The 72,089-nt window shown below is 38.4% G+C and overlaps 2 protein-coding genes and 1 long non-coding RNA gene across 7 annotated transcripts; 2 read left to right on the top strand and 1 right to left on the bottom strand.

Moving 5' to 3' along the window:
- Positions 1 to 19,865: 19,865 nt before the first annotated feature.
- Positions 19,866 to 24,791, bottom strand: LOC136227300 (protein unc-13 homolog). Its single transcript, XM_066015944.1, has 5 exons — positions 23,998 to 24,791; positions 21,986 to 22,867; positions 21,455 to 21,910; positions 21,136 to 21,322; positions 19,866 to 21,050 (listed from the first exon to the last, which is right to left on the bottom strand). Exons 1-5 carry the CDS (start codon positions 24,628 to 24,630, stop codon positions 20,074 to 20,076), a joined length of 3,135 nt encoding a protein of 1,044 aa, XP_065872016.1. The 5' UTR covers positions 24,631 to 24,791; the 3' UTR covers positions 19,866 to 20,073.
- Positions 24,792 to 29,784: 4,993 nt separating this feature from the next.
- Positions 29,785 to 37,427, top strand: LOC136227002 (uncharacterized). 5 transcript variants are annotated; one of them, XR_010687945.1, is made up of 6 exons: positions 29,785 to 30,216; positions 30,421 to 30,580; positions 30,663 to 30,862; positions 36,073 to 36,257; positions 36,399 to 36,446; positions 37,112 to 37,427. It is a non-coding gene; the product is annotated as an uncharacterized lncRNA (long non-coding RNA). The 5 variants fall into 5 exon arrangements; XR_010687943.1 differs by having other exon boundaries at positions 30,421 to 30,862; XR_010687944.1 differs by having other exon boundaries at positions 30,421 to 30,862; positions 35,998 to 36,257.
- Positions 37,428 to 42,871: 5,444 nt separating this feature from the next.
- On the top strand, positions 42,872 to 48,248 carry LOC136226875 (uncharacterized). Its single transcript, XM_066015548.1, has 7 exons — positions 42,872 to 44,963; positions 45,050 to 45,244; positions 45,899 to 46,549; positions 46,626 to 46,790; positions 46,864 to 47,259; positions 47,330 to 47,680; positions 47,803 to 48,248. The coding sequence occupies exons 2-7, from the start codon at positions 45,128 to 45,130 to the stop codon at positions 48,139 to 48,141; spliced, it is 2,019 nt and encodes a 672-aa protein (XP_065871620.1). The 5' UTR covers positions 42,872 to 44,963; positions 45,050 to 45,127; the 3' UTR covers positions 48,142 to 48,248.
- The last annotated feature ends 23,841 nt before the right edge of the window (positions 48,249 to 72,089 follow it).

Raw genomic sequence — 72,089 nt, 5'->3', positions numbered from 1 at the left:
AAAATAATTTAAATCTAAAATACAGTTACCGAAATGTCATCGTCGGTCACCGAAATGTCGTCGGTGTGATCCGCTAACAGCTAATCCAAAAACGTCATCATCAGCTAACCCAAAACGTCGTCATCAATTACCGAAAATTAATCACAGACAATCGACAATGTTTTTCCCCAAAACCTCCCTCGTTTTCCATCTTTATGTATCCCATCCTTCTTTTCTTTTTCTTTTATCTCCTCTCACTTTTTATTCCAGGATCACTCTGTTGGTCCCGTGTAATGTAATAGGATTAGTTCCAAGGAGAGGGGGGGTTAGGAACTAATGTAACTTTTTCGCTTAATTATGCTGACTAAATTTAATCCTTTAAATAACTTCACTCAGTTACAGGTCAGCAAGGCTGAGTGTGATGTAAGACAGCTTTAGTCAGAAGCTGACTAGAACTGTTTCACTTGTGAGTTGGGAAATAACACTTAGGTCAGTTTCCAACTCAGCACTCTGATTACTCAGCGTCGGCTTTTACAAATTATATACTGAGTAATTTAAGCAAGCAACACATACATACATACATATATATATATATATCAAGAGAAAGGGTTAAAGATTACTCAGCAGACTTATCCTGGTTCGGCCTCACCGCCTACGTCCAGTCCCCAGAATCCTTCCAGGCTTTTTCAATCCACTAATGAGCTCTTTAAAGGTAGAGCAAAAACCGTTTACAAAGCAATTGAGTATGCAAGAGTACCGTCCTCTATTCATCTACTCAATCCTACTGAGCGCTATAACCGAACACTCAGATTTTCTCTACCACTGAGTACTAAAACCGAGTACTCAGCTCCACTCATCTAACCTTTACAGTTGGTACAAAATTGTTCTCTCTAAATGAAGAACACTTTAGATGAATACAAATTCACTCTAGACTTTTACACAATGATTGGAAATTGGGTGTAAGAACTTGCTTTTTGTAATCAGATAGCTTCTCTTTTGGATCTTTTAACTTAGTGAAGATATTGCTTGTCTTTTTTTCTTTTGTAATTTTGGAAAAGGATCCAAATGATGAACTTGTCCTTTTATAGCAAATTCTGAAGCTCCAATGATTTGAATTCGGACATATCCGTTGAATTCAAACGGTCATCTTTCGTCATGGATAGGTCAGTATTCAGAATCGCAGGCCAATCCTATCATCTGAATTTAGCAAGCGTCAAGCTTGCCAGTTTCGTCTTCTTACGTCAGGTTTTGTCTTCTAGCACCAGGTTTTTCTTCTTGCCAAATTCCAGGTGATCCATGCGTCTCGAAAAGGTCCCTTGGTGTAATTCAGAGGCTTCTGAATTGGTGCAGACCTTTGTCGGACTTTGTCTTCTAGTCAACGGATCATTGGTGCTGTCCTGATGAACACTCAGCTTGACTTGTTTGATGTTGCCTTTAAGATCTCCTTTGACGGGGCTGAGTTACATTCTACTCAGCTTCTTCGGTCGGCTTCGCCTTCAAGCATTTGTTCTGAAGAAGACTTTTCTTTTACGATGCTGAGTTGTGTTCTACTCAGCTTCTGTGGCTCATGCTGACTTCGTTCTGTCTTACTTTTTATTCCTGTTCTCATTTATTAATATACTCAACATTGAACAAACACATTAGTACAATTAAATCAAAGCACTTAAATTTAATTGTCTTAATCATGGGATTAACTTAAATAATTTTGTCAAATCAAAATCATATGGAAAGGTGTTTCAACAAACTCCCCCATTTTGATGTTGGCAAAAGTATTTAATTATGGAACTCAGCATTGAGGTTCCCCATTATCGTTAACCTTTCTTTTTCTTCTGAAATTACTCCCCCGTAAGGGTTGCATCTATTTGCTTAATCCAACTCTAAACCTTCTAAGATCTAATCGAGTGAAATTAAGACATGCCTTTACTGACTTAATTCAATTCTAGACATTCCAAGATCTAATTCAGATGAGCCTAAGGTCAGTTTTCAGAAGTAGGCCACTACTTGGAACATATAGTTATTACTCAGTGTTAAATATAGATATCAGAGTTTATGCTGAGTATGATTTACTTGTATATTCCTTATGTTCACAAGTTTTAATTTGTTGTTCAATGAATAGTTAAGTATGACAGATTAGCATATAAGCACAATTAAGCATCGCATAAAAATAGTCAGTTTTGGATAAAGGATGCATATATGTAGATAGTCAGCTCAACAAAATAGAACACGCCAGATATAAAGTTACAAGTCAAAAACTAAGACTATTGCTAATCTATTTCTTCATGTTGACTTGAACTTGGTTAGATTTGCCTTTCCCTTGGCAGTTCTTTGTTGCTGACTTGGATTGCTCGGGACAGCAGAAGTTGAACCAGGCTTCTGCTGAGTTCCGGCAGCTGACTGTTTAGATGTCTCCCCCATTTTCTGCTGAGTTCCAGCAGCTTGCTTCGTTTGATCTTTCTCCCTCGTTTTGCCAGCATCACGAGATGGAGGAGAAGGAGCATAGAAAGTCCCTTGAAGAACAACACGAGTCAGTTTCGAGGAATACAGTTGCATTTGACTCGTACTCTCTCTTAGACCTTGAAAGACCTGCATGCCATCGGCCATACTTGAAGCAGGGATTTTTATGTTGGCACTGAGCATACTGAGTAAATACTCTTGAGATTTCCCGATCCAAGTAATTGATTCTGTCATCCGGGCATAGGATTGATGGTACATCCTGAGCAGTGCAGTGTCATAGGACTGACGTTGAAGATTTGTGTGTCGGACATGCGCAAGTGTGGATTGAGTGCATTGCAGAATCTCATTGGTCTTGACCTGGTCAGTGTCCATCTCTTCTTTGCTTAAGTTGAGTAGGCGAATGGCTTCACCAATTTGTTCTATTAAGCATTGAGAGGAGGAGGAGATAAGGTCACGAGCTTCGGTCAGCTGGAAAAAGAGATGATTGACCTCAGCAGAGGTTGCAGATGTTGAGTTCGCAGCTGATAAGGCGTTAAGCTGACCCTGGATGGAGTTCATGTGATTTACCATCATCAGGTGAAGTTCAGCCAGCTTCACTATTGACTCTTGCTTGGGCTGTTGAGATACGAAAAATGTCATGACACTCATTAATTCTTTGAGACCCTTAAGTTCGGTCAAAAGTTGAGTGACAGGGGATATTTGTTTGGCTTAGCAGGAACAGACCCAGCAGCATCGGCGTGAGTTTGATGAATATCCTGAAGTAGAGCTTGAGCTGAGTCAATGATTTTCCTTCCAGACTCAGAAGCATTCAGATAAGCGTAGGAATCATCAATGTTATACTCAGGGGCTAGAATGTTGTTAGTATCGGATGGAGGAGGTGTTTGGTGCTATCTAGAAATGGAGGTGCCAGCTTGGTCAACAGCTGCACTTTTATTCAGGTCAGCAGTAGGGGCTGATAGATTTTCTTTTTGCTTGGTAGGAGTAGGAAGAGGTTGATCAGCAGAGTTATTAACCTGCTCAGTGTTAGTCTGAGGTTGAGTAGAAGTTTATGGTTGAGGTAACTCAGAACTGTCTTGAGCAGGAGTTTCCTTTGCTAACTCGTTGGGTTGAGCAGCATGAACTTCGAGCACTTGCTCAGTGGAAGGATGAGCAGAAGTGTCGGCAGAGATTAGACCCTTAGTGATTGTTGGGTCGGCTTGTTCCTCAGCTTGAGAAACAGAGGCTTGTTTTTCCTTCACTTGGTCAGGAGAGGGTTCAACGATGGTGGTGAAGAACTAGAATTGAAGCCCAGTGAGATCAGTGATAGGGTCCCTCAGCGGGGATTCATCCAATAGGTCTATGACTGGGGGTTTTAAAGCTTTGCATTTGAACCGCTTTCCTATGCTGTCCTTATGAGTGTGAGGTGAGGGATCAGCAGCAATAGAGTCAATGGATGCAGAAGAAGAGTTAAGTCCAAGGTCAGCATCAAGGCCTTCCACAACCTTGTCCTTCACTGGTGACTCAGCTTGGTTCTCAACAGGTTGCTCAGCAGCACCTGTGTTACTTGGCTCAGCAGAACCCATTTTGTCAGCTTGAGGCTGACCCTTAGTATCACCCAGTTCTTCCTCCTGATCACAGGGAGTTTTCTCTAGATCAATTTCTTGACTTTGGTGACTAAATGGTCAACATCATCATCGACAACCCTTAGATTTGCGTAAAATTCTCTTACCAACTGCGGGTAAGTGGTACCGGGGAGAGAGAAGAGGTTGGTCCAGCCATTTTTGGAGATCCACTCGTAAAAAGGTTTCTTAGCTTTTACGAATCCTTTGGAGAACCAACGGGAATGGAAGACTTTAAGATTTTTGACATTTTTGTAGACTGGGAGGAACGTCCTTTCCTTAGTTTTCTCCTTCTTCTTTTTCGATGGAGTTGTTTGGTCAGCTTTGGGGTTTTTTACGAGGCATGCTGACCTCGGGAACAGATTGGTCATGCTGACCGTGAGTTTGTTCTTGAGACTCTGTGGAAGTCTCTGGATATTCCTGCTTAGCAGGAGATGGAGGGTTCAGATCGGAGCGATTGTCGTCGTATTCTTGGCCGGAGTTGTTCTGGGAATCGCTAGATATGGTGTTCTTGAGATCTTGAGAAATGGAGAAGATTTGGGATTTTAGAGAGAGAGAGAAATCGAATGCAAAAGATTTCAAGTGTAAAGAGAAGTTAGTGGGAAATCGTCCACTATTTATAGTCGTTTTGAGTTGATCTGATATGTCGGAATGGCGGTTTCACCTCGAGTTGATCAATCAACCGTTATCTCTGGCATTAATAACACATTCGGCGCATGGTTTCCTAATTATTATGCTTACATCATCCTAGGTGGCTACTTAAATGCGTATGCTAGCATTAATTGTGCAAGTGGCTTCACTCAGTATCTAGAATACTAAACGTCTAAATTACTGAGTGCTCAGTTTTGCGTAGAAGGAATTTTAGCATGCTTAGTAACTCATCTCATAGTAATCACTCAATATGTATGTCTACTCAGCATAAGGTGATTTTATATCATTCATATTAGCTCAGCATACGATAGTTACTTATTAAGCAATAATCACTCGGCATATAATAATCAATCAACGTTCATTTAGCCTAGAAAACTTATTGAAGAGGATTAGACATACCGATAGCTTCCCTTAGTATGTTAAACTGCTCACAAGCCAAGGGCTTCATAAAGATATCCGCAAGCTGTTCATCTGTTGGAACATAGGTCAGCTTGATCTCACCCTTGAGTACATGGTCTCTGATGAAGTGATGCCTAATGCTGACATGCTTCATCCTGCTGTGTTGATTTGGATTTTTGGATAAGTCAATGGCACTCTTGTTGTCGTATTTGACTTCGATTGTTTTTGTTTGTACTCCATAATCCTCCAGCTGTTGCTTAATCCATAGCACTTGTGCCACACAGCTTCCAGCAGCAATGTACACAACTTTAGTTGTTGACATGGCCACTGACGATTGCTTCTTACTGAACCAAGACACTAGACAACTTCCAAAGAAGTGACATCCTCCTGAGGTGCTTTTACGCTCCAGCTTGTCTCGTCCATAGTCAGCGTCCGTGTATCTAATGAGTGTGAAGCCATTTGTGTTTGGATACCATAAACCTGCATTAACTGAGCTCTGCAAATATCTAAAAATTCTTTTCACAGCTATATAGTGAGATTCCCTGGGGTCAGCTTGATATCTCGCACAGTAACATACTGAGTACTGAATGTCTGGCCTACTAGCAGTTAGATAAAGTAGAGAGCCAATCATACCTCGATATAACTTACTGTCTACTGACTTACCTTTCTCATCAGCGCAAAGCACAATGTCAGTACCCATTGGGGTAGATATGGGCTTACATTCTTCCATATCAAATTTCTTCAATATTTCTTTGGCATACTTGGTCTGACTAATGAAGATGCCATTCTTTCCTTGTTTAATTTGAAGTCCAATGAAGAAGTTGAGTTCGCCCATCATTGACATCTCAAACTCAGTTTGCATCTGTTTGCTAAATTCCTTGCACATAGATTCATTAGTAGCACCAAAAATAATATCATCTACGTATATTTGTCCCAGTAGGGTATCTTTACCCTTTTTCTTAATGAATAAGGTTGTGTCAGCTTTACCTCTAACATAGTTCCTGGTCAGCAAGAAGCTAGTCAACCTTTCGTACCAAGCACACGGTGCTTGTTTCAAGCCGTACAGGGCCTTTTTGAGTTTATAAACATGGTTTTGAAATTTTGGATCTTCAAACCCCGGAGGCTGACTAACATAAACCTCTTCGTTTATAACTCCATTAAGAAATGCACTTTTAACATCCATTTGGAACAACTTAAAGTTCATAAAGCTAGCATATGCACATAGTATTCTTATTGCCTCTAATCTAGCTACGGGTGCAAAGGTCTCACCATAGTCAATGCCTTCCTGCTGACTGTAGCCTTGAGCTACAAGTCTGGCTTTGTTCCTGACTACATTACCCTGTTCATCTAGCTTACTGCGGAAAACCCACTTTGTTCCTATGGTCTTTTGATTCCTAGGTTTTGTCACTAAATCCCATACCTCATTTCTCTTGAATTGATCAAGCTCTTCCTGCATCGCATTGATCCAGAATTCGTCATGCCCAGCTTCGGTGAAGTTCTTTGGTTCATGGACTGAGACGAACGCAACATTACTGAGATATCTCTTGAGTTGATTTCTGGTCATCAGGGTGTTCTCAGTAGCATCAAGAATGGACTTTTCTGAGTGTCCTCTTGGAATCTTGATCTCTTTGGGCAGTGTTGAGTTTTCAGGAGCAGGTGTTTCAACAATCTCTGTAGTTTTAGATTGGTCAGCAAAGGTAATTTTAGGTTCATTTTTACCTTTGGTCAGCCCTTGTGGTAATGACTCAGCGGCTCCATTTTGGTCAACGGAAGCTGAGCATGGGTCATCTTCGGTAGGCTGGCTTATCTTCCCTGCAGGGTCAGTTTCATCGAACTCAATATGTACAGACTCTTCTAGAACTTGAGTTCGTTTATTGAACACCCTATATGCTTTACTGTTAGTTGAGTACCCTAGAAAGATCGCTTCGTCAGCTTTAGAGTCAAACTTAGCAAGGTTGTCTTTCGTATTGAGTATAAAACATTTACAACCAAAGGCACGAAAATATCCAATGTTGGGTTTTCGTCCTTTCCAAAGTTCATAGGGGGTTTTCTTAAGTATAGGTCTAACTAAAGCCGTATTGAGTATATAGCACGCTATGTTCTTCCTCTCAACTACCCCATTTTGTTGAGGAGTTCTAGGAGCAGAAAAATTATGGTCAATGCCCCTGACTTCACAGAATTCATCAAACTGTTGGTTTTTGAATTCTCCGCCATTATCACTACGGATGTGAGCTAATTTCAAGTCTTTGTCATTTTCAAGTTTTCTAATCAGTGTTGAAAACATCTCAAAGGCTTCATCCTTGCTACTCAGCAAGATGACCCAAGTATACCGAGAGAAATCGTCTACAATGACCAAGGAAAATCTCTTTCCACCCAAGCTCAGCGGTTGGACTGGTCCGAAAAGGTCCAAGTGTAGTAATTCCAATGGACGCTTGGTTGAGACTACATTTTTACTTTGAAAAGACTTTTTGGTTTGTTTACCTTGCTGACAAGCATTGCATAATTGATCTTTCTCAAACCTAAGTTTAGGCAAACCCTCAACTAATTGCTTTCTTGCTAATTTGGCAAGGAGGTCCATGCTTACATGACCAAGTCTCCTATGCCATAGCCATGAATTATCTTCCTTTGATACTAAGCATATATTTTTTGAAAATTTATTTTCTAAACTCAGCATGAATACATTGGCAACACGAGGGGCAGTTAAAATCAAATCATTTGTTTTTCCCTCGAGTATCCGACACTCAGTGGCATCAAATACAACCTTTCTACCGCTGTCACACAGCTGAGCCACGCTCAATAGGTTATATTTGAGACCCCTGACTAGGGAGACTGACTCAATAGTAGGATTTCCTCTAATAGTACCTGATCCTACTATCTTACCCTTTTTGTTGTCTCCGAAACTTACGTTTCCACCTCGTTTATGCACAAGTGTGATGAATTGAGTTTCATCACCAGTCATATGCCTCGAGCATGCGCTCTCAATGTACCATAGCTTTGACTTCTCCATGCACCTCAGGCTCACCTGCAATTTAAACTAGTCATCTTTAGGTACCCAATTCTTTTTGGGTCCTCGTTGGTTAGCATGAACAGGTGAAGCATCATATTTTATTTTGTGATGGCATACATTTATGGTGTGGCCATCTTTACCACAATAGTCACAAAAAATTACCCTTTGAGGGTATTTTCTCTTTTGGTCAGGACGATGGTGCTGAGCATACCAACACACATTTATGGTGTGTCCTCTTTTTCCACAACAGTCACATTGACTGTTCTACTGAGTGTAACATCTGTGCTGACCATTACCTTGATACTCAACATTTGGTAGAACCTTTTCTTAGCCGATGTACTCAGCTGGTTCTGTATTGAAGTGATGTCCTTTCTCAGTTCCTTAGAATCTGATTGGACTTTCGAGACAAACCAATGCATGATTTTTAGATTTTCATCTTGCCTAGTATTGTCTTGGAGCAGATGTCGGAGGTCACTGAGTTTGACCTCTTCAATCTCATCACATCGCCTGCTGAGTGCTCGCATTTTCTTATTACACCTTTTGGTCAGTGTATAGAGATCACTCAGGGCATTAACCATTTCATTTCTGAGCAAAAGAAGAGATGTTACCTCATTGGAGTGTTCCTTTTGGTCAGATCCATCTGAGAGGTCAGCTTGCTCAGATCGGTAGTGGTCAGCAGATTCGTTAGCCATGAAACATATGTTTGCTGACTCCATGGCATCAGCTTCTGATGAGGTTGACTCATCACTATCACTCCATGTTGCCACCATTGCTTTTCTGCTACCTTTCTTTTCTTTCTTCAGAGTGGGATAGCTTGATTTAATGTGCCCAATTTGATGGCATTCAAAGCAAGTGACAGGCTTCGAGCTGTCCTTCTTGTATCTACTGTCGCTGGACTCAGCTTTGTATTTATCGCTTCTTTTGAATGGCCTTTTTCTGTTCTTGTCACTCTTTCTAAAAAGCTTCTTCATCTTTCTAGTGAACATGGCCATCTCCTCATCATCTGATGAGTCAGCTTCCGTTGAGTCAGCTTTCATGACAAGAGATTTTTGCTTCTTGTCCTCAAACTTTTCTTTAGCCTCAAAATTATTCATGGAGATCTCGTGGGTCAGCAGAGATCCAATCAGCTCATCATATTTGTACGTGGTCAGGTCCTGAGCTTCTTCCACATCTGTCTTCTTAGCTTGCCAGCTCTTGAGGAGACTTCTTAAGATTTTCTTCACTTGTTCTTCTTCTGTGAAGTTCTTGCCGAGTCTCTTAAGTTCATTTATGATATTGGTGAACTTTGAGTTCATCTTAGAGATGTCTTCATTTTCGTTCATCTCAAACAGCTTGTATAGTCTCATATGTTGATTCACCTTGGACTCCTTGACCTTACTTGTTCCTTCATAGGTCACCTCCAGCTTCTTCCAGATTTCCTGTGTTGACTCACAACCTGAAATTTTATTGTACTCTGCAGCATCTAACGCACAGTGAAGCATATTGATAGCCGAAGCATTATTTTGCAACTTTTTAAGGTCATCCTCTGACCACTTAGACTCACTCTTGACAGATTTTACTCCGTCAACAATTTCATAGGGAACAAACGGGCCTTGGACTATTGCCAACCATGCACTCATGTTTGTTGCCTGAATGAAGTTTTTTATTCTGTTTTTCCAAAATGTATAGTTTGACCCGAAAAACAGAGGAGGCCGACTAATCGATAATCCCTCAGGGAGTATCTATGTTGTTTGATTTCTTGGAAGGAAACGAGTGCTATTCTCAGCTATTTACAGGGATCAGCTCAAGATAGTTTTATCTTGAATAGTGAGCTACTGAGCTCTGATACCACTTGTTGGTCCTGTGTAATGTAATAAGATTAGTTCCAAGGGGGGGGGGGGGAGGGTTAGGAACTAATGTAATTTTTTCGCTTAATTATGCTGACTAAATTTAATCTTTTAAATAACTTCACTCGGTTACAGGTCAGCAAGGCTGAGTGTGATGTAAGACAGCTTTAGTCAGAAGCTGACTAGAACTGTTTCACTTGTGAGTTGGGAAATAACACTTATGTCAGTTTCCAACTCATCACTCTGATTACTCAGCGTCGGCTTTTACAAATTATATACTAAGTAATTTAAGCAAGCAACACATACACACACACACACACACACACACACACATATATATATATATATATATATATATATATATATATATATATATATATATATATCAAGAGAAAGGGTAAGAGATTACTCAGCAGACTTATCCTGGTTCGGCCTCACCGCCTACGTCCAGTCCCCAGAATCCTTCCGGGCTTTTTCAATCCACTACTGAGCTCTTTAAAGGTAGAGCACAAACCGTTTACAAAGTAATTGAGTATGCAAGAGTACCGTCCTCTATTCGTCTACTCAATCCTACTGAGCGCTATAGCCGAACACTCAGATTTTCTCTACCACTGAGTACTAAAACCGAGTACTCAGCTCCACTCCTCTAACCTTTACACCTGATACAAAATTGTTCTCTCTAAATGAAGAACACTTTAGATGAATACAAATTCACTCTAGACTTTTACACAATGATTGGAAATTGGGTGTAAGAACTTGCTTTTTCTAATCAGACAACTTCTCTTTTGGATCTTTTAACTTAGTGAAGATCTTGCTTGTCTTTTTTTCTTTTGTAATTCGGCAAAGGATCCAAGTGATGAACTTGTCCTTTTATAGCAAATTCTGAAGCTCCAATGATTTGAATTCGGACATATCCGTTGAATTCAAACGATCTTCTTTCGTCATGGATAGGTCAGCATTCAGAATCGCAGGCCAATCCTGTCGTCTGAATTTAGCAGGCGTCAGGCTTGCCAATTTCGTCTTCTTGCGCCAGGTTTTGTCTTCTAGCACCAGGTTTGTCTTCTTGCCAAATGCCAGGTGATCCATGCGTCTCGAAAAGGTCTCTTGGTGTTATTTCGAGGCTTCTGAATTGGTGCAGACCTTTGTCGGACTTTGTCTTCTAGTCAACGGGATCATTGGTGCTGTCCTGATGAACATTCAACTTGACTTGTTTGACGTTGCCTTTAAGATCTCCTTTGACGGGGCTGAGTTACGTTCTACTCAGCTTCTTCGGTCGGCTTCGCCTTCAAGCGTTTGTTCTGAAGAAGACTTTTCTTTTATATGCTGAGTTGTGTTCTACTCAGCTTCTGTGGCTCATGCTGACTTCGTTCTGTCTTACTTTTTATTCTTGTTCTCATTTATTAATATACTCAACATTGAACAAACACATTAGTACAATTAAATCAAAGCACTTAAATTTAATTGTCTTAATCATGAGATTAACTTAAATAATTTTGTCAAATCAAAATCATGTGAAAAGGTGCTTCAACACACTCTCCCTTCTCTCCTTTTCTTTTTTTTTCTTTCCTAACCTTCTCCTTATTGTCCTTATGATAATTAAGGGTTCACATTATTTATAATAATTAAGGGTGTGATGTGTCATTTTTATACACAGTTAGAAATAAACTTTTGACAAGCGGTTTTTTTTACTCTTTTACAAGTTTCAACAAATGTTTACCCTTTTATTATTAGTTGCCACGTTTTTTTCTCTATTTTATTTTTAATTTTTTACATTGAAATCTTGCTAAAATTTAGTTTAATTTGTATCACATAAATATTACTCCATAATTTTATATATATATATATATATATATATATATATATATATATATATATATATATATATATATATATATATATATAGGTGAATTTGTAATAAAATATTAATTTTACTCCTTTAAATTAATAACTTTTTATAAAATTTACCCAGAACTTTTTATACACATCTAAAAGCATTAAATTAAACCTGATAATATATTTATAATACCCAATTAATTAATACTCTATATATTATAATCTATATGGGATATAAAGATTGACATTTTTGGACACGGTCGTGATAATGCATCTGCGCAATATTGATAATAAATTACAGTATAGATCGAAAGGATTACACTGGTTGTGATATGGAATCTAGGATACTGTATACAACTTTTTTATTTTATTTTTATAACTTTTCAATACATGTTCATCAAAAGGCTATATCTCTCCAACATGTGTATAGTTTCGACACATGTCCATTGAGAGACTATATGTTCCTAACATGTGTATAACACTATAGCTCATAAAGGCATGCTGGTAGCACGAAGTATTTATAAGTATGACCTAGTTGAGTTAAGGAATATGTTCTATTACGTGCGAGTGTGAGACGTAAGACATATATTTGGGTTGAATATATTGTTAGCTCGTAACTAAGGCCATGTTTGATAACAACTTTCAACACTTAAAATTAATACGTTAAATATTTATTGGAATTTTGCTTGTTTGATAACAACACTTAAAATTTTCGTTAAGTAAAAAAACTATATATTCTCGTAAACATACTTATTAATATTTATCAAACATTATCATTTAATACTTTTAATATTTATAATATTAAATAATATTTTTGCAGCACTTAATTTTAAGTTTTATCGAACACCACCTAAGATGGATCGGGTTAAGTTGTATGGTAATTAGGTTAAGACATAATTCATGGCTATAAAGAGTTAGTCGCACATAATCCTAATTTTAGAATTAGCCACACATATCTCAAGGTGTAAAACTCTAGCTGTTTCCTCTCCTCTCCCCGCTCTTAGTTCGTGGCTCCATCACATCGCCTTCTAAATCCATTTGGCATAGGGATTTGCGCAACAGGTAATATGAGATCGCAGATCTCCTGCATTCTAATGGCCCATTTGATCTTACATGAAGCCCAAACTTCACATCTTCTCCTGCATTCTAATATCCTCCTCCTACCAAGTTCACCTGTTCCACCCCCACAAAACTTACTTAATCTTATACTATAACAAAAATTAATATATATTAGTTACGAAATTAATTAATTAATTACCACTACACTTTCACTAATATTCACAATCACAAATCACAATCATGCAATTTAGTAGCTTATCTTTTTCTTTGGAATCAATAGGACAGAATAGAATTAGGGTTGAACAAACATGACACAGACAGAGACTAAGAGCTTGATTGGAGGGGGTTTAGAGGGGTTAATAAAGCAAGGGTTAGTAAGGGTTGATAGAAACCCATGTTTAGAACACACAAAAACAAATTAAAAGGTAAGAGCTTGGAGGGGTTTGGAAGAGTTTTTTTTTAAGAAATTTCATCCAATTTTCAACCCTCCAATTTGGTGGGTTTGAAAGGGTTAGAAATTACCCTTCATTCCCCTTGCTTACCTTTTCCTACCCTTCTCTACCATTCCTTTATTTACCCTTCCCTACCCTTTATCCAATCAAACCTTAAGGAGAGGAACAAAAGGAAACCTATCAGAAAACTTCGACCACGAACGGAGAACGGCGAAAGGTGTACAGAGAAAGGCGAACGAGGAACGGTGAACAGAAAATGGAAGCTTAACGAACGGTGAAAGGAAGTCGATTGACGAACGAAAGTTTGGCGAACGAACAATTTGGAGAATGCAAGATAGGAGGTACGAAGAATGTGTTATGGATTAGGGATTAGGGACTTCAAAAAATATGTAACCTCCGGATTTATATTAGTGTGGGCCAATTAATATTTTGGACTTTTTTTAGTTGAGCACATGAGACAGTTTATAAAACTGATGCTATATAAGTGTTGCTAAAAGCTTGGTTTTTTTGTAGTGTGCACTTATTAAATTAATCAGTTTAACGGGCCGGTTATTATTTTTTGAAATTTTTTGGTGTGGTTAATTACTGATACGGATTGAAAGCGAGAAATGAAGGTTTTAGTCGTAAACCAACAAAGATGTTCTTCTCAAGCTTAACTTGAAGGAGTGAATCCCGATAACAAGGTATAAACCTTAATTCTCAAAGAGAAATGATATTTGATTGATAAAAGTTGTCATATCCTTACAAAATGAGGGTTTAAATACAACCTCTAAAAGATAAGCAAAGGACAGGGACTACCCCTACTAGGGTTACAATACAGTTAATAATAAGAGGGTAAGATAAGTAATGCGCCCAGACAACAGGTACAGAGGTGCAGGTACGGAATGTCAGACTGTCTGTTGGTCGACTTCCTGAGGAAGGAATCTTGGCGATCCGCCCATGCTCATATGTGGATACGCCTTCTGGCGTACTCCTAGATCCGCCTTGCTCGCATGTCTTGGGGATCCGCCCTTCCAGGTGCATCCTCTGTGAGCTTGATTCTTGAAGACCCGCTAGAGTCCGCGCGATTAGTGTGGCCAGTTCGGATGTCCGCATCATTCTCTCTTTCTTTAAAAGAGTCCGGCACTGATTCGTTTTTGTTGAGCTCTAAAGGACCATCCGATTTCCATGGGCTAAGGTCACGGATGTTGAACGCTGGTGAGACTTTGCCAAGCCAGTTTGGCAATGCTATATGATAGGCATTGGCGTTGATCTTTTTGGTGATTTTATATGGCTCATACCTCCTAGGCCGAAGTTTGCTGCTTGCGGTGTTGGTGAGCCTCTCCTTGCCCAAATATACCATGACCTCATCTCCAACTTCAAACTGTAGGTCCCTGCGGTGCTCATCCGCCTTAGCCTTTAACTTCTGATTTCTATCCTCAAGAGTCTCCCTTACCTCTTGGTGCATCTGCATATAGTCCTGGGCCAGCTGGTTGGCAGCCACATTTCCCTTTGGAAGGTATGCTATATCAAGGGCATGGTTTGGGGTCTTTGTGTATACTACCTCAAATGGTGATCTCCCGGTTCCCGAATGTACAGAGCCGTTGTAGGCAAACTCAGCTTGGGCTAGAACCACATCCCACATCCGGGGCTTATCCTTGCACTTGCTACGCAGTAAGTTTCCCAGAGTTCTATTGACCGCTTCTGTCTGTCCGTCTGTCTGAGGGTGGGCAGTGGTACTAAACTTCAGAGAAGTATCAAAAAGAGCCCACAAGGTCCGCCAGAAGTGACTCAGAAACTTCGTGTCACGATCTGAGACAATACTCTTTGGTATGCCATGTAGTCTGACGACCTCCTTGAAGAACAGTTTAGCAGTTGCCGATGCATCATTGGTTTTTTGGCATGGTATGAAGTGTGCCATTTTTGAGAACCGGTCAACAACCACAAAGATGGAATCCATGCCCCTCTGAGTTCTGGGTAACCCTAGGACAAAATCCATGGACAGATCCTCCCATATAGTTTCTGGTACAGGTAGTGGTAGTTGCAAACCAGCATTAGTGGGGTGTCCCTTGGCGGTCTGGCAGATATAGCATCGTTCTACTAGGTACGCCACATCTCTCCTCATCTTGGGCCAGAAATAACGGGAACTTACTGCTTCATAGGTCTTGTTTCGCCCAAAATGTCCCCCCAGGGATCCGCCATGCAGATCGCGGATAACTTTTTCGCGGATGGAAGTGCAAGGTAAACAAAGTTGGTTACCCCTCATTAGATACTCATCCGTGATGTGATACGCTCCATCTCCATGCTGGGTTTTACATTTCTCCCAAATGCTACCGAAGTCGGGATCCGCCAGGTACTCTCCTCTGATATGTTCGAAGCAGTCGGTCTCCAGATTGACGGTTTTTATTAGTGCAACCCTCCGACTCAAGGCGTCCGCCACTACGTTTTGTTTTCCCGCCTTATGGATAAGCTTATAGGGGAACTTATCTATGAAGGCGGACCATCGGGCATGCATGGAGCTTCGAAGTTGCTTCTGAATTCCTAGATACTTGAGGGCCTGATGGTCAGTGTAGAGAATGAATTCTTTCCCCACTAAGTAATGCTCCCATACTTTCAATGCCCTCACTATGGCATAAAATTCTTGATCATATGTTGCCCACTTTTGCCGTGCGTCACATAGCTTCTCACTGAAGTACGCAATGGGCCTTTTCTCTTGCATCAAAACACCACCAATCCCAATTCCACTGGCATCACACTCAACTTCAAACAGTTTATCAAAATCAGGATACGCCAGCACTGGCGCTGTACTCAGTTTTTCCTTGATCAAGGCGAAGCTCTCTTCTTGGGCGTCCGCCCACTCAAACCCCTTTCCTTTCTTCAAACATTCTGTCAATGGGGCCACTATAGAACTGAAGTTCTTAATGAATCTTCGATAAAATGTTGCTAGCCCATGAAAACTCCTGATGTCCCCCACATTCCTCGGAGTCGGCCATTCTCGGATGGCTCTCACCTTCTCTCCATCCACTTGGACACCGTCGCCACTAACCACGGATCCAAGGAAAACCAAACTTTCCATGACAAAGTCACACTTCTTGGTGTTGGCGAATGGCTGGTGTTTCCTTAACAGATCAAATACTGTCTGCAAGTGCTTCTCATGATCTGCCAAGGTCTGGCTATGAATCAAAATATCATCAAAATACACAACTACGAACTTCCCAATCACCGGGCGAAGCACCTGATTCATTAGCCTCATAAAAGTACTAGGGGCATTGGTCATCCCAAATGGCATCACTAACCACTCATACAATCCATCCCTAGTCTTGAAAGCAGTCTTCCATTCATCCCCAGCTCGAATACGTATCTGGTGATAACCGCTCCTGAGATCAATCTTGGAGAAGACTTTAGATCCGCCAAGCTGGTCCAGCATATCATCCAACCTTGGAATGGGAAACTTGTACTTGATGGTGATCTTGTTGATGGCCCTACTATCAACACACATCCGCCAAGACCCATCCTTCTTCGGCGTAAGTAAAGCTGGAACGGCGCAAGGACTCATACTCTCCCTAACGTATCCCATCTCGATGAGTTCCTCCACTTTCTGTCTCATGATGTCGTTCTCCTTCGGACTCATTCGATAGTGTGGGAGGCTTGGTAAGCTAGCCCCAGGCACAAGATCGATATGATGTTGGATGTCCCTCAAAGGTGGTAACCCACTGGGTAGCTCTTCCGGGAACAGATCTTGATACTCACCAAGTAGGCGGGTCACTTTACTCGGCATTTCCCTTTCGTCCCTTTGGGCGGATTCGTGATTCGCCTTAACCATTACCGCGTATACCATTTGGCTTTCTTCACATTCGCTGACAAACGATTTGTGTGTAGGACAGACTACCAAGGTAGACTTCTCGTCGGCCTTTGGCTCTCTCACCATTGGTGTAAGGACAAACTTCACCCCATTCTTCACAAATCTGTAAGTGTTCTCTCTTCCGGCGTGGGTGGCGTTGTTATCAAACTACCAGGGTCGGCCCAACAATAGGTGGCATGCGTCCATATCGACCACATCACAACAGACTTCATCATGATAGTTACCAATATCAATCGGTACCTTGCATCTCTGGGTCACCCTCAACTCGCCAACGTTCTTGATCCATCCCACCCTGTAGGGATCAGGATGTGCCCCCGCCAGCAATCCAAACTTCCGAACGGCGCTGCTACTCACAATGTTCTCCTGACTACCACTATCAATGATTACGTTGCATCGCCCTTTGTTCACAAGGCAACGAGTCCGGAATAGTTGATGCCTCTGATCGCCCTCTAGTCGGCTGGAGACTAATAAGCGTCTAACCACATGAATGGCGTATCTCCCTTCATCCGCCTCATCATCATCCTCTCCCAAGGGTTCACAATATACTTCATCCCCTTCTTCATAGTCTTCTTCACATCTTTCCACCATGTTAGCACTCTTCCTCCTAGGACACTCGTTGGATCTATGGCCTGGTTCATTGCACCTGAAACATTTAAAAGGCGCGGGCCTCGCATATGGATTGTTGCTCTTAGGTGGTGTAGGTACCTCCTTGTATGGCCTAGTATCTCCAACAGATCCTCTTCCCACACTGTTAACCCTGACTCCACTGGCACTCGCCACTTGCTTGCCTTTGTCATAAGACTTCACGTTATCTCTTCCTCCAGGCGTATACTCAGTAGCGGCGGATCTCCGGGTTCGCCCGCTTAGTTGAGATTCAGCCTTCAGGGCCAAATTCCTGGCATCTGGCACTCGAACCACCATCTGTGTGCCAATACGATCCTGGATGTTGTATCTCAACCCTTCTAGGTACCTAGAGGTCTTTTGGCTTTCAGTTTCAGACAAGTTGGTCCTAGCCGATAGCCTTAAGAATTCTGAGGTATACTCATGGACACTTCGGGCACCTTGAGAGCATCCTCTGTAGGAGCTGTAGATATACTGCTCATAGTCCGGCGGTAAGAACCGCTCCCTCAACATCGCCTTCATTCGTAGCCAAGATCTAATCGGATCTCTGCCCCCTCTTCTTCTTTCTTCCTCATCTGATCCCACCAAACTGATGCGCCACCCTTCAGGCGATACGCCACCAGCCTTACTTTCCTCTCATCAGGAATCCCAGTATATTCAAAGAAGCGTTCAACTTCCGATAACCAATCTAAGAACCCCTCTATATCCAGTTCACCACCAAAAGACGGTAAGTCTATTTTTAACTTAAAGGCATCATCCCTGTCAAAGTTTCCTAGATCTGGTTCTGCCCTAACCATACCCACACGTCTGTTATCATTCGGGCCAACACCCCTCATATTTCTAAAGGCACCATTATCCCCAATATCCTCAAAATCATCACTATCGCTATCAGCGTTATGCATAAGGACAAAGTCAGGCCTTCTTACCTCAGGATCCCTAGGACCCATTTGTGGACGTGGTTGTTCAAGGGCTCCTTCCTTTCTCTGAGTTGATCCTCCTGCTGCGGATTGGATTAAGGACCGAACCTCCAGTTTGAAGTTTTCCAGGGAGGTGGTTAACTCCAGGAACTTTTGATCGGTCTGTCTCTGCCGCTCATGGCTGGCCTGAATCTGTTCCACGAGGTGCTCCCTTAGCTCCTCATACCTCCGGTCACTGGTGTCCATGGAATCTTGCGGTTGTCGGGGTTGAACCATTGCCAAAAGAAGTTTCGGGTCAGGAAACGATTGGCTCTGATACCAACTGATACGGATTGAAAGCGAGAAATGAAGGTTTTAGTCGTAAACCAACAAAGATGTTCTTCTCAAGCTTAACTTGAAGGAGTGAATCCCGATAACAAGGTATAAACCTTAATTCTCAAAGAGAAATGATATTTGATTGATAAAAGTTACCATATCCTTACAAAATGAGGGTTTAAATACAACCTCTAAAAGATAAGCAAAGGACAGGGACTACCCCTACTAGGGTTACAATACAGTTAATAATAAGAGGGTAAGATAGGTAATGCGCCCAGACAACAGGTACAGAGGTGCAGGTACGGAATGTCAGACTGTCTGTTGGTCGACTTCCTGAGGAAGGAATCTTGGCGATCCGCCCATGCTCATATGTGGATACGCCTTCTGGCGTACTCCTAGATCCGCCTTGCTCGCATGTCTTGGGGATCCGCCCTTCCAAGTGCATCCTCTGTGAGCTTGATTCTTGAAGACCCGCTAGAGTCCGCGCGATCAGTGTGGCCAGTTCGGATGTCCGCATCAATTACACATGCGATAGCTATTAGTTTACAACAAGGTTAGTTGCGGTTATTAAAATAATCGGTTTAAGGGTTTAGTTATTATTTTTTGAAGATATTTTATATGGTTAGTTACACTTGTGTTAGCTATTAGTTAACTGAACCTACGGTTGCACATCCCTATTTGAAAGGATGCCATACTTGAAAATGTAAACCGAAACAGAAACGAAATCAGACACGCTAATGAATAAGAGTTTCCCTGGAACATATCTGGACGATAGAACTGCAGAAAGAAACAGTAAAATGAACAAATAATGCAACTTCGTTATTTTCTAAAATACTTGAATTTTACTAGAAAGAAATGTATTACAGCAGAACAGAAGATGAACTTCTTTTCTCTCTATTTAATGGCCCAAGAATACAAATAAAGAAAATTGAAAGAAAAAAGAAATAAAAATTGAAAGAATTTCTGCATATGTTGATCCATTTTCAAATTTGTTGGATGAACATATATGCACCAAGACTTACTAGTTAGTTCTACAAAGAATCTAAGGCCAAAAAATACACACAACAATCTCTCATGATATGTGCAACTTTTTACATAAAATTGATAGGAAATCTAGTCTTTCATTTCCTTTTTGCCAATTGGAATGATTTTTTCAAGAACTGATCTGCTGTTTTATCATTTCTGTGACATAAAACTCGTAATATCGTGTTCGGATCTGCTCGGTTCCATCTTCCGGTAGTCGGCGGCATTGGTAGTTTCTGCCCCGAAGCAATAACACCAATGCCACTTGTTTCACAGCTCACTATGCTTAAATCTTCCATTAGCTGCTCTGTGCATTCTCCCATCAATGATATTACACCCTCAACTATTTCTGCTTCCTTCTCTACCATCTCCTCAGTCACTAGTCCTTCGCCACACGTACAAAATACACGCTTCAGTTGCTCGAAATCCTCGAGCATCATTGAATGATCGGCTCGATAAAACACCCTTGAGTTGCCTCCTGCAAGCAACACCATGAGGTAGGCCTCAAATGTTGCCTTTGTTACTGATTTCATAGCTAATGCTTGTGCTCGGTCTGTCACAATCGCCGTCAAAAGAGTAAGGTTTTGCTTGAGAATTCTCAATGCGGGCCTAATTCTAGCATTCGCTACGCAATCAACGTATAGAGATTCGTAAAATACAGAATTCGAATCGAGGAAGATCAATCGATATGCTGCAACTTCTGATACATTTTGGCAGGCAGTTTGGATCGTCGAATGGGATAGCTCAAAGAATGAAGATACTGTAGAACGTTGCCTCTGATGGTTAGCGTGGCGTGTGCGAGCTGAAGAGACAGATCTCGGAGCAAGAGCAAGTGTCTTGTCTAGAGAATGGAGGTGAGAAAGAAGATAATGTAGAGTGTTGAGACGAATGTATAGTCGTTGTGTTCCACGACTCGTTGATGGTCTAGGATGGTGTCCTTCTGGCATACCGTCTTGGTGTATCTCTTCCGGTGGAACGCTACATGGAGCAGCTCTTTTCCATAGCTTGAAGAACTTGGAATCGCGGTTGCAACGAGTTAAAGGAGGCAAAGAGGGGAGATAGCTCTGCTTTGATCCTGAAATAGAAAAGAGCTACATTATGCGAAAAAGCAACGAAAGAATCGGATTGTTACTACACGAGCAAGGGATGTATGATCATACCACAAGACTCTACAAAATTGATGTATTCTTGAAATAGATGTTCTAATCCTTCAGCAAGATCATACACAAGATCATCTGTTACTCCAACCGGAATTTGAAAGAATTCTTCCACGGTTTCCTTAGCCAATTTCATTAGCTCCACAACGGACGTTGCATAAGGCTCGTTTTTCGACTTGGGATTCCATGTCTGTAACATAGATTGCAGCATTCATTCGCTGGTACTTTTGACATACAATGAAACTATCTTATTGATATAAGCATTAAACTTATATCTATTTTGTGATACATTATTAACTTAGTAAAGCAAATAATAACTTACTTCGGAATCTTTCGCCCGTAGGAAACACTCCCTCAATCTTTTGATTCTTTCATCAATCCATTGTCTAATGACTCTCATTATGACTGAATCAACTTCATAAGGAATCATCTCTCGAACAATCGTCTTTCCTCCATCTTCGCCATCCGCGGAGTCTTCAACCACCATTTGGACCAAAAACTTCTCAAGCTTTCCAGCCCTTTGTAAGACCTCAACCGATTCGCTATTGAGCGTTAACATCCCTGCAAGATACTGCTTTAACACTGCCCCATAGCAGTGGTGTAGTGTTACAGCTGCAACACTTGCTGCTATTGGTTGCCATTTTTTGAGAATAGGACTAAAACTCTCCCTTTCTCTCATGGCTAAATCCTCTGTTTCTTTAGCTAATTGGAGAAGCGCCTCGCTCGCCTCGTCTTTCACTTCTACACTAGTACTCTTATAGCTTCCAGTTTCTATAACCTGTGATTCAAAATACTAAATTAGAAATAGAAATGACAAGTTAAAGAAAAACCTTAAATTGTTACAAGAAATAACCTTTGCGAAAGCACTCTTTATCGAAGCTCGAATGTAGTGATCGACACGATCCCCGGAAGAATCCATGATTTGTGTATCATCTTTCCCTGTGACTTCAATGATATTAACATCCTCCCCCAAAATCTTGGATGCTGATAAAGCCAAAGGCAACAGATTTTCAATGAGAAAAACGTTGCCTCTTTGGAAAAAGTCCTGATAGTGAAGCAATCTCCTTTCTGCCCATCCTTGCATTGAAGCTAACATAGAACACAAGAGCTTAGCATAGATAGCTTCTCGATCGGGTTTCTTCGCATCGTTAGCTACCTCTGTCGATAACATGGCGTGAGCCGCATAAAGAAGATCAGGCTCAGTTTGTGAAGTCACCACATATTGTTGGAAAAGCACCCAAGTAAAGCACAAATTGTGAATTGACCTATTGATTCCTAATGTAGACCATGTCTTCTTCATCAATTCTACGAGCTCATCGACCTCATCGAGGACTAATGTCTCGTCCCGAAAATCAAATATTGCTTGGAGAAGGCAAGTGTAGATGTGCAAGTTGAAGGGGAATCCGTCGGCCCAATGACAAACATCGGTAGGCACACCCGTGGAGCTACGCCAGGACAATGAAACAACGGATTCGCATAAGGCTTTCATGGTCTCGGAGTTTTTGCTCGTGTCAATGGCTTTAGTCTCGCTGGAACGGATGATTTCTCGGAGGCGCACTGCGAAGGAGTTAGATTTTTCTAGTGGCACTGATGGATGGAGGAGAAGGCCAGCTTCTAGGATTTTTAGTTGACGTCTCTGCCAGAAATGGTATTCATGTGTGTCATTGAATTCTGCTGGTTTTAGGTGCCGTAGTAGCTCTAATGGCAGGATTATTGTCTCTGCTCTCTTTCCCATCTGTCAAACATAAACAAATTTATGTGAAAACATTTTCTTAGCAATGTTACATTGTGCATAAAATAAAATTTAATCAACTAATTTAACAAAATTCAAGGAATATAATTTTAAATTAAAAAATTAAGAAAAAATGAATATGGAGAAGAATATATATAAAATATAAGGACATCAGACCATGTTTGGGATTATAAATCTCAGACTCAATCATGTGTTGAACCAAGCCAAATATTAAAGGAGCATTTAGTATCTATTGGGATAGGGATAAGGATAAATGGTTGAAATAAGGATAAAAATATGATAGTCGACAATTATTATTCAATGTTTGGTACGTGGGATAGAGATAGCGATAAAATAATACATTTTACTATTGTAACCTTATTTAAACTACATAACATTAATTTGAGGGATAATATTGACTTTTCCATCCTATTAAAATCGCAGGAGTTTATCCCACCTCCTTATACCACCCCTTTCGGGTATAGGCTTTGAGGGATAAGAGGTTTATCTCTCATAAGCCTCACTCTTCTATCTCCCAAACAAACACGGGATAACTTATCTCATGTTTTTTATCCCTATCCCACCTCCTATATCGCTTCTAACAAACACCCCATAAATATGTAAATCAAATCATAATAGGTGGGCTAGATGGATCATTGATCCATGAACATAATTACCTCAAACTCGGTCCGACCTAGGCCTGCTAAAACCGTCTATATTTAGGACGGGCATAAAAATAACATGAATCTGTCCAACCCGATATTTCTTATTAATACTAATTATTGAATTTAAATACTTATATACTAAATATTTATTTTCAAGAATAAATTTAAATTATTATTATTATTAAAAATATATTTTTAGGTGAATTTATAATTGAAATTTGATTTTTAAATTCGAATTCAATTGGTTTCAAGCACGTCTAAAATAACATTGAGTTATACTAGATCCGAACTAAATATTTTTAGGTAAAAGCCCATTAAACCAGGTCCTATATAATATTAAAACTTCTCAAATCAAGTTGTAGAAACGAATAATACAAACTGTTGATTTGAGTGGTTAAGGGTTTTAAGTCGCTTAAACTAGTGATCTCGGGTTCGAATAGAAGAAATAATAATAAAAAAAAGACATACTTGGCCAACAAGAGTCCTCATAAGCGTCTTTCGCAATCTATTATCACTTTGCTCAGTAACCTTCATCTGCAACCTCATTATCTCAGCCGAAGTCAAAGGTCTTCTCGGCCTTGATGCCGGAACAGTATGAAAAGATCCCAAACCAGGACTATAAGAACCTGCCGCCGCATTGGGTGACCCCGGAGCTGATGAGCCTCCATTCCCTCCTCCGCCACCGCTAGACATCCTTCTCGACGGCGATCTCTTTATCATCTTCAACCCCAAAGCTCTTTTTATTCTACTAGTCGGCGTCATCACAACAACAGCGCCACTACCCACCCTCCCGCCGGGAGACCCAGGCCCAGACCCAGACCCCGAATTAGGCGAAAGAGGTCCTGATCCACTATCCCCAGACTCATGATGATGATGCTGCGAGTAAAATGTAATTGCATTCCGACCACCGCCAAATCCAGGGGAAGATCGACAAGCTGTGAAGAATACCTCGTATGCTGTCTCCCGGATATCTTCCCGGTCGAGGGAATGAAGGTCTCCGTAAGGACAAGTTAGATCGGTTTCAGCCGGATTAATGGCAGCTGTGGCTGGACTGCAGGGAAGGGGACCGGAGAAGTACTCTCGTGGGGAGTGGTGGGCCATTTATGAAAAAGTTTCTATCTTTCTCTCTCTCTGAAGTTAAATGTCCGGCGGGTGAGGGTCGGCAGAGAAGGTGAGCATTCCGGGATTAAGAAACACACAGAGAGAGAGAGAGGAGGATAAGTGAGAGAAAGAAGAAATAAATATTTGGTTTTTGTTTTGTTAGTTAGTTAGTTAGAGACAACGTTGTTTGTTGCCGATAATACGAGGATATTGTCTCTGTTTTATGTGGAGATGTGAATATAAATATTTATTTTGGAATAGCATGCATAATGATGCTATTCCAAAATAATAATATTTGATTAGCTACAAAATGTGTTTTTGAATTTAAGGTTAAGGGTAGCCTATTTTCTCTTTAATCCGATAACTACTCAACTCCTCTTACTCTATTTTCCATTTGTCATCTTCTTCACCCCTCATCTATAACTACCAACTATAACCGGCTTTGCCAAATACACATTTTTTCAAAAAAAAACTTGATTTTCTATGTTTATGTTTTGATATAAGTATGATAAAAAAAAATGTTATATAGTAGGTGGGGAAAGGTCCCAAACCAAGAAAGATAATATATATATATATATATATATATATATATATATATATATATATATATATATATATATTCTAATCATACGAGGAATACTATAATCATATCTATTATTAAAATGTAGGAGGCATATCACACTCGTGATCTCCAAAATAAACTTTATGCATAGTTAGTCATTCAATCTATAGCGCAGTTTCCTTCGCGGTAGACATGAACAACATTCACCTCCCACTCACTATAGAGGAGCTCCTTACATTTGGACATAAGCGAGTAAAAACGATACCGGTTTAACGACTATTTACTCACCAAACGAACAACCACTTGATAATCAAACTCAAAAATCACTTTTTTATACCCTTTGCTCCATGCGACTTCCAAACCAAAAAAATAGCTCCCAAATCTTAGTGAGCGTAACAGTGTAATATTAACCGCAAAACCTCCTAGCCACATACCATGCATATCTCGAAGAAGATTCGTAATACAGGTGAGATCTAGATTGCCTTTACTAGAACCGTCGTGCTATTCACTTTAATCCATCCTGAATCAGGAGGTTGCCAACCAATATGCATCTCACGCCTCCTAACTGAGGCAATTAAAAAATTGGCAATAAAGGCATGCTCAAAATTAGTTACTTGCATTTGCGGTTTGAAAACACGCAAAAATATCCAAGCAACCACACCATGCCACAAACCACCCTTCTCAAAGTTGAACGAGACCCAATCCACCATCATCAACCCATAAAAAATTTGTTAGAGACGCATCCCAAATGCGAACAACCACACTATAATCTTAGACTATATATGGAAGTTTCAAAGATGCTTCATCCAATGCTAGATGCTTAGATTTTGTGCTTGATCTATACTAAAGAAAGCTATATTTGACTCCTTAACTTTCCTTGTAGAAACATTTGATGGAACAGTTGTATTTAACTAGGAAGTCTTCATTGTCATTTAGTTCCACAGTCTCTCTAAGTTTTGGATCAATCATAGATAAATGTTTAATGTCGATGAAATTTAACTTAACGGTAGTCATGTAGGAACCATACAAAAATCACATATATATATATGAGAATAGTTATTGAACTATATAATAATAATAAAAAAATAACAAGACTTGTTTATAACACAAGTTACTTTCATTGATTAAATAAAAAACTAAATACAAAGTTATTTAGTACTCTAAAAGCAAAATCTAGGAACCTAATTGTTTGACAACATGTTTGATTTTCTTTAAACTTAACAGCACTTATTTACTGCTGTTATTTACAAGCTTAGAAATTTTAGTTTTCATCATTTTTTCAACTTCAGACACTTATGAAATCTCTCGTACAATGGATCACTTTTTTCTTCAATGGCTACCATTTCATGGTAGTTAAAGTTAGCATATTCCAATTTGTGATTAAACTTCAAAAAAGCTAGTGCCTTTTTTGAATCATTACAGAAAGCATCTAGTTTAGAATTTGTCGCTATCAATAATACTAAGGTGTACTATGTATTTTGTCAATAGAACCGTATTTGCTTAAGCAAGCATAGTTTGGTAATCCTAATTGAGTGAGAGTTTTAGTCAAAAATTTATCCAACGATATCTTAATAATTGACATTATTCTATTCAAAACAGAAAAAATGAGGCTACAATTAACAAGTTCTTTAACAATATGTAATAAGAAGAAACATAAAAAAAAAATGAAGCATAGCATGTGCATGAAGAAGAATAAGAAAAAGAATCTCTGAATATGATGATGAAAGGTGAGCTTATGCTTTTTTTAGTGTCGATCTGGATGAAAGAAGTCTTAGTTTGAAGTAAGTTTACCAATAGTCTCGATGATATCCAAAAGAAATGAATGAAATTCTTATATATATATATATATATATATATATATATATATATATATATATATATATATATATATATATATGTGTGTGTGTGTGTGTGTGTGTGTGTGTATGTATGTATGTTGCAATCAATGTCTTGGGAATTTGCGTAAAGTGGAAAATGAAGGGTGTTTGACAAGTTAGTTACATAGGAATAACGACTAATGCATATGTGTGGATGTGTATTCAAAAGACACTTATTACTTTGAAAGATAACTGATGCACATGTGTGCATTGGATTATCTACAAGAAATTTATGTTCACTTTCATGCAATTTCATTCACTTTCACATGAGGTGAAATTTTCCGAAATCATTATATTGTGTTCCAAAATCTGCATTCAATCCTACAAAGCTCAATAATATTAATGGATAAATGTCCAAGTAAATGTGATATTTGATTGTCTACAAGGAATTTGTGCAATTTATTGAATTTGGGGTCATTAAGGCAACATGATATAAAAATGTTTCAATTTCGTGCTATCCTCCATGGCTATATTGTGCTTAAATTAATCTTTTAGATATTCCTTGTCATACGTATGAAATGTTATCTTATAATGAATTCATGTAAACAATAGTCAAACATAACTAAAATATATTAGTTATCATGTTCACTTTCATGCAATTTCTTGCACTTTTCCATGAGGTGAAATTGTCCAAAATCATTTGATTGTGTTCCACAAAATGCATGCAATCTTACACCAACTCAATAATGTTGATGGGTAAATGTCTAATTAAATGTACCATTTGACTATTTACAAGAAATTTGTGCAATGATATTGATCTTCGGGTCATGGTGGCAAGTTGATACGAAAATGTTTCAATTTTCATGTTATCATTTATCGAATCAACTACATTATGCTTAGATCTTTCATATATTCCTTGTTATATGTATGAAATGTTCTCTTAGAATGAGTTCATGTAAATAAGATCCAAACATAGCTAAAATACATTGGTTACCCTATTCACTTTCATGTAATTTCTTGCACTTACGTAAGGTGAAATTGCCCAAAATCATTGGTGTACCACAAAATGCATTCAATCCTACACAAAATCAATAATATTGATGAAGAAATTTCTAATTATATGTGCCATTGGATTGTCTACAAGAAATATGTACAATGTTATTAATCTTGGGGTCATTAAGGCAAATTGATATGAAAATGTTTCAAATTTCATGATATCCTCTATACAATCAACTACATTATGCTTAGATCTTCTACATATTCCTTGCCATATGTATGAAATGTTATCTTATAATGAATTCATGTAAACCCAGGTTTAGCAATCGACATTCTAAAAAAATTCAAACTAGGTTTAATTGTCCAAAAACATGAGTATCCTACACCGAACAAATATTGGGAGGAGAAGAATGCTATTGCTTTAGGTGGTAATAATTTCTTTGTATATTCCTAAGCGTAATAAAAAAATGCTTTAATTTCTTTTCAAATATTGAAGAGGCAGGTTACTGTAATTGGTTAGGGAGAAAAGACTTTATTCCTACCCTAACTAAAGAGTCGTGTCTACATTAAAGGTTGGATTGGTTTAAATGAGACGACTTTTCATTTTTTGTGACATGAATGCATTATTGTAAGGCATGTGGACGCATGCATAACTATAATGGCGTGAAATTTTTTCTCTTCGCCTGCTATGATCAATATATATATAAACATGCACTGGTCAATGCACAACCACACGCTTTACTTGTTTAATTTTCTGAAAATATAGAGTCTCAAACACAGGCAAACGAAGCAAACAACCTCCACGATGTGACTTCACCAGTTCAAGAAACCCCTACTACTTTTAGTTATGGTGCCATTCATGATTCACATTGAAATGCAAGTACCCCCAACCCAAAACTATCATCCTCTTAACCGCAACACACCTAATAGTGCAAATCGTCACGAGCACTACAACAAATGAGCACTTGTGCCACGAATCATGCCACGAGAATGTAAAATTCGTGGCATATTTTTAGTTAGCCACGGGAAAAATGGATTCCACCATAAACTTTTGATCACTTGATGTATTTATGCCACGGTTAAGTTTATTCCGTGGCAAACATATACTTGTGCCACGAATCTTGCCATGTTTTTTTTTTTTTGTGTGTGGCTGAACTTGTTTATGCCACGGGAAAAGTTTAAGCGTGTCATAAACTTACTAATGCCACATGAAATTTATTTGGTGGCAAACAATAATTTATTATGTAGCAAAATTTTCACTTTTTTTCATGTACCCGCCTTAATATTATTTCCCCCCATCTTTTTGTTCCTTTTTTTAGATTTGCCGCTTTATTAAGGAAAACTAAAAGAAATTAAATTAATAAAAATATATTCCATCTAAAAGATAAAAAAAATTGTTTTCCTCTAGGTCATGTTCACTCCCATCTCATCTCATAGAGTCTTTCCAAATTCTAACAAACCACTACAAAAAAAAATGGGTATTTATAAGCAAAAATTAGTAAGGGTATAAAATACACTTATTAAAAATATATTCTTCATACATATAATAATGATCAATCCTATCACTATATTATTAATAAGCAAAATATTTTTTTATTAAATTTTACCAAAATCTCCTCTTATTAATTCATTCTAAATTAAAATATTTTTGGTTTTAATTTCTTAATAAAACTCTTATTTGAAATATTAACAAAAAAACCACTTACTAAATGCTTTTGTTTTCACCGCCAAACACAAATATGTTTCCCTCCTCAAATTTGGTTTCCCTAAATCCAAAATTTCAAACCAAATTTGTACAATATTTGAAATCTTTTCCTCTGAATAAGCCGACATCTGCTCTCAATCCCTAATTCTTCGACCTAAATGAGTCATTCTTCGAGTCTCTCTTCGCCCTCTGCTCTCAATCCCTAATCCCTAATTCACATGTGTCTGCTCTCAATCCCTAAATCTTCGACCTAAATGAGTCATTCTTCGAGTCTTTTTTTCTCCCTCTGCTCTCAATCCCTAATCCACCCGCGTCTGCTCACAATCCCTAATTCTTCGATCTAAATGAGTCATTCTTCGAGTCTCTCTTCGCCCTTTGCTCTCAACCTCTAATTCCACTGCGCAGTTGCTCTCAATCCCTAATTCGGTTGGGCGAGAAGATTGACTGCCATTCAAGGCAGACCACCATACCCACTCTGATATCCTCACTTGAAGCTGGAGAAGCAGGTACTTCTTGAAATACTTTGAATGAGTTTAGTACTTCTCTGTAATCTCTTCGGAATAGAATAGAAGGTAATGTTTACATGTACAAATGAACTCTGCAATCTATTATGTGAAAGTTATTGTTAGAGACAATTAATTTATAAATGGTTGTTATTATGTGCTTCTGTACTTTGTTACTAAGTAGTTAACTTTCAAAACTCCATGCAGGCATGAATACCAGATAATCATGACAGTAATTTGGAAACTGATACGGGGAAGAACGATCGGCATTTCTATAAGATCTTTATTGTTTCCTATGCACCTGTTTTTATGAAGCGCCCATGTGCATGTTTCCTTGTAGCCATTCTGCAAAAAAAATGCAACTAATGTAATTGCTCTATTTTTGTACAAAAAATACCTAGTTTATTTTCATATTCTGACTGTGATTGCTTGATATTTTGAATTTTTAGGGCATCTTGGTGAGTTGTGGTAAAACAGAGTTTTGGGATGGATCAGGGAATACTCTATTGACGATAAGTTTTTGTTTATTCAGCAAGTTGATTACTGCAGACATGATTTAAGTGTTAACTTAACAGGCATTGGCCTTGGTTTGTTGGCTTTCCATGGTTAGGGATGCTGAAAAGCTTTAAATTGTGGCGAAGAAGAGAAGGTAATGCTAAAGTTTTGTCTTTTAATCCTTAATCTATACATACACATAAGTAATGCTTATTCTTACACTTGTTTGTTTGGTGCGAATGTGAAGTTTGAATTATTGAGACTACCCTTATACTCGCAAACATCTGTTTGACCTGAGTGGACATTTTATAATTGTTATTAGATTCCCTTACAACATACCGGCCAACAGGAATAGATACAGGTTACTGCATAGTTGTGGTTACATAGTACCGTGATGTGCATTTGACAACGTATATAACAAATTTTAATGGCTCTTATGTAGTTAAACTTATAGGCAATTTTGAAGAATGCAATTTATAATATAGTTCTTAATTGGTGAACCGAATCCCTTCGGATTTTGGTGGTGACATCCGGATGCTTGATTCTGTAATCTGCCATATTTCTAATAGAGATCCAAGTGGTTGGTTGATGATGAACCTAGCTTTTGAGGCACAAAACATAATAGTCCTGGCACAGACACTCCACTTTATAAGTGTTTTTGCATTTGATGTCCATGTCCTTTTTTTGGGATTAATCCCTTACTGAGGGTAATTTTGAAAAAAAATTACTTTATTGGACCTAGTTGGGAAATATTCCCCTAGAAGGGGCTATTTCCCAACCAAGGTTAAGAAAAGCAGTTTTTTATTAATTTATTACCCATTACGGCGCCATTGGCGCCGTAATGGGCATGTTGTTGACAGGAAAGATTCCTGTCAACAATTGGCCAGTCACAATTTCTTTTAATAATTTTTTGAAATTTAATATTATAAAATAAAAATAAAATTATATTATTAAATTATTGTTTTACAGAATTTTATTTAACTTTAAATTTGATTTTATTTGGAGACGTTAGGATTGAATTTGTATAATTTCGTACGTTAGGACTGAATCTGCATGATTATTAAGGTCCATGTGATCAAAACTGTCGTTTGAAACATTGAGATTAAATATTTACTGCATAACTAACGTATGAAATTGTGCAAATTTAACCCTAACATTTCAAACGAAGTGCAGATTTAGCTCTAACATTTGAAATTGTACAAATTTAACCCTACCGTTTTAAGCGAAGTGCAGATTTAGCTCTAATGTATAGAATTATCTAAATTTAACCTTAATGTTTCCAAGCAAAATCAATTTTAACCACGTGCTATTGAAAATTTGAAAATACTTGTTTGACTGTTATTAAACTCTACATTGGACCTTCTAAACCGGGTTATCGATAAATTGTAGCAGTTTCATACTTTTTTTTTGTAACTATATTAATAACACAGTAAAATATTTTAGATAGTTTCAAAAAAACTAAACATGCTACATATAAATTAATCAATTTTTTAAAAAATTATTTAAAATATTTTACTGTATTATTAATGCACTAAATATATATATATTTTTTTGTTAGTAATGCACTAAATATTTAACCTTAAAGTTTCAAAGCAAGATTAATTTTAACCATATGTTACCGAAAATTTGAAAAGACTTGTTTACTGTTATTTATCGAAAAACTGATTTAGAAATTCCGATGTGGCTAAATAACAGTTAAACAAGGGACTAACCCTATAAATTTGTATAATCTTATACGTTAGAGTTAAATTTGCACTTCATTTGAAACGTTAAGGTTAAATATTTAGTGCATTACTAACAATTTTGGGACTGTCTAAAATACTTTATTGTGTTATTAATATAGTTTCAAAAAAAGTATGAAACTGCTTCAATTTATCGACAAACTGGTTTAGAAGATCCGATGGAGCTAAATAACAGCCAAACAAGTATTTTCAAATTTTCGGTAGCACGTGGTTAAAATTGATTTTGCTTGGAAACATTAGGGTTAAATTTACACAATTTCATACATTATATCTAAATCTGAACTTCGTTTAAAACGTTAGGGTTAAATTTGTACAATTTCATACATTAGGGCTATATTTGTACTTCGCTTCAAACGTTTAATGCACTAAAAAATTAACCTCAAATACAAATTTAACAAACATTTTCAAATAAAATCAAATTTATGTTTTACTTCATAAAACAAAATTTCAATAATACTGTATAATCTTATTTTTATTTTTATAATATTGAATTTAAAAAAAAAATTATTAAAAAAAATTGTGGGCAGTGGCTTGTTGACAGGAATACTTTTGAGTATTCCTGTCAACAACTTACCATTACGGCGCCAACCCCGTCGTAATGGGTAATAAATGAATAAAAAAAATTGTTTTTTTAAACTCTGGTTGGGAAATAGCCCCTTCTAGGGTAGAGCTGTCAAAATGAGTCATAATCCATTTATTGACCCATTTAACCCATCATTTAAATAGGTTAGGGTTGACCCTTTTATGGACCGGGTCATAAAGAGGTTGAGCCATTTAACCCATATAATAAAAGGGTTGAATAGGTTTTTGGCAGGGTCAACCCAATAACCCATTAGTTTCTTTTTTTTGAATCACCCATTAGCTTCTTATTCATCTTAAAACAACCACAAATACTTATTCTTTAATATTAGTAGATTTGAATTATTGAATGAAATTTGAATTATTCCTCCACTAAATCAGAATTATTCTCTTCATATTATTCTTTTCATACTTATTCTTTAATATTAGTAGATTTTTCAATTGATTATATATAGTTTCCTTTGAAATAATATATTTATTTATTTATAAAATGTGAGGATGTGAGGCTGTGACGACGACCCAATAAATAATTTCGTCAAAACATTCATTTATTTAATAATTAATAAATATATTTTTTTATTTCTCATACAAAACGTCTAAAACAAAAAATAATATTCTCTAATTCCACGAAATATTAAATTATATATATTCTCAAAAGAAAACTTATAAAATTAAGGGTTAATTTAAAAAAACACATGGTTTTATAGATCAGAAATTCTAAAATTCAATAAGTTTCTAGAATTTAAAATTCCGAAATTCTAGAAATTTTTAGAATTTCATAGCTCTGGAATTTTTGAAATTTCATATTTCAAAAATTTCAAAAATTCTGGAATTTCAAAAATTCTGGAATTCCAGAATCTGAAGAATTCTGGAATTCCATAATCTAAAGAATTCTAGAATTCCAGAATCTGAAGAATTCTGCAATTCTAGAATCTGAAGAATTCCAAAATCTGGAAATTCTAGAATTTCAAAAATTCTGAAATTCCAGAATATGAAAATTCTGAAATTCTAGAATTTCAAAAATTCTGGAATTTTAGAATATCTGGAATTTCTGAATTTTTGAAATTCTGAAATTCTAAGATTTCAGAATCTGGAAATTCTGAAATTTCAAAAATTCAGAAATTCCAGATATTCTGAAATTCCAGAAATTTTGGAATTTTGAAAAATTCTAGAATTTCAGAATCTGAAGAATTGAAATTCTAGAATTTCAAAAATTCTGAAATTCCAGAATATGAAAATTCTGGAATTTCAAAAATTCTAAAATTTTAAAAATTCTAGAATTTCGAAAATTCTAAAATTCCAAAATCTGAAATTTCAGAATCTGGAATATCAAAAATTCTGAAATTTCAGAAATTCCAGATATTCTGAAATTGAAATTCTAGAATTTCAAAAATTCTGAAATTCTAGAATTTCGAAAATTCCGAAATTCCAAAATCTGAAATTTCAGAATCTGGAATATCAAAAATTCTGAAATTTCAAAAATTTCAGAAATTCTAGATATTCTGAAATTCCGGAAATTCTGGAATTTTGAAAATTCCGAAATTTCAAAAATTCTGGAATTTCAAAAATTCTTGATGATTTGGATGATCACTACGTTGTTGTTTGATTTTATAGAACATTACATTATTTGGACTAATAGTTTTTTACTTGTATGTTAATTGAAATTCAAATGAACAAATTTCTAGGTTTTTTACGCTAGTTCTTTTTGTACTTAGTTGAATTTAAATTGAATTTTAATTACACTAAGAGACTATATCATATAACAGGATGAATAACCAGATATTATATTATATTTTAGTTAATTGGGTTAAATGAGTCGATCCGTGTAATTTTTACATTTTCATGTTTTTATGTTTCTACGTTTTTTTTATTTTTGTTTAATTTTTAATTAGATTTGGTTAAATGGGTTAAATGGGTCAACACATATAACCCATTTAATAAATGGGTTGGGTCATTTTGACCTCTATACAAATAGGTTATTACAACCCATTTATTAAATGGGTTGGATTGGGTCAACTCATTTATTAAATAGGTTGGGTCAATCTTTTTAGCCATTTTGACACCTCTATTCTAGGGGAATATTTCCCAACCAGATACAATGGGGTAATTTTTTTAAAAAATTACCCCAAACAAAGAATTAACCCCTTTTTTTTGTTTGGAGGTTAGTTTATGAAATTTATGTTTTAGAAATAACATATCCATATTTCCTTACCTCTGCGTCTGGCATTTGCGTATCTACTATAGAATTTTGCTCTAAGTATTTGATAAGTCCTTTTATATAAAGCTTTCAAACTTTAGGGACTATATGCCATTTTATGCACTATCAGTTTAATCTCCCTCCTGAAATCTAAACAGCCTTGCTACTTATTCAACCATTCTCTAAAACCATTTTTAACACCGATTTTTTTATGGTTTGGTTTTTTCTTCAGTGTCTTCCATCATTAGGGACTATAGTATGAAAATTCTGTTTTTATTCTAAAATGACATGGTTATATCTTTCACACCGCTACTGTTTATGGAATGTTTGAATTGAGAGTTTAAACAATAACACAACTTTGGTGTGATTTTTTGTGAAATACATTTCTCCTTCGTCTCCAAAATTTGGTGTGATTTGATGTGTCTTCAATAACTGCAAGGGGGAAATAAATTGGTTGATGATGAGAAAAAGAAGTCTTTAAGTTTGTAACATGTTTAGCTCAAGTGACTATTTTTGGATCGGTATCTTGTGTTCTCTTGTTAATAGCATCCAATTTCACTGCTATGTGCTATAACATAACTTGTATTGTACTGATTTTATCAAAGTCATTGGCCAGCATTTTGTAATTATATGATACTGCAGTTGTGTGAAGAAGTTATCTATGTGAAAGAGAAGTGTTTGTTATTCCTGTTTGATTTAGATTATATCTTAAATGCATAATCCTAGCTAGAGTAGAATAGAAAAGATGTAATGCATATATCTTAAATGCAGAGAAAGACTTGCTGAAAGTGGCACCTCATAAATGTTCAGTTTTGATAAAAGCCTAAGCAGATCTCAATTTTGCAGAGGCAAAAAACATCTTGTGTTGCAGAGCAGTAATATGGTTTGGAGTAGTTTTTGTGCTATTTCAGTGGTGGAAAGTTTGAAAGGATGTATTCTGTCTAGGATTTCTCGATGGAGGAGGTCATTGAGTTGTATTAATATGTGTTAAAGAAGTTTTCAACTGATGCTTCTATTTTATGCTAGAATTGGTACTACAAACAGATCATAATATTCTTTATTATATATATATATATATATATATATATATTATATTCTTTTGTGTTATTTATTAAATTTTGTTACTTTTGCTTCATAGTTGATATCAATTCTTATAACTTTGGCAAATGCAGGGCGTTTGAAGTTCGGTGCCTTCATTTTTAAGTTTAACACCTTGGGAGGTAAGAATTTCTGGATGAATGTTCTTTTAAATTGTTTTACATATTCAAGAAACTGTATTATCATGTTGAATTATATTTTGCCTCTTGATCCTCATCATACTCATCTATAAAGTCAGTTTCCGGTTATGTATCTGTCTCTTCAAAGTCTTTTTTTTTATTTTTTTTTATGTTGATCTTGAAAACCAAATGTGTCTACTCCAATAGTGGAGATTAAAACCCTATAAAAAGGTAAAAAATCATATGACATAAAGGCGCATCATGCTAGGTTTCCAACACAATACCAACAGAATTGTCAACTGGCTAGAACTGGTATCCAATTCGGGTGACAGAACTGTTATCCAGTTCTGGAAACAGAACTAGTATAACAATTTCGTTCCCATAACTGGTACCAGTTCTGTTTCCATAACAGAATACCAGTTCTGTTTCCAGAACTAGTACACCGGTTCTGTTTCAAGTAGTTAACAATATCACTAGATTCGCAAAGTACTAGTCCTTTCATGCCCATCTTAGAGATGAATATCATGAAATTCTGATGCAAAACGACCAAAAAATTTCGAGTAGTTAAAAAAATATGGAATTCAGATATTGAAGCTAGGATATGTAATTCAATGGTCTTTTCTTATGTTTATATTTGAACCTTTTTGCACTTTCATTTTGTTTTCTAGGTTCTTGGAGCTGCAATGTTTTATGCAAAAGTGGGGGACTCTTCTATGGTGTACAGATGAGACTATAATATGAGCCTAGATAGACATATTGGATCAGCTCAAATTGATTGACTGCAACTAGACCTTCTCATAACAGAGTATGTAGAATTTTTTATACAAAACTGTCTTATGAAAGCTCCTTCACTATGATCTTACATGTGTAATCTTGCCCATTAAAATCTTATATTCGTTTTTCATAAATGATTCCATCACTACTAAATTTCATTGCTTATGTAATACATGCAAACTAAAAGTAATTGAATATCCACAATATTTCGAACACTGACATGTATCAATATTATTTCAACTAGTATTTAAAATATTGTGGATATTCATTTACTTTTAATTTGCATATATTACATGAGCCATGGAATGGTTGATGAAAAACAAATATAAGGTTTTAATGGGTAAGAAAACTAATTAATTGTATTATAATAAATAAGAAAATAGAACTAAATAAAAAGATAACATATAAAGTTAATAGGAAAAGAATATAATATGGTTAATTTAATTGTGACGTTTAGCGTAAATTGGATATATTTTATAAACGTTAAGCTTAAATTTGTATTATTTTGTAAACGTTAAGCCTATATTGGTAACTCCGCCTGTGAGGGTCACTTGGTGGCCTTTACAGCCGGTCCCAAGCCCGGACAAAGGAGGAGGGTTGCGGTAGGTTTGTGGCAGCCAGCGTAAAACTTAGCCACATCTTATGACATGAACCATAATATAAATACCGTTGGGGCGTTCCCTACTCAGCGACGCGCTGCACTTCCTAGACCCGGGTGTAGTGATAAATGTGCAAGGGTTGCTAGGTCGTCGCCCCGAAGCGGCGCGCCACCCCAGGACCCGGGGGTGGTGTCAAATATGCAAGGGTTGCGGGTAAATAAGCTAGTCCACGGTAATGGTAGGGGTAGGGGTAAGGGTAGTAGGTTACGCTTTGGGATATGGAACATAGGTTCTTTGACAGGAAGATTAGCTGAAATTGTAGATGTTATGAAGAGGAGGAGAATAAATATATTATGCCTACAAGAAACCAAGTGGGTTGGAGCCAAGGCTAGAGAGATAGCTCCTTGGGGTTATAAGCTTTGGTACTCAGGAAAGGATAAGGGTAGAAATGGAGTAGGTATTCTTATTGATAGGGAGTATATTGATGAGGTAGTAGCGGTGTCTAGGAAGAGCGATAGAATTATGAGTGTTAAGCTAGTGATAGGGGATGAGGTTGTGAATGTCATTAGTGCATATGCGCCACAAATAGGATTAGATGTGTCTATAAGACAAGCTTTTTGGGATGACTTAGAGGAAGTGGTGCAACAGGTTCCTAGGGATGAAAAAATGGTACTAGGGGGTGATCTCAATGGACACGTGGGTTCTAGGCGAGATGGGTTTGAGAGTGTTCATGGAGGGTATGGTTTTGGAGATAAGAATGAAGCAGGAAATGATATTTTGGAATTCGCATCAGCCTATGACTTGAGTATCATGAACACATGGTTTATGAAGAGAACATCCCACTTAGTGACTTATCGGAGTGGCGGTAATGCGAGCCAAATTGACTTCTTCTTAGTAAGGAGTGCTTGGAGAAAGAGTTATATTGATTGTAAGGTGATCCCTGGTGAGAGTACGACAACCCAACATAGAGTAGTGGTGCTAGATTTTCGAAGTAGGAAATGTATAAGAAAACAAACACCTCAAGTAGAGACTAAGATTAAGTGGTGGAAATTGCAAGGGGAGAATCAACAAAAATTTGTGGATGAGATGACCAAAAAAGATATTTGGACTTGCAATATGGATTCAGATATAGATTCAATATGGAATAAGATGGAGCATAGTATAAGGGAAGTAGCGAAGGAAGTTCTAGGGGAATCTAAAGGTAGCATGCCACCGGGTAAGGACACATCTTGGTGGACAGAAGAAGTACGACAAGCAGTAAAGAGTAAGAGAGAATCCTATAAACTATTGGGGAAATGTAGGAGTGACGAGAACTACGAAAAATACAAAGAGGCTAAAAGAGAAGTAAAGAAGGTCATACGAGATGCTAGAGCAAAGGTGAATCGGGATCTGTATACAAGATTGGATACGAAAGAAGGGGAAAGAGACATATATAGAATTGCTCGGATGAGAGATAGGAAGACGCGAGATCTCGGAAAAGTTAAATGTGTGAAGGATGTGGACCAGAAAGTCCTAGTTGGAGATAAGGATATCAAGGAACGATGGAGGTCCTATTTTGATGACTTATTTAATGGAGATCGCCAACAAGATGTTGGAGATATAAGTATCCATCACGATATGATAAATCATGAATGCCTGCGGAGAATTCAAAAGGGTGAAGTCAAAATGGCATTAAGTAAGATGAAGTTGAAGAAAGCAGTAGGACCTGATGGCATCCCTATTGAGATTTGGAGATGTTTGGGAGAAAGAGGAATCGAATGGTTGACGACGTTCTTCAACAAAATTTGGAGAAACAATAAGATGCCATCAGAATGGAGGAAAAGTACCTTAATCCCTTTGTATAAGAACAAAGGCGATGTCCAAGATTGTGCCAACTATCGGGGAATCAAATTAATGAGTCACACTATGAAACTTTGGGAGCGAGTGATTGAACAAAGGCTAAGGAGGACGGTGAAGATCTCGGAAAACCAGTTTGGCTTTATGCCGGGAAGATCAACTATGGAAGCCATCCATCTAATGAGACAATTAATGGAGCACTATCGAAATAAGAAGAAAGACTTGCATATGGTTTTCATTGACTTGGAGAAAGCATATGATAAGGTACCAAGGGAAGTACTTTGGTGGGCCTTGATAAGGAAAGGCATTTCGCGGAAATATATTGACATCATAAAGGACATGTATGAGGGAGTATGCACGAGTGTACGTACTAGTGTTGGGAAAACTGAAGAGTTTCCTATTACGATTGGAGTGCATCAAGGTTCCGCACTAAGCCCATTTCTTTTTGCCATCGTTATGGATGAACTAACAAGTTCACTTCAAGATGGTATACCATGGTGCATGCTGTTTGCAGATGATATTGTGTTGGTTGATGAGACGAAAGGAGTGGAGATGAAGTTGGAACTATGGAGGCAAACTCTAGAATCTAGAGGCTTTAAGTTGAGTCGAAGTAAGACAGAATATTTGGAGTGTAAGTTTAGCGGCCGTAGGAGTAGGGAGGTAGGGACAATCACCCTAGATGGGAGAGTTGTTCAGGCCTCGGATTGCTTCCGGTATTTAGGATCTATTATCCAAACGGATGGAGAAGTAGATGGAGATGTTGCCAATAGGATTAAAGCTGGTTGGTCGAAGTGGAAGAGTGCTACGGGTTTCCTTTGTGATCCCGGCATGCCTAATAGATTGAAGGGAAAATTCTACCGGACGGCAATTAGACCAGCATTGTTATATGGTACGGAGTGTTGGGCAGTGAAACACTGCCACATCCATAAGATGTCGGTGGCGGAGATGCGTATGTTGAGATGGATGTGTGGTCACACGAGAAAGGACCGGGTGCGTAATGAAATAATTAGGACAAAAGTAGGGGTTACATCTATTGAGAATAAAATGAGAGAAAACCGACTAAGGTGGTTTGGCCATGTGAGACGTAGAGCGCTTGATGCGCCGGTTAGGAGAACCGAAGAGTGGCAAAGGGATGTAGTGGTGAGGGGTAGGGGAAGACCTAAGCAAACTTGGAGGAGGGTGATCGAGAGTGATATGAGTTTATTGAGAATTGAGGAAAATATGGTAGTGGATAGGACGAAGTGGAGGGAGCGAATCTGTGTCGCTGACACGACTTGATTTTCACGGTTTTATATGATGGTTCATATTAGCCGACCCCGAATCATTTCGGGACTAAGGCTTTGTTGTTGTTGTTGTTGTTGTAAGCCTATATTGGTGCTATTTTGTACATGAGGTCTAAATTGATGCTATATTGTAAACGTTAAGCCTAAATTGATATTATGTTGTAAACGTTAAGCCTATATTGGTGCTATTTTGAACGTTGAGCCTAAATTGGTACTTCTCGAAAAACCTTAGGCCTATTTTGGTACCTTATCCCTTTAATTGTTGTTGTAACTTTTGTTACCTTAATAAAGTTATTGGATACATAGTGGAGTTCAATTACCATGGTTGTTTCTTTAAACATGTAAAATTTCAATGAACTTTTACAGGATGACTTTGAACTTAGGACCACTAGGCTCTTGCAAATCAACATTACTTTTAGCTCTTGCATAGAAACTTAAGAAGGAATTAAAGGTTAGTTGTTAGACGAGGTGTCGCGGCCTAATCTCCCGGGCGGACCGGGGGGTGGACACCTCATGGAGACGTAAGCGGTGATTGGCGCCGAAAGCAACCAATCGTGGAATCAAGCTGCTCGGCAGGACCGGAGCTCGGAGATATGGAAGAGTCGCCACCCACGAATGGGAAAATGAACACCGATCCCTTGCGGGAGACCGGTGTGGGTTCGGGAAACTTAGGTACGAGCCGAGAAGGCTAGCTCCTTTCCGGAGAAAGGCTACTAGGCATCCCGACATCGCTCGGTTATGAACCACCGGCCTCCTACTCAGCATGTTAGGCGATAACGGACTAATCGTATATTCCTTTAAGTTTAAAATTCATTTGAAACCTTTTCTTTCTCGTTTTGAAAACCGTTTTGAGCATATATTATTGAAAAGCCACTTTAGTAAAGAATCACCCATTTACATCGGTTCAATATACATATAAAAGAGAGGGGAAGAAGGAAGAATTGATTTATTTACAACGTGATTTACATTTCGTGTTGCGTGTTAATTCTATACTAACTCATTTCCCCAAAACGAGTTCATTTACATGGTTCGCACCTTAATCGCCGTTGGAACGATTTAGGTATGTTTCAAAACCCCGTTTGATGAAGTTCATCCGAATCGCCGTTGGAACGACTCGAGTGTTTGAAAACGTTAAGGTAAAAACCTTTAATAAGAAAACGTGGTTAATCATACAAGTCAATTTATTTTATATAAATCATTTAAGAAAATGATTCAAAAACTCTATTATTCACAATGAAAACGATTTTAATTACAAGGTTCGCTTAATCCATCGTTGGAACGGACTAATGTTTTAAAACGTGGTGTTTTAAGAAACGATTTGAAATGTCAAGAAAACAATATTTATTTACATTAGGAACCTCTAAAAATCCATTAGTTTAAATAATTAAATTGAAAACTTTTTTTTGTGATTTATTTTCCCCTTTTCACTCAATGGACTCTTTACTTGTCATGATTACAACAATAAACATATTAAATCAAAATTCACTCCCAAATAAAGCCCATTTGAAACATGGACCCATAAATGTCCAAAGAATAAAGAAAATAATATAGGTATATATATACATTTTAGCCAAAAAAGGAAACATGAAATAAGGATAAGTGAAAAGATACTATATAATACATATATAAGGAATAATAATGAAAATACTAAGTATAATACATGTTTACTTTAAATATGTGAAAATAATAAATAAAACCTCTAAATAAGAAAATATTATTTGTCTCCAAAATAGTTTTATCTAATAATAACTAATATAGCCCAAATAGTCCAAAACTATATATATACATACATAATGTAGTTTAAATATCAAAATAATACCCATTTATCCACAAAATATCTACAAATTAATTACTTTCAAAACACCCAAGTAAATAACATTCTAAAATAAAACCCATTATCACTTAAATGAATAAAAAAAGAAAATATATATATACATATACTTATATTAGATTAAATTAAAAAATGATATATAAATATTCTAAATAACTATATGCACCAATTATCCCAAAATAATTTGAAAATATTTATTACATAAATATACATATATGTACAAAGGATTGAAAGCTTAAAAGTTGAGAAAGAGGGACCGAAACAGTATTTTTTACATTTCAGCAGCTTTACCGACGGAAATTCCGTCGGTAAACAGCCTTTAGTGACAGAAAACGGAAAATTACAGCAGCACTCCAATTATTTCCAGATTTATTCAAAAGCTTTAAATTAAGTCTAATTCAATCGTTTTGGATTTCCGAACTACCAAAAATGGATCATAGTCAATAACGGAAGTTCCTAAAACGACGTTTTTATTTTAAAACATTATTTGGAAATTTCTTTAGCTAAAACTTATAATTACAACGTTTTCGATACCCGAACTACCTTTTAATCGGATCACGGTTCGTATTGGGATATCAAAACGAGGTTTTTTACTTCAAAACAAAATCGAACGTTTATCTAACAAGAGACGGGAATTAAATAAATACGAAAAATTAAATAAAACGTGATAAATAAATAAATGACAAAATAAATAAAATTATAACATAAAAATAAATAAAGGAAAAGAAATAAATTAAATAAAATAAAACGAGTCTAGTCCTCGGATAATACCTCAAGTTCGGTATCTGACAATCGAAACCGATTGATTCCACGAGTCGTGATTTTCCGGTTTTTTCGTAAAAATTTAACTTTGGGAAAATTTGGATTTTTTTTGGGAAAAAAAAATATTTTCTTCAAAAAATTGACTTTCTCTCAATAAAAATGTTTAGAGTGAGAAAGCTCCAAAGAATTCTCTCCCTAAAATGCATGGGGATCCGTGCCTTTTATAGGCATTTGGATCCCCGGAGAAAATGGGCGACGCCCGAGAAAGATCGGGCGTCGCCCAAAAGGGTTGGGCGGCCGCCCAACGTGCTACCGAGCTCGTGCGTCGCTCGGACGTCGAGCGTGCGCCATTCGCGGTCGGATGCGTGCGTCCGAGCGTGCGCCTCGTGCTGTCGAGCGGGCGTCCGACTGTCGTCGGACGCGCGTTGGCTGCCGCTAGGCGCTCGCACCACGCTGCTAAGCACTCGCGAGCCATCCGATCGACAACAGCGACCCGTTGTAACTTTTCCTTCCTTATTTTATTTTTATTTTTTTATTTTATTTTATTTTTTTTGTTTTTTCAAAACTTCCGGAATCAACCGCTTCAACCGTCTTGTTTTCAGGTTTTCATCACAGGCCCTCCGACTCGGTGTCTACAGTTGCCCCTACTTTGCTATTTTGACAGTGATGTGTGTGTTTTGAAAACGTTTTTTTTTGCTAACGCAACACATGCAATGTAAAACATATAAAAAGTAAAAGACACGTAAAGAGTAGGAGGAAGAATACCTGACCTTCGCGCTGCGCGTTCGGGCGTCGTTCTCGATTCTTTCCGTCCCTGCCTCTGAATCGGCTACCGGCGGATGTTCTTCTTACGGACCCTAGCGTACGTTGACTGTGGGTAAAATTGGCTCGAAAGCAACCTCGGGATGACCGTAGGTAAGATGGCTAAACCATAGGTAAGATGGCTAAAAAGCTACCTCGGTCGTGAACCGTAGATAAGATGGCTAAAAAGCTACCTCGGTCGTGAACCGTAGGTAAGATGGCTAAAAAGCTACATCGATCGTGAACCATAGGTAAGATGGCTAAAAAGCTACCTCGGTCGTGAACCGTAGGTAAGATGGCTAAAAAGCTACCTCGGTCGTGAACCGTAGGTAAGGTGGCTCAAGGGCAAAAAGGTTCTTTCTAACGATTCTGAATTCTTTTAAAACACCGTTGTCTGTATTTTCTCACTAGAGCTAGTGTCCTGGAGGTTCGAATGGTTTGGTAGGAATGTCTTTTTGGTTCAGAATGATTCACATTGTCGATTATTTTCTGTTGACTGTCGTCTGTATTTTGACTGGTGCCACTGTTCTGTAAAAATTGGCTATCATCGGGAGTTCATATCTTGACAGTATTGGTCGCTGTCTGGGAGAAACGCAGGCTGAAACGGACTGCAAATCGGAGGTCTGTGCGCCTGGTAATTAATTATTTACTTTTTACCTTTATGTCACATCGTACTTTTTTCACTATTTACGGGAATGACATTCCTCTTCTCTATATAAGGTGGTGGGGTTCCATTTCAACCCCACACCTTCTCTCTCTTCTTTCTCTCTCTAGATTTTGATTTGGATTATTCTCGGGATGGATTTGGATGAATGCGATGGCACGAGAGGCATGGAGGAGGTTTACGTGAACCTTGATAGAGTGGACCCTTTCCACGATCCTGAGACACATCTGAGCCGGACACGCTGCAACGAGGTAAGTACTTTCTCACTTTTTCGTTATTTGATTCAAAGTCTAGGCTTTAGTATTCCTATCCGAACATGATTTGCATGCTAACCTTTAGATTGCCTTAGAGGACTTTAGCTAGAAAGCGTGAATTTCTTTACTTACAAGTAACACTTGTTTATTTCTGTGTAAGAATGCGCGCTATATGCATGTGAATAGTAAAACTACGAATTTATGCATGCTAACAGTAAAGACAATGTGAATAGTAAAAACGTGAATAGTGCACGTGAATAGTAAAAATGTGAATAGTGCACGTGAATAGTGAAAACATGAATAGTGCACGTGAATAGTAAAAACTTAACTAATGCACGTGAATGGTGAAAACGTGAATAGTGCACGTGAATAGTAAAAACGTGAATAGTGAAAACTTAACTAATGCACGTAAATGGTGAAAACGTGAATTAATGCTCCTTGTCAATGCGGACGAGAGTGGATTAAAGAATAAAGAATTAACTAAACCTAACATAAACGACCCTAAAGGATAGATTTTTACAGAAAGTTGGTCCAAATTGACCAGATGTCTCTAGGTTAGACCCCGACTGAAAGAATAACTAGTCCTAACGTGTTTTCATCAAACGTACGCTTAGGAATCATATTTAAATTTTTCTGTCTTGTTCTTTCTAGTTCGTCGAGATTTCCGGGACTACGGCCGAGATCCATACGTGGTATGCTATGCTAGGCGCCGCGGCGAGAGCCCGTGTGCTTGAGTTGGGCTTCGAGCCCTTTATTTCAGCGTTGCCCCGCACCAACGGGGTGTGCGATCGTTTTGGCCTGCGTGCCTTATGCGAGCGGTGGGTTGACTCGACCCACACCTTCCATCTTTCTTTTGGGGAGATGACTATCTCGCCCAGAGATTTCTCTTTGCTGACAGGGCTGTGGGGGAGTAGCACTCCAGTTCCCTTTCGTTTTGATATGATGCGACTGCGGGTCGACCGCGCTAGGCTAGCTGCTTTGATTGGGCCGGGAGTTTACCTAGGCGCCAGATCTTCTCCAGCGAAGTTTGTTTCTACTGCGAGCCTTTTGAGTCGCCGGGATTTTTGCGAGACGGACGATGCTGACTTGGCAGTTCGTAGTTTCCTAGTGTATACCCTGAGTGAGACGATTTTCCGCACCAAGAGCGGAAAGGTACACGCTGGTCTTATTCAGGCTCTCAGTGATTTGGATGCGGTAGCGTCTTATGATTGGGCGAGAGCGGGCCTAGCCTTCTTATATAAGTTTTTGGATTTGACTTGCCGGAAGCGCAAGGACTTCGGTGGTTACACATTTGCCCTACTGGTACGTGACGCATCCTTGACTCGCCCATTTTATCTTCTTCGCGCTTTTACGTTCATAACCCTTGTTTTTACCGCAGGTTTGGGCGTACGAGAGGCAGATTCTTCCTAGCCAGTCTCGGCCTCGACCACGAGTACCGAGGCTCCCTCTCATGACTCGGTGGAGAGAGTTTGACCTAGGCGCAGAGAAGAGACGGACGGTGGCGCGGCTCCTAGACTGGATTGACTCGCGGACCCTGGGACAGGTAGATATCTTCTAGTCGTGCTAGATTCTTGTTTGATCGGATCTGACTTTCTCTTTGTGTTTTCTTTTTTTAGATCAAGTTTAGGTGGGACGACCTTGACTTCGGTCCCGACTACATGTACGTGACTTTGATCCAGGAGCAGCAGTGCGTGCTCACCGGCCCCTGCGTGCGGGCTTGGTATTTGGGCGACCGAGGCATCACCGGGATTAGGGACGCACACTGGTCACCAGGCGAGATTCCCATTTCCATGTTCGCGGTGCGGACCATGCCCTTGTCGGTCATCCGTCAGGACTTGACCCGCCGGTTCATCGGTAGAGAGGTGTGGGTTCATGCCGGGGGTCGTGATCTTTACCTATCGACTCTGTTGAGCGCGAGGGATGCCCCAGCGGCGGCGATGGAGGTGGATCCCGTGGCAGACGTATTTTCACGGGAGGCTGTCGCAGTAGTCTTCGGTCAGGAGGAGGTCCCGGTGAGTGGTTCAGCCTATTTACCTTTATTCATGAGATGGTTAGCGGTGTTTATTGTGTTTTTATTTGCAGGAGGGGTCCTGGAGGAGCGCTCATCTGTCGGACTTCTTTGACGGCACTCGAGCTCAGACATCTGCGGGCGAGCCACCCTACTATGTCGGCGAGTCCTCCAGTGCTGCCCGACCGGAGAGGTCCTCCTTCGGTGTGCCCGTTCCGGACTACGGGAGAGATTTCGCCACCGTTTGTTATGATGAGTCCGGGGCAGCCTATGCGGGTGTCGAGATGGCTCCTCCCATCTTCACATCGAGGGTGCCATTTGACCCTTCCGACGCTTCGCAGACTACGAGAGAGACTTGTACAGATTATGTGGGACTGTCCGGTTACCTCCGAGACCGCCTCAGCTTGCGCTGTGCCGATCACCTGGTATGTATCCTTACTTTATTTTAGTGTAGTGGAATGCATGCATGTATGTATGATTTCTGTTCTTGCCTATGCTGATTTTTTTTTCACATCTGTTTTTCTTCTTTTTTTGTTCCTTTTTTTAGAGCGATCTTCACGCCCATGAGCGGAGACGAAGTGAGTCGGTGCGGGAGGCCGATGCCAGGGTTGGCCAAGTGTACCAAGAGCGGAACGACCACTGGTCGGAGGTGATGCGGAGGGAGACTGCTGGACGTCTTGTCGTTGAGGAGAGGGCGCGTGATGAGATGATTGGATGCCTCGCTGCCGAGGAGAGGGTGCATGTTGAGACCACAGGATGCCTCGCTGCCGAGGAGAGAGCACGAGTTGCTGAGGAGAGGCTCCGAGTTACCGAGGAGACCTTATCTGCGGAGCGGGCATCGCATTTGAGGGGGTTTGAGGCCTACTGGGACTTCCCTCCATATTAGGCTTATTATGTATTGCTTTGTAGTTTTCATTAGAGTTACCCCGATGTATAGCTGATGTATAAGGAATGGGGTGGATAGCAGGTAGGCTTTTTTATTGTGAAAAGTAAGGTAGGAAATGTATAACTCATGATTCATATTACCATGCATTCAGTAGATTATGATGATTCCAATCATTCTCGTCAAATATATTCATGCTTTTATTTATTTACAAACAACAGAAATACTTAGCCTCTTATACATTGTTTTTGTAATTGCTCAAGTTATAACTATTGTTACCAGGACCTGCCTTTCGGTTTTCGGATCCCGGCGATTTTTCTCCTCTCCTTTTACTATCCCGGAATTTTCAAATGAGTGCCCTTTCGGGGTTTCACCCACTGGGATGTCCCTTATTGTTGCATAGGCCGCCCTTTGCGGGTTTTCAACCTATCGGGAATTTTTCTTTCTTCTTTTTTTTTACGAAAAGTATTTCTTAAGCCTATCCAGGTTGGTAGGTTCGGAGAATTCCATACCGTCCATGGTAGTTAACTTCACCGCTCCTTTGCTTAGTATCTTCTTCACGACGAATGGCCCTTCCCAGTTAGGTTTAAACTTGCCCCTAGGGTCGGTGTGCGTCACACGAATCTGTTTCAGCACCAAATCTCATTCTTTGATAGGACTGGTCTTGACCTTTTTATTGAAAGCTCGAGCCATCCTTCTTTGATATAACTGTACATGGTAAAGGGCTTCCATCCTTTTCTCATCAACTAAAGCCAACTGCTCACATCGCCTCTTCACCCATTCCGTCTCGGGGATTTCTGCTTCCACTGCGATTCTCAACGATCGCTTTTCGATCTCAATCGGCAGGACTGCTTCTGTTCCGTATACCAAGGAGAATGGCGTTGCCCCAGTCGAGGTTCTGACTGTCGTGCGATAAGCCCATAATGCGAGTGGGAGCTGCTCATGCCAATTCCGATGTGATTCCACCGTTTTTACGAGAATCCTCTTAAGATTCTTATTAGCTGCTTCTACTGCCCCATTAGCTTGCGGATGGTACGGAGAAGATCTGTGATGTTCAATGCCATATTCTCGGAAGAGACTTCTTACTTCCCCCTGAAACTGGACCCCATTATCCGTGATCATGTGATGAGGCACTCCGAACCTGGTGACCAAGTGTTTCTCAATGAACTTTCTCATCTGCTTGGATCCCAATTTGCTAAACGACTCTGCCTCTACCCATTTGGTGAAGTAATCGATGGCGACTGCAATAAACTTGTGCCTGTTCGAAGCATTAGGCCTTACCTCACCAATGATGTCAATGCCCCAAGCCGCGAATGGCCAAATAGGTGCTAACACATGTAATTCCATGGCTGGAAGATGACTACAATCGCCGTGGATTTGACAATCGTGGAATTTCTTCGCATACTCGCTACAATCTCTTTCCATGGTGAGCCAATAGAAGCCTTGTCTGATGATTTTCTTGACTAACACTGCTCCTCCCATATGGGCCCCGCAAATTCCTGAATGTACTGATTCCATTGCCTCGCGGGCTTCTCCCGCGTCCAAGCACCTTAGTTGTAACCCATCGATGTGCCTTTTGTAAAGTAAGTCATTGTGGATGACGAACTGCCGAGCTAACCTTCTAATCACAGCTTAATCCCTCGGTTCTGACTCTGCCGGATATGTTCCATGCTTCATGAAGTTCATGATATCGAAATACCACGGTTTTTCATCTGCCCCTAACAGCATTACGTCCTCGTAGCATGGTTTGTGAGATCTCCTCAATACCAACGGTTTCGAGGCAAGGTTCCGGGGGTTGTCCCAAACTGACACCAAAGTGGCCAAAGCATCTGCCGCCTGGTTCTGCGCTCGAGGAATGTGATAGAAACGACACTCCTTGAATCTTTGTGCCAACCCTTCTAGCTGATCTAGATATGGACGTAGCCTTTCTTCCCTCACTTCCCAGTTTCCTTGTGCCTGTTCGATGATCAACTTGGAGTCACCCCAAATTTCGACATATGATGCTCCCAGTGCTGCTAATGACTCTAAGCCATAAATGCACGCTTCATATTCGGCCATATTATTGGTAAGAGGGAATGACAACTTCTTAGCCATCGGGATTCTTTCTCCCTCTGGTGAAATAAGTAGTACTCCAACTCCGGCTCCATTCGAATTAACTGCTCCGTCGAAGAACATTTTCCATGGTATAACTTCAATTGCGTTTAAGTGCTCATCGGGGAAATCATAATTTTTCTCTTCCTCTTCTGCATTCAGAGGCTGGTTGGCCAGAAACTCTGCCACGGCCCTCCCTTTGATAACCTTCTTCGTTACATATTCAATGTCAAACTCGGATAAAAGTAGTAACCATCGGGCTAACTTCCTTGTCAAAGACAGAGTTCGGTACAGATACTTCACGGGGTCCATCCGAGAAATAATGATCACTTTATATGATTGAAAATAATGCCGTAGTTTCTTCGTTAGCCATACTACTGCTACGCACGTCTTTTCGATCATGTTATACTTAAGCTCGTATTCCAGGAACTTCTTACTCAGATAATATACCGCGTGCTCCACGCTCGTGTCCCCTTCCTAGGCCAGCATTGCCCCAATGGATCGCTCCTCGATTGCCACATAGAGGAGCAGCGGTTTTCCCAGTTTAGGCGGTCTCAGCACTGGCGGATTAGACAAATAGTTCCGGACGCTCTCCAAAGCTTGCTGACACTTATCATTCCAGATTGTGGGTTGGTCTTTCCTTAACAACTTAAAGATTGGCTCGCAGATTGCGGTGAGTCTTGCTATGAACCGACTGATATACTGAACCTGCCCCAGAAACCCTCTCACTTCTTTCTCATTCTTCGGTGCCGGCATTTCCTGTATAGCCTTCACTTTATCGGGATCTACTTCAATTCCTTTATTTCCGATTACGTAGCCTAAGATTTTCCCTGACGAAACGCCGAAAAAGCACTTCTTCGGATTTAACCTTAGCTCGAATTCTGCAATTCGGGCCAAAAACTTTTCGAGTGCAGCGAAATGCCCCTCTCTTGTCTCCGATTTAACCATCATGTCATCCACATAAACTTCTACCTCCTTTTGTATCATATCATGGAACAGTGCTGTGACCATTCGTTGGTAAGTTGCCCCGACATTTTTCAAACCAAATGGCATCACCCTGTAACAGTACGTCCCCCACTCAGTTGTGAACGAGGTTTTTGCTTTGTGTTTTTCGGCCATCTGAACTTGCATGTAGCCCATGAAACCGTCCACATTCGTGTGTAAGACGCTTAATGCTGCACTGTCGATCAATACGTCAATATGAGGTAATGCGAATTCATCCTTGGGGCATGCCTTGTTAAGGTCTCGATAATCGACGCACATTCTTACTTTGCCGTCCTTCTTTGCGATGGGCACCACATTTGCGACCCAAGGGGGATAGTCGATTACTTCGATGAACCCTGCTTCTAACTGCTTCTTCACTTCCTCTCTGATCTTATCTGCCCATTCCGGTCTCATGCGTCGGAGCTTCTGCTTTACGGGCCTCGCCTCGGGATATGTTGGAATACGGTGAGTTACGATTGATTGATCAATTCCAGTCATGTCTTCGTATGTCCAAGCAAACACTATTTCGTATTTTTTAATTATTCTCTCGAATTCTTTCCTCTATTCAATAGTTAATTCTTGAGCAATTTGTATAAGTTTAGGATTTTCATCCGTGCCAAGATTGAAAGTTGACATTTCTATTGTATTGATTTCAAATGTAGGCATGTTATATGAATGAGAATGCATGGAATGATCACGATCAACATCAAGCAAGTAAGCAAAATCAGAATTCATTTCATTGATAGTATTGGCGAGTACATCATCTGATTCAAATAAAGCAGTAATACAATTTTCATCATCCAGGTTCTCGGGTTTCTTATGAGCTTTGGAGGTACTGGGCTCATCCACCGCTCCTGCAGTTGCTTCAATAGTGATGATTTGCTCCTCGGCATTCAAGTCTAACATCATAATCTCCTCGACAAAGCAGCTCGCTTTTCCACTGCCCCAGTCAGTCACATCATTGAAGATCTCAAACCCCGGCAGAATCTTCCCTTCGGTGCTAGTCCACGACTCAGGGGTCCTTGAATAAACCTTTCCATGCCCCTCATTCACGAAATACTTCCTTAGGCCCACCTTTCCTTCACTACTTGTGTTGGACGGACCTCCCAATTCGTATCCTAAACCCCTCCGGGTTTTCTGACTCTTGAAGTCCGGAAATTCTGGCAACCCTTGATGGTGTGCTCCCAAGCCCATACCAGGGATGAAGCCTCCCTTCATCATCTTCACGACATCGGTGGTCATGCTAGACTCGTAAATCCCAGAAACTTGGAATCCGGAGAAAAGCTGAGGCTCAATTCCCAATGCCGCCACCGAGCTCAATTTTTCTGCTCTGATCGTCACTATCTCCTCCCCGAAGGGGAATTTGATCATTTGGTGGAGCGTGGAGGGCACACCTCCTAACTTGTGGAACCATGGGCGTCCCAATAATACAGCAAAGGTTACCGGGATATCCAGCACCGTGAACTCAGTTTCTTCTTCATGCGGCCCCACTTTCAACTTGGCCTTAAAGACTCCTTCAATATGCATACGGCTATCATCATAAGCCCTAATCACAGTTTCCGAGGCTGTCAAGTCTCCTCTTTCCACTCCCAACTTAGACAAGAGTTTCAACGGGCAGACATTAATAGCCGATCCATCATCGACCATCACACATCTAGTCTTCTTCCCGTTGATTTCCGCTCGGATGTACAAAGGCTTATTGTGAGCCTTCCCTTCTTCTGGGAGATCCTCGTCGGTAAACGTGATTTCAGTTTTCTTTCGAGCCATGATTGCCCCTACTAGTGCTGCCGGTTCGGTATCGGTAGAAATAACCAAATTCTGCAGCTCTTTCATCAGGTTTTCACGGTGGTACTTGGAATGGCATAAAACTTCCCACACTGTGGACTTAGCTTGTGTCTTCTTCAACTGCTCAAGAACTTGGTCATCGGGCTTAGGAGCCGACCTTTCCCCTATCTCAGTCTCAACGATAGGTGCCTTTCCCTCGGCCACTCGTCCTGACCTTGTCATGACGGCGATTTCTGGCTCATCATCCGATTCATCCCAAATATTGATAGGAATCCTCTGATTAGCATCTTCCTCGTCCGAGGAACTTTTCCAAATATCCACAATCATTAAATCCATAACGTGAGGAACGTTCGGATTCAAATAAAAAGGATCCGCTGATCCATACAAAGCCCAACCTATCAGATCATTGTAATCTCGGAGGGACACTCAGCTCATCCTTCTAGCTGCCAACGGAATAGCTCCTCTCTGTATGCACATAAGCTGCACCTTATCACTCATTGTTTCGTGACACTGTTCATACCGGTGCCTCCACCTCCTAGCATAATCCACGAATGGTTCCTCGGGGAATTGCCTGATCCTATCCAGATCTTCCAGGGATCCCGTCCATGGAACATACATCTCATATCTCGCCACAAAAGCACTCCTAAGCGGTATCCAATGACCCATTTCCTCCTTTGATAGGCCTTAGTGCCACAATAAGGCTTCTCCCATTAAAGTTTCCGGGAAATGTTCATGTAATTCACATTGCGGGAATCCGGCGTCGTACATATGGTTGCGGAATAACCTCGCATGCTCAACAGGATCCTGGTATCCACCATACCTAGGCATTGCCAACACTGCCTCGGGCGTTTCATAAGAGGGGGAGTCCGGGGTTTGATCCGCCAACATCCATACCGTATACTCTTTGATGAACCTCTTCGTCATTGCCGCCCAATCGGTCTTAACATACATCGGAAGTGACATATACCACATCAACGGCTCACCCATTAATGAATTACAGAACAAGCTGGTGATCTCTTCTTCCTTAAAACCCATGGGTGCCATGGCCGACAAGTAGAAATGAAGGTGTTCCATCAGATCTTTGTTGCCATTATACTTATTGACCCTCGGTAGCGGACGCTTGATAGGTCCGATCTGCATCGCAAAGCGCTCTGCAGTCCTGTCCTCAGCTCTTCGATACTTTTCTAGAAATAGATCTGACAATTGATCCCAATCATACTTGCAAGAGTCGGGTAATGAGTGAAACCACCCCCAAAGGCTCGCCTATCAGTGAATGGTGGAACCACTGAGCAATCTCATCCACCCCGAAGGATTCAACAAACATATCGCGCATATATTCACGTAAGTGCACCTCGGGATTTCCCCCTCCACTAAACAGACCCAAATTAGGCACAATAGTTCGAGACGACCCTTCTCCGATCTCTTCGGCACTATCTTCATCATACGGTGCTCCACCATCCAATCCCTCTCCCATCGGTTCATCCTCTTGTTCCTCGCCAAGGAAGGACACATATAGACCATTTCCTACATTGTTCCTTTCGTTGGAATCCAGCAACTCCTCTACGTTCTCCTCGAAGGATTCCATCACTACGCATTCTGTCAAACCAACTCCGATCATGCTCACCTTATGATTAGGCAATGGATTACGCCTAGTGGAAGGGTTTGCTGATGAAGGATCAGCTATCTTTTTCTCCTCGATTAAATCCTGGATTTCGTGTTTCAGCCTCTCACAATTCTCAATTGTATGCCCATAATTGCTGTGGAACTCGCAATATCCCCTAGCTTGTATCTGTGGAGGAGGCGGTGTCTTGTTATAATGAGTAAGAGCTTTCAGCAGCCCCTTTTTCTGCAATCGTTCGAAAACTTTTGCGTAGGTCTGATCAAATTTGGCGAACTGCCTCTTTTCGATAGCATTAAGATCAAGCACTTTCACTGCCGCAGAGTCTGTACTTGCACTTGGCCCTCCGGCACTATATCCAGACTTCGTCCACTTGGTATAGGCTTTCTTTGGTTCTCCATCCCCCTCAACAGTTAAGGCATAACTATACATCTGATTGAAATCGGTAAAAGGCATATACCGCAACTCATTCTTAATATATGGCAATGTGTTGCCCACTACCATTCGGATCTGGTCCTGCTCAAGCGGCTTCTGTTTCATGACCGCGGCCTTGGCCCTCCACCTTCTTACAAAATCGGAAAAGGATTCCCCAGTCTGCTGCTTAGTGCTCTCAAGTTCCTTCAAAGTGACCTCAAGCATGGTGTTGAAGCTATACTGAGCGATGAATGAATTCGCTATCTCTTTCCAATCCCTCTTCGTCACCATTGGTAATGCATGAAACCATGTGAGGGCAGCCCCCCCAAGATAGGTGTTAAACAGCCCCAGGACTTGATCCTCAGTCAGGATCGTGTGCTTCATTACAGCGACATATTGATTCATATGGGCAGTGGGATCCCCAGTTCCATCGAACTTTTTCATGTCAGGGAGCCGGAATTTCAAAGGCAAAGCCGTTGCCGATAAACAATTCTTCAAGTTATAAAAGTCCTGACTCCCGGAACTTCCCCCACGTAGATCCTGCACCTCCTGAGTGATGTGTTGCTTCCACTCCTCTTCCTTAGCTTTCTCTTTCTCAAGCTGCTTCCGGATATAATCCTGATAGTCATCCTCATTCCCAAAGCGAGGTTCATCGTTCACCTCATTCTCAGCGTGTTTACTGCCACTTTTGTCATCCCTCATGGCCTGCTTAGCTAACTGGGCCGCTATCACCGCTAACTGCTCATTAATGTTGTTCATAGAGTTTTCCAATCCGGCCACTTTTTCGTCGGTCGCAGACATACTGGCTGAAGACTGAGTATACTCGGACGAAGATGATTCCGAAGCCACAACTGCCGATTCAGAACTGTCAATCTATAACTGGTCAAACTGCCTAACTAGCCGACTGCTCTCTCGGTACCACAATCGCTTAATGATGACGTCTGCGCGAACGGTATCCATTAGTATGTATGCATGATTTTATATGCATGATTCGTGGTGTGTGCGTTTATTTATTTACGGATATGTAAGATAAGAAGAACAAACGTTAGTCTAATTACACGTATCACAACATCTCTCTTCCACCCTTATTCCTCCACACTCTCGACGGTCCAAGTCTCTTTCCTAGGATTTTGGTTTGGGGCTCACATTGCGGTCCAAGGGACGCGTGATGCCGTCGATTATTGCGGAAAAATAAATCATTCATCAGACAATACAGTTCGTTTTGACGTATCAACGTTCAGTGACTAAGATATCGACCAAGTTGGATTGTCCTTTCGGAATAACTCGTCTTTCGTCCTTTCGTGAGACGCATTAGTTCGGGTTTTGACTCCCTTTGAGCGTATCTCGGTTTTTAGACGCGGTACAAGTTATTCTTTCAGTCCAATCGTTCATTATTGACAATGACTCGTTCCCTTTTGTTCGCGCGGGTTCGTGTCTCGATTTTTGGATTACAACGGGATCTTTTGGATCTATCGAGAGACGTAACCATGTGTTTATTTAGTGATGGAATCACTTTTGAATTTTATTTTAGGGAACAGACTCATCGCGTAACGCGTTTGTTCTTAGCGTCGAGGATCCGTTTGCTCCTTTTAGCTACGTGAAAAGACGGCGAGTCTTATTTTGAGCGCACGGTAATCTTTCGGCTAGCAACAGTTCGTTGTTCTTCCCAATCCATGGGATACATCATCTTAGTGTGGTTATAGAAAATCAACGTTTCGTTGAATCGCATGCTTATTCGAAGCGAGGATATCACCGTTCTCTTTCCTTTAGGCACGAATTAAGCAAACACGTACATCGGGCCATATTTCTTGCAGTTTTGGTAACGGTCGAAATGATCGAGTCGTTAGTCAAAACCCGCAGTCTCGTCCATATGGCGCAATTATATGGTTTGGCTTAAGTCGGCTTTGTGATTTTAAACGGGGTATACACTCGTTCGAGGCACGTATTCAACGGCATTGGTTTATTTTCTTTAACTACTCTCGGTATTGACATATATCGTAGATTCAGAATGATTTTGGTCGTTTAGTTCATTTTTTTTACTTTTCTTTTCTTAGTCACTTCTGCGGACACGTCCATTTCTCTTAAGAACGACACGGGGCATAACGTAAAAGCTCGTCTTTTATTCGGAAGGGACGGGCTACATGCGCGAAACTTTTCACGTTATGACAGGGTCATTCGAAACAGAAATGTTCTTCGTTTTCGTTTCATTATGATCTCGTTTTATCCCAATTTATTTAAAGAATGTGAATAACGGCTACTGTTAATATAGTCTTTTGAATCGAGATATAACTATCCTTAATACCAAATCGATTCATACTAATACGTGCTTACGTCATAACGCATTTCCTGAACATGTGCCTTCATCGGGACACAGAAAGGGACAAGGCGGGCCGCACATGTTCATTCATACGAGATGACTAAGTCGTCTTTAGTTTAAATCGTTTCGATGTTTTAGGGTAATTAGTACGCCGATTCAAGAGTATATATTAACGCATCGTCTCATTTTCTTTATATACTTTAGGATTTAGACACGTATCATGGCGATTTGAAAACACGAACTGATTCATTTATCACACCAAAAATAGTAACGGGTAATCCTATGGCAACTTCTAAGGCTACTATATGCTGACACGGCTGAGCGCGGGACCTCACAGGACCGCACAAATTCGCCCCTAACGAATGGATGGGGACCCTTTGGCGCCTTACTATAAGGGGGAACTTACACTAGCCTCTTTCGAGCGACGAATGGACTCTCGCCAGAGGTTTCACGGAAATTACCCAAAAGGTTTGCAATAATGCATATGAATGCATACGAAAAGAAATAATACGATCCGTCCCCGTTAAGGGCTTAATACAAGCCTTCCGGAATCAAATTTCTCGCTTCCCCAGCAGAGTCGCCACTTGTTAGACGAGGTGCCGCGGCCTAATCTCTCGGGCGGACCGGGGGGTGGACACCTCATGGCGACGTAAGCGGTGATTGGCGCCGAATGCAACCAATCGTGGAATCAAGCTGCTCGGCAGGACCGGAGCTCGGAGATATGGAAGAGTCGCCACACACGAATGGGAAAATGAACACCGATCCCTTGCGGGAGACTGGTGTGGGTTCGGGAAACTTAGGTACGAGCCGAGAAGGCTAGCTCCTTTCCGGAGAAAGGCTACTAGGCACCCCGATATCGCCCGGTTATGAACCACCGGCCTCCTACTCAGCATGTTAGGCGATAACGGACTAATCGTATATTCCTTTAAGTTTAAAATTCATTTGAAACCTTTTCTTTCTCGTTTTGAAAACCGTTTTGAGCATATATTATTGAAAAGCCACTTTAGTAAAGAATCACCCATTTACATCGGTTCAATATACATATAAAAGAGAGGGGAAGAAGAAAGAATTGATTTATTTACAACGTGATTTACATTTCGTGTTGCGTGTTAATTCTATACTAACTCATTTCCCCAAAACGAGTTCATTTACATGGTTCGCACCTTAATCGCCGTTGGAACGATTTAGGTATGTTTCAAAACCCCGTTTGATGAAGTTCACCCGAATCGTCGTTGGAACGACTCGAGTGTTTGAAAACGTTAAGGTAAAAACCTTTAATAAGAAAACGTGGTTAATCATACAAGTCAATTTATTTTATATAAATCATTTAAGAAAACGATTCAAAAACTCTATTATTCACAATGAAAACGATTTTAATTACAAGGTTCGCTTAATCCATCGTTGGAACGGACTAATGTTTTAAAACGTGGTGTTTTAAGAAACGATTTGAAATGTCAAGAAAACACTATTTATTTACATTAGGAACCTCTAAAAATCCATTAGTTTAAATAATTAAATTGAAAACTTTTTTTGTGATTTATTTTCCCCTTTTCACTCAATGGACTCTTTACTTGTCATGATTACAACAATAAACATATTAAATCAAAATTCACTCCCAAATAAAGCCCATTTGAAACATGGACCCATAAATGTCCAAAGAATAAAGAAAATAATATAGGTATATATATACATTTTAGCCAAAAAAGGAAACATGAAATAAGGATAAGTGAAAAGATACTATATAATACATATATAAGGAATAATAATGAAAATACTAAGTATAATACATGTTTACTTTAAATATGTGAAAATAATAAATAAAACCTCTAAATAAGAAAATATCATTTGTCTCCAAAATAGTTTTATCTAATAATAACTAATATAGCCCAAATAGTCCAAAACTATATATATACATACATAATGTAGTTTAAATATCAAAATAATACCCATTTATCCACAAAATATCTACAAATTAATTACTTTCAAAACACCCAAGTAAATAACATTCTAAAATAAAACCCATTATCACTTAAATGAATAAAAAAAGAAAATATATATATACATATACTTATATTAGATTAAATTAAAAAATGATATATAAATATTCTAAATAACTATATGCACCAATTATCCCAAAATAATTTGAAAATATTTATTACATAAATATACATATATGTACAAAGGATTGAAAGCTTAAAAGTTGAGAAAGAGGGACCGAAACAACATTTTTTACATTTCAGCAGCTTTACCGACGGAAATTCCGTCGGTAAACAGCCTTTAGTGACAGAAAACGGAAAATTACAGCAGCACTCCAATTATTTCCAGATTTATTCAAAAGCTTTAAATTAAGTCTAATCCAATCGTTTTGGATTTCCGAACTACCAAAAATGGATCATAGTCAATAACGGAAGTTCCTAAAACGACGTTTTTATTTTAAAACATTATTTGGAAATTTCTTTAGCTAAAACTTATAATTACAACGTTTTCGATACCCGAACTACCTTTTAATCGGATCACGGTTCGTATTGGGATATCAAAACGAGGTTTTTTACTTCAAAACAAAACCGAACGTTTATCTAACAAGAGACGGGAATTAAATAAATACGAAAAATTAAATAAAACGTGATAAATAAATAAATGACAAAATAAATAAAATTATAACATAAAAATAAATAAAGGAAAAGAAATAAATTAAATAAAATAAAACGAGTCTAGTCCTCGGATAATACCTCAAGTTCGGTATCTGACAGTCGAAGCCGATTGATTCCACGAGTCGTGATTTTCCGGTTTTTTTTGTGTTTTTTCGTAAAAATTTAACTTTGGGAAAATTTGGATTTTTTTGGGAAAAAAAAATATTTTCTCCAAAAAATTGACTTTCTCTCTCTAAAAATGTTTAGAGTGAGAAAGCTCCAAAGAATCCTCTCCCTAAAATGCATGGGGATCCGTGCCTTTTATAGGCATTTGGATCCCCGGAGAAAATGGGCGACGCCCGAGAAAGATCGGGCGTCGCCCAAAAGGGTTGGGCGGCCGCCCAAGCCATGTTGGGCGGCCGCCCAACCTTCGTTGGGCTATCGCCCAACATTGTTGGGCGGCCGCCCAGCCAACGTTGGGCGTTCGCCCAACGTCGTCGGGCGCTCGCCCAACGGCCGCCGGGGCGCGTCTCGCGCCGTCGGGCGCACACACCCCGTGGCCGTCGAGCGCGCGTCCCGCGCTGCCGGGCGCCCATGTGCCGTGGCCGCCGAACGCGCGTTTCGCGCTGCCGGACGCACACGCCCCGTGGCCGACGAGCGCGCGCTGCGTGCTACCGGGCTCGTGCGTCGCCCGGACTCTGAGCGTGTGCCATTCGCGGTCGGACGCGTGCGTCCGATGGACGCCGAGCGTGCGCCTCGTGCTGTCGAGCGGGCGTCCGACTGTCGTCGGACACGCGTCGACTGCCGCTAGGCGCTCGCACCACGCTGTTAAGCACTCGCGAGCCATCCGATCGACAACAGCGACCCGTTGTAACTTTTCCTTCCTTATTTTATTTTTATTTTTTTATTTTTTTATTTTTTTATTTTATTTTTATTATTTTTATTTTTTTTTGTTTTTTCAAAACTTCCGGAATCAACCGCTTCAACCGTCTTGTTTTCAGGTTTTCGTCACAGGTCCTCCGACTCGGTGTCTACATTAGTACTTCTCAATGCAATCTAATCATGTCAAATAGCACATACAACATACAACCTTCCTATCTCTAGTGGCTCACTAAATTTAGTTTGGCATTGCAAAAATCCTCCATCATGACCTTGAGTCTTCTTGCCAATATGGAAAGATCATAATTTTTTTCCAATTTCTGGTCCGGTAAAAAGTTGTTTGCATATATGTTGTTATATACTAAGTTGACCAATGGAATGTAAAGCCTTATCATTCATCAATTTGTGTTATTAGTATGTAATGGCTTTATTCCTATAGCTAGCGAGCACTAAACATAAATAAATAGGCTAAACATCTCATATTAGCTAATTATAAAGACATTTAACCATTTATCTGATGCAATTATCCTTCTATAGGTAATTTTTAGAACAAATTTATGCTTACGTTTATCCGTACACAAACAAAAATATCATAATAAAATAATTGGTTGCTCTCGAGACATTCCATCGAGCAAATTGAATAGATATAACATTGGTAACCCAGTTATCTATACAGAACTGATTCCAGTTCTGTACAGAACTGGTAGTTCTGTTTCCATTCTAACTGGATACAGAATTAGAACCAGTGATGTTTAACGAAATGGAAACCAGTTCTATAATGGAACTAGTAACCCAATTCTGTTTACAGAACTAGTTTCAGATGTCGGAATACATAGTTTGATTTATACATTTTTTGTGCATGTAATGTTGCAGGAATTTGACTCCACATATGGTCCAGCATGGCTTTGCATAGTGGAAACAAGCTTTGGTTTTTATGTTATTCATTCAATAGGAGGCTTCTTGCATTTCTCAATTGACAAGGTTTACATCTTACTCTTTAGGACTGCTTTTGAGCCTTTGGATCAATGTTTATCCTCGCATTTCTATGTTATCGTTGTCGTTCATGTTCATATTGTTTCTTACTTTGAAATTACAGAGTGCATGTAGGATTTTGTTAGTTGAGGAAACAAACTCTGCAGTTGAGGTAGCTGACTTGTAGGATTTTATATAGTCGTTTTTGTTGAGGTAGCTAACCTTTTAATTTATTTGGAATTAAAATATACACTAATCTAGTGTAATATCTATGGTTAAATTTAACTAGTCAGTCTGTAAGTGATTTGGTGGCATCTGCAAAAAGTTATTGAATTGCGTTCGTAATATTAATGTATATAAATATTGTCTTAACTTTGATTGTTGATTTTGTAACAGTTGGTGAATTAAACCATTTGGTTTCTTCAACTACGAGTGGGGTAACTCTAATCTTTGGAAGCTTGCTGCGAATCTCATTTTTTCTTATGATTTCTTCTATTATTATTTGTATGGTACTGATGGGGAAAAAATTTATATTGGATACTTTTGATAGATTTCTTTTCCTGTTGGGATTTTTATTGGATGGATGATAGCTAGAAAGATTTATGTTTAATTAATAAATATTATTTTTGAGAAGATTGATTGAAATTTGAGTCTTTGTTCACTTTCATATTGATTTTAATGAGCTTCATCCATTCAAAAGATCATATAATAATAAAAATAAATTACCACTGATTATGTTTGCCACGATGATGCTCGTGGCTAGGAAATCTTTACAGCCACAATGAATCTATTTTTGCCACAGTTATGCTTGTGGCTAAACAAAATTTCTAGCTAGAGGTTCTATTTTGCCACGGTTATGCCCATGGCTAAACAAGATTTCTAGCCATAATTATTTTACTTTTGCCACGGTTTTGCTCGTGGCTATGTTGGATTGATTGCCACGGGTTGCTATTACTTGCCACATGTGTTTTATTCTTGCCACGAGTTTACCCATGGCAAAATGATGTGCTTAGCCACGGACGTTCCCGTGGCATAAGAACTCATTTATGCCACGACCATTATTTTTCCATGGCAACTAGTTAGCCACGATCACTTGTGCCATGGAAGAATTTCTGTGGCTATGTAGTGTAGCCACGAAAATTTTAAACTTGTGCCACGATTTTAACCGTGGCACAAGTGCCCATTTGTTGTAATGGAGGTTGCCAGATTCACTCTAGCTACGCGATATGTTTAACAATTAATTTCTCCCTTATCTCTTCAATCTTTGTTGATCATGTATCTCGCTGCTATGAATGAGAATATGATGTTGAAGGACTGCATCAAAGAGCTAGTGAGAAGGGAGATTCTTTATCATGGGAAGGAAGCATTCAATGTTATTCTCATTCAGGATCCACTTCTTGTTGCTGTATAACATTTACCTAGTTGTTCTTGACAATAGGTTTCAAACAACTTGAGTAGTAAAGTCTTACGTGATGAACACATAAGCAGGTAATGAGTACATGTGTTGAGCTATAGGGTGCGAAGGTTGGATGTAATTGAAATTTCCGATTCTTCAATGCTAAGTTAGTATATGGTGCCTTTGTGAACCACAAAGTTTCTATTTTTTTATTAGGAATGAAATTTTTTATTTTATGGTTCATTTGTTTTCGGTTGTTTATCTCTGTCTAACTTTAATGTTATTTTTTTAAGCAACTCTAATGTTATTAATATTATGAAAAATATAACAAACTGAGGTTTGTTATTCTAGGCATTAACCAACTTCTTCATCATCATCTTCTTCTATTACTTCTAAATTCGGTGATATGTAATACTCATAGTAAGACACGTGGAGGAACTCAAATTATTTACCTGTCAAGTAAAGATAGTAGGCGAATGGGCAAAAATGCACGCCGCGTATTACAGTCATGCATATGCATCCACATATCTTACAGCTACACATTCATGTCATATAGAATGAATAGTATTACAAAAGAACAAGAAGTTAAAATTTCTTCCCAATACCAAAAAATGGTCTTTTGTACTGTCCGTGAAAGAAAAAAAAAAGTAGAGGAAGAAGAATAAGTAGCATATGAAGATAATTTAGTTAACAAACAACATCATTGTCATTGAAAAAATGAACAAAAAAACTTAACTTTATTTATTTCTATGAAGATAATACCGCTACTAACAATCAAAACACCAACAACAGTGTTATAAAAGCTTCCAACACAACAACAAGTGTTCCATATTATTTTTTCTTCTTCGTATTCTTCATTTGCATTATATATATATATATATATATATATATAATCTCCACATTGTGCTAATCTCGATGAAAACATAAAAATGAAGAAGACGATAATGAGAAGAATATGTTTAACCAAGTAGAGAGAATGTGTAAAAAGTGAATATTCATGAAATTCTTCTCGCTTTGGATCCGTAAATGCTTCATAATTAAAAAAAACGGTCAATATGATATAGAATGGAAAAGTAGAGAGAAAATAAATTCAAATTAAAAATTTCATTAAAAATCATATCGGCAATATGGCCCATTTGTACTTTTTTTACAACTTTCCCGCATTTGTGTTAAAAAAAATTGACGCAGTGTTGCGTCATTTATAATTGTCTTCAATGTTTTATACATAAGAACTAATTTGGTTGTATTTTATACATAATGACTAAACGATATTTGATAGTTATCCCTATAAAAGGGCGGTCCGGTCGCACTACGCGTCCCCGCTGAGCGAGGGTTTGGGGAGGGATCCCACCATAAGGGTGTACTGGGGGCAAGCCTTCCCCTGTCAATTTATTTGGCAAGAGGCGGCTCCTAAGACTCGAACTCGTGACCTCTTGGTATAGTTATCCCTATACCAAATAAAATCTAATACACAAAGGAAAATCTTACATTAAATGTCAAAATATTATTTTTAAATATAAAAACTATGTGAAAAAATAAAATAAAAACATTAGTTATAGTTAGACAGGGGCCACGCGGACGTAGGACTCTACTGCCACAAATTAGGATATAGGTTCTCTCACTTGAGGAGCCATTACAGCACCATTCCGAGCTAGGATTTAAAAAATAGAGAGACTAATTTAGCCCTATAAGCAAAGGTGGTGATGAACGATGGCGCTCACCAACTTTATAATGTTGGGCCATTGGCATATGTTGGGCTTTATTGATCACCATTAACCTTATTCAGGTAAATACGTTTGAAGTTGCTTTGTGTATTTATTAGTTGCTCATTTTATATCATTCTTTTTTTTTCTTTTTATGAAATTAATATCATTCTTAGATGTGGGATTTAAACATGTTCTATCATTGTCTAGCATATTGCAACATTATTCTCGTGTCCGTTTCCAATTAATTTTGTATGCGTTAAGGTGTAAAAATACCTCTAACGTTTTAGGTCAGGAGCAATTTTATTTTTAACATTTAAAATGGTAAAATTTCACCCCTAAAGTTGGAAGCCAAGAGCAATTTTACCCCCTAATGTTGATAAATTGGGTCAATTTGAAAAATAATTCATCAAACTGTCTTCTCAGTCATGAATCTTGTATCTACACTTCACACGTGCGTCATTTTATCAGTAATAAATCACAAACATATGTTGAGATGTAAAAAAATATATATACTATCTTTTGTATGAATAGGACAAAAAAAATTCAAAAAATTCACCAAATTTATAAATATTAATCTCAAATTCTATTATTAAATTATAAAAAAAATATGAAATACATTTTTTAGAACGAATTGATATGCCATTGGTGCATAATAAGGAATAAAAGTATATGTGTTTTATATTAGGAGTAAAATTGATCCAAATTATCAATGTTAGGGGAAAAATTTCTCTTTGCTATTAACATTAAAGGTAAAATTGCATCATTTTAGACGTTAGAAGTAAAATTGCTCCTGACTCAAGACATAATGGTATTTTTGCACCTTTATCCATTTTTTTTATTCTTGATTACATGTTATTTTATTTATTTATAGTTGTATATGATTAAAAATGAGCATAAATTAAGGCAATTTTACCCTTCATCGCTTGTATCAAAGTCTATCCGCAAACATAATTCTGATGATTAGTATTACGAATTTCAAATACAAATTTAATTACTTATACTTCTATTAACTGTTTGTTAGATATTATCTTAATATCTTTACAATATATTTTGTGAATATTCTATTAATAGTTAGATATTAGTTTTGCTATTAGTTATATTTATCTTTTAGAGTTTTACTCTTAGCTTACAATTTAGTTATCTCTCTGTATTTATACTTAATTCAGTATACTTCCCAATCAAAGGAAATTACATTACACACATACCTCGTGAACTTTGCTTTTACTTCTATTATAATCCGAACTTTAAAATCAAACATTATGGTTTCTGTTTCTAAACTTTACGCTTAACTAATTATCCCTTTTAATGTTGATCAAAATGAATAGTCCAATGGAAATAATATTTTACAAAAATTTAAATCTTGAACATTTTAATTTTCAACTCATTTAAGCGTTGTTTGTTTAAGATAGAGAAAATTATTTCTTAAAAATAGTGATTCAATGAGAATGTAGTTCTAAACAATTTTAATTTTCGGATTTTTCAATTTAAAATCGTTATCGATCATCAACTGTGAAACAGGTGAATATGTTAATAAATCGTAAAGTTTAAGGACAATAATGTAAATAAACAATTAATCAGTCAATAATTCATCTATTCTAATTCTAAATAAACAATAATACTGCACCGAAACTTTTCTTCACTTGCATTTGCGTTTGGTATCCGTTTCTTAACTAACGTTTTCCCGATCTCTGTTTCCAATTAACTTGTTTCAGTCCTACACAATGGACAAGCTCTGGACTTGTGGAGCCAATCAACAATGCAGTGGTTATGAAAAATATGTAGACAAGGCATTCTTGTAGCCTCCAATCCCATCAAAAACTCATCCAAACAAATCGCACAATTTATCGAATCTTTCACTTTTATTTTCTCCAAACCGTCAATTGATTCCTTACTTGCAGGATCTAAGCATGAATCAATCTCCTCTTCATCATCATCGTCGTGATCATCGTCCATAACCTGAAATCCCGGAGGCAGCTCGATCTCTACTTTCATATAAAGAACTCCCCGATCCTTGTAATGTTTATTGTTTCCTATCTGACGAACAGAACCCAGTATTCTATCAATCAAGAATGAATCAACAGGAATATTCATACTAGCAAGAATTTCGCTGATAGTTTGGGACGATGTTTCGTCGGATAATAACTTATGGCGTTCTACGAGGAACGTTTTTTGAACAACGTCGCAATCTACGTCATAAAGCTCTGATTCATCTTCTTCCATAGTCGATTCATCAATTTGAGGCATGAAACTTGCAGAAACTTCAATCGAGAACATTCTGCTACAAATTGAATCATCTTCGGGTTCTATTTTGTCCAGTGTAGTAACGTGACAACAGATTTCTCGATCATAATCATCGGCTGCCATGTTTGAAATGATTACTTGAAAATTGCAAATTGAGACAGTTTAGGAATTTAGGATTATGGGAGTCGAAAAACCAAAGAAGAAATTTATGAAGAAAGAAAAGTTTGTGGCGGTTAGGGATAGGAAATTCAACTCTGCTTAGGAAGTGGATTATTGTAGGGAAGTTAGAGATTACTTAGTTCCCATAATTACTGATGTCAGTTACATTTTTTATTTAATTAATTATTTAAATTTATTTTATTATTTATCATATTATTTCGATTTAAGGTTTAGTTGACAATTTTTTTAGACAAATCAATTAGGATTCAATCTCTAGTTTAACAGTTTGAGCGATATATAAGTTTGATATTTATTTAAAATTATAAGCCCTACAATATAAACATTTTACTTTATATATTTTTATTTTTCGTTGACAGAAATTTATGTTATTAGTAATATTTTTTTCCACAAAAAAAAAAAAATTTATCTTTCACTTAAAATGATAATTTTACATTAAAGAATAACAAAAGCAACGTAATAAAAAGACAAAATTATAACAAATATGACATATTATGAAAAAAAAAAATGTTATCTAATATTATCTATAGTGAAACATAAAAACACATATAAAAAATTCAAGTCAAAGGATATAATCGAGCGATGGAGATTGAGGGTCCAAACCTTATTTGGGAAATGAACAATTTTAAATCATTGGATTAACTATTCTACTTATTTGAGCTGCTTACCAATCAAAGAATGATGATCAGTCTGGATGTGGATATGGTTTAAAAGTGTCATCATGGTAGTTCGGACCCTCCAAAATTACCTCGTGGTTTAACAAAAAAAAAATAAATAAAAACACATAAAAAAAATTTAATTCTTTTAATCTAATACAATCTATTTAGACATGTTTATGAACCCATTAGCACGCTCAGACCATTTAAGTCTGCATGATGAGTTATATATATATATATATATATATATATATATATATATATATATATTTGAAAATTGGTCTGGTTTATCCGAACATGTTCAAACCTGCACATTGAATGAATTGGATTTGAGATTTATGTAGAATTTCAAGCTCTTCGACCCGATCCGTCCTTATATTATGTACAATATATATATATATATATATATATATATATATAGTCACATCCGTGTCTAAATTTCTAGAATTTATACCTAGATATTAATATATATTATAATTATTGGGTGTGTGATTTTTATTTGGTGCTATAGGGAAAGTTTGAAGTTAATTCAATGGTTTTATGTGAAAATTAAAAGTTTAGGGTCATTTTTAAAAGATTATAGACAGATGAAAGATCAAACTGAATATTTTCCAGATTTGAGATATATATCTCAAATTTTTGCAAGTGGTGCGGTGATCATCTTCCCTTTTCTTTTTCTTTTTTCTTTTGTATCATCAGTTTCTCTTCGACCGTTTCTCCACCGTTTCTTTGATTTACGGAGTTTCGACAGTCCGAATCACTTGAATTATAAACTATAGCATTCTTATGTATAGTTCTAAGTCCTAACCGAGGAGTTTTTGAGTTTCGGAAGTGTTGGAGGGGAAATGTCTTAGATAGAATTTAGAGGAGAATTGAACGGGTGTGTTTTCTTCAATTAATAGCCAAGGTAAGTAACTATCAACTATATTTTGAGTTTTATATATATATATATATATATATATATATATATATATATATAAATATATATAATCAAAGAATTTTCAGAAATTAACATCTTAGGATTTATACAGGTATTCTGTAAAATTGAGGTTTTTCACGATCATGCTTTTTATTGTGAAATTATAGTTCAAATGAAGTTATTGACTATGCTTATATGTGAATTACAGATTTTACTTGGTTATGTTGATTTAAGGTTTCATTGGTTGATTAACTTTGGAATTTTTATGGATTAAGGATTGATATTTTGGAGAATGGAAAAATTATGAGTTTGATTATGAACAATTGAAATATATACATATATACATATATGTTTTTGGTTTCAATATATATATATTGAATAAAATGTTTGATATCCATTAAGAGTAGTCCGGTTGGGTGGTTTTGAATCTAAATACCATATTTAGTGAGAAATATGGCATGTGTACACAGTCTGAAGACCTATCGGGTATGGCAGAGAAGTGTCGGGTAAGACCATATGGGATAGGCAATGTTAAAGAGACGTCTCGTATATGTTATGAATTGTGATTGAATTATAAAGGGATGAACTCAAGAATGGATACAAGATTATATATTTTTAGTTTTTGGTTTAGCACTTTGACTATATTATGAACTTAAGTTTGAGTATATTTTATAAGGTTTTGATTAAATCATTTATAAATGTATATATGTAGCTATGTTAAGTAAAGTTGGTTTTTATAGCTGATAGTTTCTTATTGAGATTTTTGTCTCATTTTTCCAAATGTTTTTAATGTTTTTTTTAGGCGAAGAAGTACAAGGTACCGAGAGGGGTACTCGATCCTAGGGCGAGGTTCGGTTACAGCTACGAGGTTCAAGTTGTTTCTAGGGTATTGGATCCATTTTGTTCATGTACATATGTTGATAGTATATGTTTAAGGACACTTGTATAACTTGTTTTTGGTAGTGTCTTTTTGTTTGGTATGTATTATCTACATGTATATATATAATTAGCTGAAGTTGAGAACTTGCGGAGTAGTGTTGTAACTGTCACACCCGACCCTAGATGACCTCAATCGGCATCGGGCGTGAAAATAGAAAGACCACAATCAACACTTAAATGTAATAGAAGTGCCAAATACCACCCAACATAACCAAATCTCTAAATTACTGCAAAGGCAAATGTCCTAACTAAAGACAAACTCGATGACTTGATACTCCATCCTTGTTTATCAACCATTAACTTCTCCTATACCTTGCTCTTTCTCGCCTAAAATATTAAAACATTTAAAAAGGTGAGACAGAAATCTCAGTAAGTAATTATCAACTACATAAAATACTTATACTCAAAATAACTATATTTATAGTTTAATTTCCAAATGCATTCTATAAAATTCATATTCTTAAAAATGAACTTTTATGGATTAAACCATAATAAAATACTCAAAATAGTACCTTTAACCAAATATGCAATTTAAAATATCGAGCTTGCTATCATTTCTCAAAATACCATTTACTCAAATCAACCGTAAATCAATAACTACTTCATAAACCGTATTTCGATGAATACTTCATAAATCGTATTCGATAAATACGGTCTATAAACTGTATCTCAATAAATATTTTATAAACTGTATCTCAATAAAATACTGCATAAAATGTATCTCAATAAAGTAATTTATAGACCGTATCCATCCGAGAGATAATCCCCGTATGTATCAATCCCCACAATATAATAGAATCGAGATATCTCATAATTTGTCTATCCCGCATGGTCTTACTCAACACTTTTTTGCCATACCCGATAGGTCTTTCAACTGTGTACACATCCGTATTATTCAACACTTCTTTGCCACCTATCCGGATTACTCTTGATGGATACTAAAAATATTCATAAAATTATAACATGCTCAAATCCGTTTTCACAATCAAATTTCATAATTATTTCATAATCATAAACTGTAAACCATAAACCATTTGGTTTCCGCAAAAGATCCACAATTATTCAAATATTCACTAAAAATTGCTCAAAATATAAAATCATTTAAAATCAAATACTCTTTTAATATGACTAAAAATCAGAAATATATTGATAACTTGCCGGATCCGATTTGATATTCTCTGCCAGAGTTACCTGCAAAACAAAACCGGAGACAGGATCTCCGGAAAAACTCTCCGACGATCAAGTCAGTTTTTGTAAGAAGGTTGGTAATTTGACAATAGTATTGCGGGGAAATTGTGAGCGTACCTTTTTCCCTCGTTCTTAAGGCCTTTTATAGGTGTTTTTTAGGTAACCGCCGAGGACGGTTACTCCTTAGTGGGCCACGTTCTGAGGGCGGTTCCCACTTTTTAGGCCATGTCCCTTTCGTGGCTTTCATGGCAACGAACGTGGTTCTGAGTGGGAGTCTTGATGCTCCGTTTAGGAATTCGGGGCGGTTACTCGCTTCACCCGTTTCCGCTTATTCGGGTCCCATTCGGGGCGGTTACTCGCTGCGCCCGCTTCCTTTATTCGGGTCTCATCCGATCTTAGACCATAGGTCTAAGTATGGGCTGGGCCTGCGAAATGAATATGACCCAGTTTAGCCTCGCGGGTCATCACATGCCTCCCCTTTAGTTTGATACAAGAGCCCTTTAGGGTCTGCTCATAGGGGACGCTTCGTTTTTGCTTGTCTATTCAAAATTCAAAAACTTGTGAATTTTTCCTCTTTCGTTATTTCTTTTCCGGCGTCATCTTTTCCGGCGTTGACCTCTTATTTCTGTTCATTTCTCTGTGTTGTCTTTCCCATGTAAGTTTTCCTCTTCATAATTTGTACCTCGTTCGGCTTTTTACTTCTGTTTATTTCTTTTCCTCAACATGTCGAACCCCGACCTTGACTTCGCACCGTTCGATGAGAGCTACGTCCGTGAGGTTTCTCATGAAGTTGATGAGATGGTTGATGAAGTTTCAACCAGTTCTCATGGGTCTGATTCCCACCCCGCTGACTTCCTCCACCTGGCGAATACAACCGACGAGGGTCTAGGTTTTGACCCTAAGAAGTTGATTCCGCCACCTGTCCCAACCCCCCGTTTGTTACCAAAGAGGGACAGGTCGGGAAGCCTAGTTTGTCGCGAGACCATTGAGGATTTGCGGGTGCAATATCCTTGGCTCCAAGGTCTCGATACCATCATTC

This window comes from Euphorbia lathyris, chromosome 4 (genome assembly GCF_963576675.1).
Source record: "Euphorbia lathyris chromosome 4, ddEupLath1.1, whole genome shotgun sequence".
NCBI lineage: Eukaryota > Viridiplantae > Streptophyta > Magnoliopsida > Malpighiales > Euphorbiaceae > Euphorbia > Euphorbia lathyris.
Note: the sequence above shows the minus strand (reverse complement) of the source record. Positions and strands in the feature narration are given on the sequence as shown.

Coding starts and splice junctions, on each gene's coding strand:
- LOC136227300 (XM_066015944.1), bottom strand. CDS start 24,630: ATGGCCCACCACTCCCCACGAGAGTACTTCTCCGGTCCCCTTCCCTGC. Junction 22,868..23,997: donor TGAGGACTCTTGTTGGCCAA/GTATGTCTTTTT, acceptor TATGTTTGACAG/ATGGGAAAGAGAGCAGAGAC. Junction 21,051..21,135: donor CAATTTTGTAGAGTCTTGTG/GTATGATCATAC, acceptor TTTCTATTTCAG/GATCAAAGCAGAGCTATCTC.
- LOC136226875 (XM_066015548.1), top strand. CDS start 45,128: ATGGATTTGGATGAATGCGATGGCACGAGAGGCATGGAGGAGGTTTAC. Junction 46,791..46,863: donor ACTCGCGGACCCTGGGACAG/GTAGATATCTTC, acceptor TTCTTTTTTTAG/ATCAAGTTTAGGTGGGACGA. Junction 47,260..47,329: donor TCGGTCAGGAGGAGGTCCCG/GTGAGTGGTTCA, acceptor TTTTATTTGCAG/GAGGGGTCCTGGAGGAGCGC.